Source organism: Ovis canadensis, chromosome 1 (genome assembly GCF_042477335.2).
Source record: "Ovis canadensis isolate MfBH-ARS-UI-01 breed Bighorn chromosome 1, ARS-UI_OviCan_v2, whole genome shotgun sequence".
NCBI classification, from domain to species: domain Eukaryota; kingdom Metazoa; phylum Chordata; class Mammalia; order Artiodactyla; family Bovidae; genus Ovis; species Ovis canadensis.
In genome coordinates this window covers 180,834,661-180,895,608 of record NC_091245.1, presented here as the reverse complement: position 1 = coordinate 180,895,608, position 60,948 = coordinate 180,834,661, and the positions used below count along the sequence as shown (strand labels likewise).

At 39.4% G+C, this 60,948-nt stretch overlaps 1 protein-coding gene across 2 annotated transcripts; it reads left to right on the top strand.

Annotated features, from left to right (window-relative positions):
* Positions 1-1,646: 1,646 nt before the first annotated feature.
* LOC138420193 (cell surface glycoprotein CD200 receptor 1-like) lies at positions 1,647-49,526 on the top strand. Of its 2 annotated transcripts, none has more exons than XM_069553332.1 (5): positions 1,647-1,879; positions 29,399-29,620; positions 29,736-29,987; positions 45,547-45,670; positions 49,374-49,526. In XM_069553332.1, the coding sequence occupies exons 1-5, from the start codon at positions 1,873-1,875 to the stop codon at positions 49,393-49,395; spliced, it is 627 nt and encodes a 208-aa protein (XP_069409433.1). In that variant the 5' UTR covers positions 1,647-1,872; the 3' UTR covers positions 49,396-49,526. The 2 variants fall into 2 exon arrangements, with proteins under 2 accessions (XP_069409433.1, XP_069409436.1); XM_069553335.1 differs by lacking the exon at positions 49,374-49,526 and adding an exon at positions 46,085-46,667.
* The last annotated feature ends 11,422 nt before the right edge of the window (positions 49,527-60,948 follow it).

Below are 60,948 nucleotides of genomic sequence, written 5' to 3'. Positions count from 1 at the left end.
ACCCTTAGGGAGGGAAATCATTCACTCCCCGGTGCCTTCTCCTGCTTCCCATCTCTAGTTTGCCACTACAGCCTCCCACCCTACATCTCTGATAATGACCACCACAACTACTTCTTTCACTTGGATACAAATATCACTAATGATTACATATACCTTCCTGAACTACAAGTTCCTCCAACAATGGACTGCCACCTTGAATCAATGAATATACCAAGATAATATTGTCATAAAAATATAACATACTTGAAATATACTTTACAACTCAACATTACTTTGCCAACAAAGGTCTGTCTAGTCAAAGGTATGGTTTTTCCAGTAGTTACATATGGATGTGAGAGTTGGACTATAAAGAAAGCTGAGTGCCAAAGAACTGATGCTTTTGAACTGTGGTGTTGGAGAAGACTCTTGAGAGTCCCTTGGACTGCAAGGAGATCCAACCAATCCATCCTAAGGAAATCAGTCCTGAATATTCACTGGAAGGACTGATGCTGAAGCTGAAACTCCAATACTTTGGCCACCTGATGCAAAGAACTGACTCATTTGAAAAGACCCTGATGCTGGGAAAGATTGAAGGTGGGAGGAGAAGGGGATGACAGAGGATGAGACGGTTGGATGGCATCATCGGCTCAATGGACATGAGTTTGAGTGAACTCCAGGAGATGGTGATGGACAGGGAGGCCTGGTGTGCTGCATGGAGTCCATGGGGTCTCAAAGAGTTGGACACGACTGAACGACTGAACTGAATTGAAGATATTGTTATAGGTTCTTAGAATTCTAGATTTGGTTTCTTGGCTAACACTACATAATGGAGAACTTGGTTATGGACCAACCTACAAGAACTTCTTATACTTCTACTTATTTTCATAAAATATTTTTAAGCTGTTTAGGAAACTTAGGCACTACTCTTTAGAAGTCTCCTTTACTATTATTTGGGCCACTCAAATACTACCTACAATCAAGCTCAAAACTGAAGTGAAGATCAGTGGGTCAGTTTTAATATAGATTTTAGTTTTTTAAAAATACAGGGGCTTCCCTGTAGCTCAGTGGTAAAGAATTCACCTGTCAATGCCAGAGACACAGGTTAAATCCCTGATCTGGGAAGATCCCGCATGCTATGGAGCAACTAAGCCTGGGCACCCACAACTACTGAGTCTGTGCTTTGGAGCTGGAAGCTGCAACAACTGAAGCCCATGCTCCCTAAAGCCCGTGCTTGCTGCAACTAGAGGAAAGTTCATGCAATGATGAAGACCCAGCACAGCCAAAGATAACAAATAAATAAAATTTAAAAAAAAAACTGTCTAAACAAAATTCTGATGCCCTGACTAGAGGGTGATGGTGACAGAATTCAGAGTAGTGTTCATTTCTGAGGAAGGCTATTGACAAAGACAGAGCATGAAGGAAACTTCTTAAATAAAGGAAATGGCCTTATCTTGGTTTTGGTGTATACACGTATAAAAATTCATCATTCTGTAAATTTAAGATTTGTGCATTTTACCTATGTAATTTATACTTCCAAAAATGCTAACTTTTGAAAGAATTGCTGTGTAATTTATCTCATCGCCTCAGTACCATAAGAAAACCAATGAATAGTAAGCCTTGGTTTTTTTGGCCTTATCACTTAGCAAAATCCACAGACATTTCCTGTCAGTTGTTAACCAGCCAAAAGCATATAGAACTGAGATAAAGGTAAATTAAAATGGCTAGGAAAAATGTTGCATCATACTGTTGAACTGAGAGTAAACAAAAGTGACCGAAAGATAGAGATATGGACGGATTTAAGTGGATTTGTATTATAGTAAACACCGACCACCCCAAAAGCAGAAGTTTGGGAGGACTTCAGCTGAGACATTACTGATCTCCTTCATTATCACGATGTCTGGTAAGTCTGCTTCTATGACATTTTTAGCAAAAATTAAAGCTATCTTTCAATATTGATGAGGATGCTCTTGATCCATTTATAAGATGTTTTATGGTTTGCTCTAGTAGCAATGATAGATTTGTGCATTATCTAACAAATCTGCCGATTTTACTTTATTCCAATGTTGCAGTGACTAGCGAAGTCCAGAATAATACTGGGGACCCTTGAATGGAATAAAACTAAACTTCTGTATTTAGACAAATGTAGTATTTTTTTTTCCTTTTTTTTTGGTTTGTATTTTTATCGAGTCAATTGAATTCTTAGTTTTCGGACGTTAATATTTACTGGTGTGTAGCTTTTCCTGCTTTGATATTTCTAGCCCCAAGGCTAAAAAGGAAACCTTAAATATCTATTTGGGGTTTTGCAGTTTTTAAATAGAGGTAAGAAAATTGTAGGCACAATTTTCAGAAAATGAGGTTCAGGGACTATGAGAACATATAAATGATAAATAATTAATTTTTATTTATCTTTCAACTTCCGACCAGAATTCTTTGTACAAATGGAATCTTACTCATAAGTGCAAACATGCAGAATAAATGAGTGAAGTGATGCTGATTAGAGCATACTTGGGCAGTCAGAAACAAACCTTTGAATCCCATTTTTTTCTTGCAATGATCCCAATGATATTTCACAATATTCTGAGAAACACTGGCTGCCATGCTTCCATATTACATCTAGTCAAGGGAGAAAAGAATCTGTTCTTTGGAGAAAGAAAGAAAGCAATCTACGGCCAGGGAAAGCAGAAAGAAATTGGGAGTGGGGAGGAACATTTTGGATGAACTCAAAAGTCAGTAGCAGATTCTGACTCATGTAAAGAGATAGAGAAATATTTAGGTGTGGCAGGAAATAAATGGCTAAAAACAAGGTAACTGTGCTGCTGTTCTAAGTTGTTTCAGTTGTGTCCAACTTTTAGTGACCCGTTGAACTGTAGCCTGCCAGGCTTCTATGTCCAAGAGATTCTCCAAGCAAAAATAATGGAGTGGGTTGCCATGCCCTCCTCCAGGGGATCTTGCTGATCCAGGGATTGAACCTGAGTCTCTTATGTTCTCTGCATTGCAGGCAGATTCTTTATCTCTGAGTCACCAGAAGGAAAGTTTAATTAAAACCTGTTAATGTAATTGACTCTATTACCTGTCCAAAGGAAGAAAATCATAACATTGCCTTATGTATTTGATAACATTAAACATTCACTAATTATAAAAAAGTGTGCACGTTTTAGGATTTATTTTTTTAAGGGTAGTTTTATGTTAACAGCAATTAAGAGGAAGGTACAGAGATTTCCCAAATATCACCTAACTCTTCACTCGCATAGCCTCTCCCCCAATATCAACATGCCTCACCAGAGCATTATGTTAATTTCAACTGATGAACTTAGATCGACGCATATCTATCACCTGAAGTCCACAGTCTACATAAAGTTCACTCTTGGGGTTGTACTGTCCATGGATTTGATCAATATGGTAATGTCATATACTTATCATTATAGTATCATACAAAGATTCAGTGCCCTAAAAATCTTCTGTGTTTTGCCTATTTCTCTCTCTCTTCCCCTCTGAATCCTGCTAATCGCTGATTTACTTAATGTCTCCACAGTTTCACCTTTAAATAAAACCATGTAGTTGAAATTGTACAGTATGTAGCCTTTTCATATTGGCTTATTTCACTTTAATATGTATTTAAGTTTCCTCAGTATTTTTTCTTGGCTTGATAACTCATTTCTTTTCAGCGCTGGATAATATTCCATTATCTGGATGTACCAATTCATTTAGACATCCACCTACTGAAAAGCACCTTGATTGTCTCAAGATGTTGGCATTTATGAATAAAGTTGCTATAAACATTTGTGTGTAGGTTTTTGTGTGGACATGAGTTGTTCAGCTCCATTGGGTAAATACCAAGGAGTACTATTGCTGGATTGTATGATAAAAGTATGTTTAGTTTTCTGAGAAACCACCAAACTATCTTCCAAAGTTGCTGTACCATTTTGGATTCTTGTCAGCAGTCAATGAGGGTCCATGTTGTTTCACATTCTGGCCAACATTCAGAATTACTAATATTCTCGACTTTGGCCATTCCTTGTATCAATGTTGTCATTCATTTCACTTATATATAAACAAATAATAATTCAACTGTATAACTGAAAACAATGTTGCTATTATTATTTTGAACACTGTTATCTATTAGATCAATTAAAAGTAAATAAAATAAGTTTTTATTTTACCTTTACTTATTTGTTCTCCAATACAGGTCTGAGTCTCTGACCTGTATTATTTCCTCTCTCTGAAGAACTTTTGACATTTTCGTATGGCAGAGCTACTGGCAATAACTTTCTCCAATTTTTATTTATATGGGAAAGTCTTTATTTATTCTTTAATTTTGAAGGATAATTTCATAAGGTACAGAATTCTAGGTGGGAGGGGTCTTTCTCTATCAATGTCTAAAATATTTTCACTCCACTCTCTTTTGTTTGCACAGTTTCTGAGGAGAATACAGATGTAATTCTCATCTATGTTTCTCTGTAAGTAAGATGCTTTGTTTCTCTGGCTCTCTTCAGGATGTTTTTCTTCATTTTTTATTTCATTTGAATATGATATGCCTGAACCTGATTGATATGCCCACTAGTAGTTGTTTGTTTGACATTTATCCTGCTTGGTGTTCTCCAAGTCTCCTTGAACTTTGGTTTGGTTTTGACATGAATTTGGGGGAAATTTCCAGTCATTATTGTTTCAAATATTTCTTCTTATCTCTTTTCTTTTCCTTTTTTTTCTTTTTCTTTCCTTCTGTGTTTCCATTAATGTGTTGCAACTTTTGTATTTGTCCCACAGTCCTTAGACACTCTATTTTTTAAAATCTTTTTTCTCTTTGCTATTCAATTTTTGAAAGTTCTACTGATATGTCCTCTAAATCAGAGATTCTTTCCCCAGCATTAATTATTAATAACTCTTCATAAGCTCATTAAGGGTGTTTCTCATTTCTGTTCCAGTTTTTTGATCCCTAGTGTTTCTTTATGGTCTTTTCTTAGAGTTTCTATCTGTCTGTTTATGTTGCTCATTTGCCCTTGTATGTTGTCTGCTTATCCATTAAAGCCCTTAGCATATTAATCATGTTGTTCAGTCTTGTCTGACTCTTTGCCACCCCATGGACTGCAGCATATTAGGCTTCCCTGTTCTTCACCATCTCCTGGAGTTTGCTCAAACTTATGTCCATTGAGTTGGTGATTCCATCCAACCATCTTCTCCTCTGTCATCCCTTTCTCTTGCCTTCAATCTTTCCCAAAATCAGGATCTTTTCCAATGAATCGGCTCTTCACATCAGGTGGCCAAAGTATTGGAGCTTCTGTATCAGTCCTTCCAATGAATATTCAGAGTTGATTTCTTTTAGGATTGACTGGTTGGATCTCCTTGCAGCCCAAGGGACTCTCAAGAGTCTTCTCCAGCACCACAGTTTGAAGGCATCAGTTCTTTGGTGCTCAGCCTTTTTTATTGTTCAGCTCTCACATCTATACATGACTATTGGAAAAGCCATAGCTTTGACTATAGGGACCTTTGTTGACAAAGTAATGTTTCTGCTGTTTAATGCTGCTGTCTAGCTTTGTCATAGCTTTTCTTCCAAGGAGTAAGTGTCTTTTAATTTCATGTCTGCAAGCACTGTCCACAGTGATTTTAGAGCCCAAGAAAATAAAGTCTGTCACAGTTTCCATTGTTTCCCCATCTATTTGCCATGAAGTGATGGGACCAGATGCCATGATCTTAGTTTTGTGAATGTTGATTTTTTAAAGCCAGCTTTTTCACTCCCTTCTTTCACCTTCATCAGGATGCTCTTTAATTCCTCTTCACTTTCATTAGGGTGGTGTCATCTGCATATCTGAGGTTATTGATATTTCTCCCTGAAATCTTGATTACAAATTGTGCTTTATCCAGCCCAGCATTTCCCACGATGCATGAGTTAAATAAGCAGGGTGACAATATACAGCCTTGACGTACTCCTTTCCCAATTTTGAACCAGTCCGTTGTTTCATGTCTGGTTCTAACTGTTGCTTCTTGACCTGCATACAGGTTTCTCAGGAGGCAGGTAAGGTGGTGTGGTATTTCCATCTCTTTAAGAATTTTCCAGTTTGTTGTGATCCACACAGTCAAAGGCTTTAGCATAGTCAATAAAGTAGAAGTAGATGTTTTTCTGGAATTCCCTTGCTTTTTCTAATAATTGTTTGAATTCCAAGTCTGATAATTCCAATATATCTGTCATGTCTGGTTCTGATAATTGCTCTGTCTCTTCAAACTGTGTTGAAGAGTATGTCATGTAACTTTTTCTTGATACCCAGATGTGATGTACTGGTAAAAAGAACTGCTGTAAATAGACCTTCAGTAATGTGGTGAGAAAATGGAGTAGGAGGAAGCATTTTAGAGGCCTACAATTAGGTGTCTGTCTTTTAGTGAGCCAATGCCTCTGAACTGTGAACTTTACAAATGCTTCTCAGTTTTTGTTCCCACAACTCAGATTGACCAGGATGAATGAAGTAGACTATTTCCTTTCTCAAATAAGTTAGGCTCTGATTAAACCCCAGCAGGGAAGGCTTTGGTTAAATGGTTTCTTTTGAAATCAGACTTTGTTAAGAAGGACAGTGTGCCCTCATGCATTTTAAAATAGTTTCTTTTCCCCTCTCCCAGCCAGCAGCAGGACAGGATTTTCCCCAGTATATATTGTGAGAATCTGGTTGATTTCCTGAAGGTAAAACTCACAAAAAATGTGAAGGTCCCTCTATGACTGTGTCCCTGTTGAGTTTTTAACTCTGATTTGCCCAGGTTGAGCCTCCAGAAGCTCAGTTACAGTTCTGGTTTTCCTATTCTGTCATGGGTTCCCTTGAAGTTTCTGAGTTTCTGCTTTGGTAAGTATCTCCCTGTTGGTATCTCCAATTAAGAGAGTAGTTTGCCATGTATTCTTATTTTACTTATGGATATAAACACCATTGTTGATTTTTCATTTTGTTCAGATTTTGGCTTGTCATTAGGATGCAGTGATGGCCTCCAAGCTCCTTACATTGGAAGAAGTTAAAAACGGAATAGTTTTTAAATATTTGCCCATTGATTTGTTGATAAGGTTTCATTCTTTATTTGTGACTTTTCTTCTATTATATAAACCTCAATTTTATAATTAAAGCCAGTAGAAAATTAGGATCATTTACTATCCTATCATTTACCTTTAAGCTGATTTGATAAAAATATAGATATTTCACAGATATTACACAAAAATATTCTATCAGTCATTATCATAAATGTCAAGATGACTTATTTCTTGAAAAGAAATATTTTTCCAGGTTTCTTGTTTTTGCCCCTTCCTTGAGAGTGATATTTATTAACTAAATGAGGGAAAAAAAAAACCAACACTGAGATGATGAGAATCAATAGGATCCAGAGCATAAATGAAGGAACTGGATTTTGGTAGTGATGGCAAATTTAAAACCATTTAAATAACTATAACTGAATAACTATACTACAGCCATCCACAGTGGAGCTGGATGGTCACTGTGGATCTGCTTTTGGACACATTGCTGCATCATTGAGAATTTGAACTTTTCTGAACTGGATCAAGCTCAAGGGCACCACCAGCTATTTTCAAAACAATAGCTGCTAGTAACTGCTAGTGGCATCCTTGTTGTTTCAAAGTTCCCCACTCTCTTCACAACCATGTAATCTTTTCGAACACCAACCAATCCTTGTTTAACAAATACACCTTGCTTAACAAATGCCCTTACTTCTGAGGCAGCTTCAATCCTAATTCATGACAAACAATTCATGTAACTTGCATTTATAAGCTTTTCCCATTTTGTAGTCCAGTGGAATACAGTCCAAATGTTTTTGGATCTGTCTGTCCTTTGCAGCAGTCCAGGCAAGCCCCAAATAAGCACCTCTTTATTTCAATCAAGTTTTCATTTCTGAATTTTGGTTACCATTGCAAAATCTAATCTTCCATTTTAATAAGGAGAAGAAAGATGAGATGGTATAGATGTAAGTCATTCTTGGATTGAGTGGGAAGATTGGGGTGTTCTTTCTCAAAGGGTGTGAAGCAAAGTCATAAGTTGAAAGTTAGTCAAGGAAGAAGGGAGAGTAAGATGAAGAACAAGGATAGTGAAATTACCACTATCTAGACTGGGAGAGCGCAATACTACACAAATATTGTATGACTGCACTCTTTACTCCCTGGGGATCACTATTTAAAGTAGACTGACAGATATGAAAGAAAGTATTGTTTTTCAAAAGTAGAAATACCAGTGCAAATTTCTCTTTATTTCAGAATGTATAAAATCAAGAGCAAGAGACAAAGATGAGTCACACAATTAACAATAGATTACCTTCAAAAGAAAACAAAAGTGTGAGAGTCCTTGATACTCATATATTTTTCCCCCTGATCTCTCTAAATTTATTGACACTTGCTTTATTGTCCAGAACACAGTCAACCTTGGTAAATGCATCAAGAGCTCTTGAAGAGAATGTGTATTCTGTACATTGGGTGTACTATTCCATAAATATTTTATATCAAGGTAATTGATACTGTTCATATATTTTGTCTTTAAAATATTTTATTCTGATTGTCCTATTAATTTCTGGGAGAAAGATGTCAAAATCTCCAACCATGACTATGCAATAGTCTATTTCTCCCTTAAATTTTGTCAGTTTTGCTTCATGTATTTTGAAGCTCTGTTATTTGATATATATACATTTTTATATATAACAAATATATATTATATAATTTTGTCTTTCTGATGAACTAATCTACATAATTTTACAAAATTTCCTTTATCTCTGGTAATAGTCTTTATCTTGAAGACTTTATTTTTATTAATATAGGTTCTCCAGCTTTTTTGTCCTGTTTGCATAGTTTATATTTTTCCAACCTTTACTTTCAACTTATCTGTATCTTTATTTTAAAGTCGATTTTTCTAGACCTCATATAATTGGAATTTGCTTTTTTAAAAAAATTTTTTATTTTTTTTTTAAATTTTAAAATTGTAATTCTTACATTCGTTCCCAAACATGAATCCCCCCTCCCACCTCCCTCTCCATAACATCTCTCTGGGTCATCCCCGTGCACCAGCCCCAAGCATGCTGTATCCTGCGTCAGACACAGACTGGCGATTCGATTCTTACATGATAGTATACATATTAGAATGCCATTCTCCCAAATCATCCCACCCTCTCCCTCTCCCTCTGAGTCTAAAAGTCCATTATACACATCTGTGTCTTTTTTGCTGTCTTGCATACAGGGTCGTCATTGCCATCTTTCTAAATTCCATATATCTGTGTTAGTATACTGTATTGGTGTTTTTCTTTATGGCTTACTTCACTCTGTATGACCGGCTCGTTTCATCCATCTCATCAGAACTGATTCAAATGAATTCTTTTTAACGGCTGAGTAATACTCCATTGTGTATATGTACCACCGCTTTCTTATGCATTCATCTGCTGATGGACATCTAGGTTGTTTCCATGTCCTGGCTATTATAAACAGTGCTGCGATGAACATTGGGGTACATGTGTCTCTTTCAATTCTGGTTTCCTCGGTGTGTATGCCCAGCAGTGGGATTGCTGGGTCCTAAGGTAGTTCTATTTGCAATTTTTTAAGGAATCTCCACACTGTTCTCCATAGTGGCTGTACTAGTTTGCATTCCCACCAACAGTGTAGGAGGGTTCCCTTTTCTCCACACCCTCTCCAGCATTTATTGCTTGCAGATTTTTGGATCGCAGCCATTCTGACTGGTGTGAAGTGGTACCTCATTGTGGTTTTGATTTGCATTTCTCTAATAATGAGTGATGTTGAGCATCTTTTCATGTGTTTGTTAGCCATCCGTATGTCTTCTTTGGAGAAATGTCTATTTAGTTCTTTGGCCCATTTTTTGATTGGGTCGTTTATTTTTCTGGAATTGAGCTGCATAAGTTGCTTGTATATTTTTGAGATTAGTTGTTTGTCAGTTGCTTCATTTGCTATTATTTTCTCCCATTCAGAAGGCTGTCTTTTCACCTTGCTTATATTTTCCTTTGTTGTGCAGAAGCTTTTAATTTTAATTAGATCCCATTTGTTTATTTTTGCTTTTATTTCCAGAATTCTGGGAGGTGTATCATAGAGGATCCTGCTGTGATTTATGTCTGAGAGTGTTTTGCCTATGTTCTCCTCTAGGAGTTTTATAGTTTCTGATCTTACATTTAGATCTTTAATCCATTTTGAGTTTATTTTTGTGTGCGGTGTTAGGAAGAAAGCCCAGAGATAAATCCACACACATATGGACACCTTATCTTTGACAAAGGAGGCAAGAATATACAATGGAGTAAAGACAATCTCCAGCTTTTTTGTCCTGTTTGCATAGTTTATATTTTTTCAACCTTTACTTTCAACTTATCTGTATCTTTATTTTAAAGTCGATTTTTGTAGACCTCATATAATTGGAATTTGCTTTTTTATCCTTTCTGATAATCTCTGCTTTTGTCTAAATATAGAGTATAGTTGTTAATATGATAAAATTTACACCCATCATTTTACTATTTGTTTTCTCTTTGTGAAGTTGCTCAGTTGTGTCCGACTCTTTGTGACCCCATGGACTGTAGCCTATCAGGCTGCTCTGTACATGGGATTTTCCAGGCAAGACTACTGGAATGGGTTGCCATTTCTTTCTCCAGGGGATCTTCTCAACCTAGGGATCGAACCCCAGTCTCCCACATTGCAGGCAGACGCTTTAACCTCTGCACCACCAGTGGCTTCCCTGGTAAAGCATCTGCCTGCAATGGGGGAGACTGGTCGGTTACAGTCCACAGGTCGCAAAGAGTCGGACACGACTGAGCGACTTCACTTTCACTTTTTCTCTTTGTCCCCTCTGTTTATTGCTCCTTTGTTTCTTCTTTCCTGCCTTCGAGTTAACTAATAGTTTTAAGAACACCATTTTAACTAATCTATTGACTTTTTTTTTTGCCTATACTACTTTGCATTAACTGTTTTCAGTATTTGATTTAAGGATAAATTCCCCTTTCATCTCCCTACAACACCTCCTCTAGAAAACTTTAAGTATACTGCTGTTTCATATGTTTGCCTATTCTGGAAACTGTATATGTATGAAATCACATATGTGGTCTTTTGTGATTGGCTTATCAAAACACTTTCAAGGTCCTTCTATGCTATAGTGTGTATCACTACGTCACTTTTTATTGCCTGACAATATTCCATTAAGAGTATGCCACATTTTATTTGGACATTTAGATTGTCTCCACTTTTGGGCTATTATGAACAACTCTCCTACAAACGTTTGGGTACAAACTTCTGTGGATGTATATTTTCAATTCTTCTGGAGATAGAGCTTAAAGTAGAATTGCTGGGTCATATGGTAACTCTACATTTTTTGAAGAACTTACAAATTATTTTCTAAAGTGACTGAACAATTTAAATTTTTCACCAAAGATTTGTTAAAGACTCAATTTCTTCATATCCTCACTAATACTTGTTATTTTCTACCTCTCTCACTATAGCTACCTGTGTGGGGATGAAACAACATCTTATTGTGGTTTTTACTTGTATTTCTTTAAAGATTAACAATATTAAGGATCTTTTCATGTGTTAATGTGATGAGGTGATGTTTTTATATCTCCTCTGGAGAACTATCTATTCAAATAGTTTTTTTTATTTTGCTCAATTTTAAATTGGATTATTTACTTTTTATATGATTTATTCATAAAAGCCCTTTAGGGGCTTCCCTGATGCCTCAATGGTAAAGACTCTGCCTGCAATGCAGGAAACGAAGGAGACTCAAGTTTGATCCATGGGTTGGGAAGATCCCCTGGAGGAGGAATTTTTCCCAAATTTCCATTGGGAAATCCATAGACAGAAGAGCCTGTCAGGCTGCAGTCCATGGAGTCACAACAGTTGGCCACGACTGAGCATGCACGGATTTTTGTATGTCAGATATAAATCACTTATTAAGTACATGGTTTACAAATGTTTTCACCCATTTAGTGGGTTGTCTTTTCACTTTCTCAATAGTGTTCTTTAAGTACAAGACTTCTTTGTTCTGATATACAATTTATCTACTTTTCCCTTTGCCACTTATGCTTTTCTGCATCATATCTAAGAAAACTTTACCTAATCCAAATATTTACTCCTATTTTTTTCTTCTATGAGTTTTATACATTTAACTCTTACATCTAGGTCTGATTAATATTGAGTTAACTTTTTTATTCTTTTGCATGTAGATATCCAATTGCTCCAGCACCATTTGTTAAAAAGACTGTTTTCCCCCATTGAATGATCTTGACCCTTTGTTGAAAATCAGTTGACCAGAGATAATTGGTTTATGTCTAGATTTTAAATTTTATTTCATTGCTTTATATGTCTATCCTTATGTCAGTATCATAGAGTCCTAATAAATATAGCAGATTTTAAAATAAGTAAATGTGAGTCCTCCAACTTTGTCATTTTAAAAGATTATTTTGACTATTCAGGATCTTTTGCATTTTCACATGAGTTGATTCTAAACTCATATGAAATTTGAGTAGTCAGTTTTTGCAAACAAACTCAGTTGAGATTTTGATAGAAATTGTATCTAATTTGTAGATTAGTTTGAGGGGTGTTGGCATCTTAACGATATTGAGTCTTCTGATTCTTGAATATGAATGTCTTTCATTTATTTAAGTCTTATTTAATTCCTTTCAACAGCGTTTTGTATTTTCATAATGAAAGTTTTACACTTTTCTTCTAAAATTTTTTCCAGTGTATTTTATTCTTTTTGATACTATGGTAAATGGAATTGTTTTTTAAATTTAAACTTTTTATCAAAAGTATATGAAAATATGATTTTTAGGCATTATTCTTATATTCTGCAAACTTTCTGAAATTATTAGTTGAAATGTTTTTTTAATGGATTCCTTAGTATTTTCTATGTACATGATTATGTCATCTTCAAATAGAAATAGTTTTACTTCTTTCTTTGTGTGTGTGTGTTAAGTTGCTTCAGTCATGTCCGACTCTTTGTGACCTCATGGACCGTAGCCCCCTAGGCTCCTCTGTCCTTGGGATTTTCCAGGCAAGAGGACTGGAGTGGACTAGCATGCCCTCCTCCAGAGGATTTTCCTGACCCAGGAGTCAAAACCTTGTCTCATGTCTCCTGCATTGGCAGGCAGGTTCTTTACCACTAGCGCCACGTGGGAAGCCAGCATTTTTCTTTACAATTACTATTATGCTTTTATTTTTTTCTTGTCTAATTGCCTGTATGGAAATTCCAAAATAATATTGAATAGAAGCAGCAAGAGAGGACATTCTTGTCTTGTTCCCTATTTTAAGAATAAAGCATCTAGCCTTTGATAATTAAGACTGGTTTAGAAATGGTTTCTTTATAATGTCTCTTATCAGATTGATGTGTTCACTTCTATCCATAGTTTGTTGAGAGTTTTCATTTTGAAAGTGTGTTGTCAAAGACTTTTGCTGCATCAACTGAAATGATTATATGGTGTGGTTTTGTCTTTTATTGTACTGATGTGTTACAATACATTAGTTGATTTTTATATGTTGATCTGTCCTTATATTCCTGAGTAAATCCCACTTGGTTATGGTATATAATACTTTTAATATGCTACTGGATTCTAATATACATGTCTTAATCTTTTTTATATTGACCCACCAGCTGTTGAAGTTCCATTTTTTTAAATTTATTTTTTTATTTTTTTAATTTAAAAATCTTTAATTCTTGCATGCGTGAAGTTCTATTTTTTTTAATCTGTTCTTTATGTTATTGGTTGGAGGACTTTCATTTGTCTAACTTTAAGTTGGGTGGTTTTTTTCCCATTTTTATTCTGATGAAATTAATCCATCCACTGAATTTTACTTTCTGATTTGGTATTTTTAAAAATTCCATTTGTTTACAAATAGTGTTTTATATCTGTGATATCTTGATGTCTTATTTAATACTGTCAAATGTTTCTTTTGGTACTTCAACGGAATTAAGATGAATGGATGGATGACTGTATAGAGATGTGATACACACACATATTTATACAATGGACTATTTTACTATTGCTATTACTGAGGCATAAAAAATAAAATCTTGCCACTAGCAACAATATAGATGGACCTAGAGGATGTTATGCTAAGTGAAATAAGTCAGAGAAAGAATAATTTATCATTCTAGATACTTTTAATGAAAGTACCATATGTTTTCATTACTTAACATTTGTCTGAAGTGTTTAGTTTTTGTGTTAATGATTGATTCTCTCTCATCAAAACTTAGGCAGAGACAAAGCTTCATTTATTATTTCATTTCTATCCTGAGGAGTGTGAATTATAAGATAAATCTGACAGTCTCTATGACTGAAAGATTAGATTTAGAACACTGTCTCTGTCTTTTAATTCAGATTCTCTTTTCTCATCAGTTTGTTTCATAGATATCAAATCTTCTGAATTAATTTTCATGACACTTAAAAAAATCATCATACATATAATATATGTTTTTTTCCTAATGATACAAGAAGAAGTTGGTTAATTATAGGATGGATTTAATATTACACTTTATATATATTTCATGAATGTTACTTCTTATGTAAGTCTAATATTTCTGGAAAAAGACCACCTGCAAAGTAAATTTCAAGTACAATTTCATGTAATATGCTGTGAATAAATTTTAAGACATGAAGTATTTATAAGGCTTTTCTCTTATGATTGTGTTTGTGTGTTTATGTATGTGTTTCCAGTTAAAACTTCACTATCAGAACTAGTAGATACAAAAGCTGTGCTCACTTGCCCTCCTGTGCAGTGGCCAGGTGTGTTGGTAACATGGGAAATAGTCCTCAGAGACAAGTCACCCTGCTTCAGAGCCTACAGACGTGATACAAATCAGACCACAGGAGGAAACTGTACTGACAAGAGAATAACCTGGGCCTCTGGACCTGAAGGGAATCCTACCCTTCAGGTTGATCCAGTGGCCATCACTCATGATGGGAATTACACATGCCAAATAGTAACAAGTGATGGGAATTTCCATCATGAGTATCACCTCCAAGTGTTAGGTAAGGAACATCATATATTGAGGTGTTTCAGATAAACAGATTTTAGACTGAAACAAATCTCTGTCTAAATTCCATGTCATATGTGCTAAGACTGAAGCATTTCCCCTACAATTCTGCAGGGGCCCCTGAGGTGTTCCTGATTCTAATTGAAAAGGAAACTGCAGTGTGCAGAGAAGCTTTCTGCACAGACCTCCCAAACCCCAGAGGGAGATTGTGTCACTGAGCAAGAACCTTACTGGGGCAAAGGCACAGCTACCGTTCAGAGTACATGCCCTGGCAGGGCTGCTTCCTGTGTCCTGCTTTGTCTCCCACTTGACTGGCAGCAAGAGTCTGTCCATGGAATTGGATCAAGGCAAGTACCTATTTCTTTATAGTAGTGAACTTGATGCTCAATATTTTCTTTCACAGAAGACTGTGAATAACCAAGCAGAAAATAAGAAAGCTTATGCTCTAATTTGAAGTTACTCTTTAACATGTAACTGGACAATGTATTAGTATGCTAGAGAAATTGTCTTCCTTTATCAGATTGAGTACTGACTTTGTACTAGGCACCATATTAAGTACATATATTAGTTTACTTAACACTGTTTTTGTTGTTCAGTCACTAAAGCATGTCCCACTCTTTGTGACCCCATGGATTGCAGCATGCTCCTCTGTCCTTCACTATCTCCCAGAGTTTGCTCAAACTCATGTGCAGTGAGTCGGCGGTGCTATCTAACCATCTCATCCTCTGCCACTCTTTTCTCCTTTTGCCTTCAGTCTTTCCCAGCATCAGGGTCTTTTCCAATGAGTCAGCTCTTTGCATCAGATGGCCAAAATATTGAACTTCAGCCTCAGTCCTTCCAATGAATATTCAGGGTTGATTTTGTTTAGAATTGACTGGTTTGACCTCTTTGCTGTCCAAGGGAATCTCAAGAGTCTTCTCCAGCACCATGATTTGAAAGCATCAGTTCTTCAGCACTCAGCTTTCTTTAGGGATCCAGCTTTCACATCCATACATGACTAATGGAAAAAAAAGAAAAAACATAGCATTGATTATATGGACCTCTGTTAGCAAAGTGATGTCTCTGCTCTTTAATATGCTGTCTAGGTTTGTGATAGCTTTCCTTCCAAGAAGCAAACATCTTTTAATTTCATGGCTGCAGTCAACTTATGCAGTGATTTTGGAGCCTAAGAAAATAAAATATGTCACAGCTTCCATGTTTTCCTTCTACTTGCTATAAAGTGATGGGACTTGATGCCGTGATCTTTTTTTTTTTAAATTTTTGTTGAGTTTCAAGCCAGCTTTTTCACTTTCCTTTTTCACCCTCATCAGGAGGCAGAAGAGATTAAATAGAAGTAACAGGAATACACAGAACTATGCAAAAAAGGTCTTATGATCCAGATGACCAAGATTGTCAGGTCATTCACCTAGAGCCAAACATCCTGGAGTGTGGAGTCAAGCAGGCCTTAGGAAGCATCACTACTAACAAAGCTATAGAAGGTGATGGAATTCCAGCTGAGCTCTTTCAAATCCTAAAAGATGATGCTGTTAAAGTGCTGCACTCAGTATGTCAGCAAATTTGGAAAACTCAGTAGTGGTCACAGACTGGAAAATTTCAGTTTTCATTCCAATCCCAAAGAAGATCAATGCCAAAGAATGTTCAGACTACCACAGTATTGGACTCATTGCACATGCTAGCAAGGTTATGCTCAAAATCTTTCAGGCTAGGCTTCAGCAGTACATGAGCCAAAAACTTCCACATGTACAAGCTGGTTTCAAAGAGATCAAATTGCCAACATTCATGGGATCATGCAGAAAGCAAGGGAGTTCCAGAAAAAACCATCTACTTATGCTTCACCGACTATGCTAAAGCCTTTGACTGTGTGGATGACAACAAACTGTGGAAAATTCTTTAGAAAGACATGGGAATACCAGACCCCTTTACCTGCCTGCTGAGAAACATGTATGCAGGTCATGAAGCAGTAGTAGAACCAGACATGAAACAACTGACAGGTTCAAAACTGAGAAAGGAGTATGTCAAGGCTATATATTGTCACCCTGATTATTCAACTTATATGCAGAGTGAAAGTGAAACTATTAGCTACTCAGTTGTGTTGACCTTTGTGACTCAATGGACTGTAGCCCACTAGACTCCTCTGTCCATGGAATTCTCCAGGCAAGAAGACGGGATTGGGTAGCCATTCTCTTCTTCAGGGGACCTTCCCAACCCAGGGATCAAGCCTGGGTCTCTTGCATTGCAGGCGTATTCTTTACTGTCTGAGCCACCAGGGAAGCCCCTGGATGCAGAGTACATCAAGTGAAATGCTGGGCTGGATGAATCCAAACTTGGAATCATGGTTGCCACGAGAAATATCAACAACCTCAGACAGGCAGATGAAACCACTCTAATTAATACATTAACTCCTTTCTAATACATTCTCTAAATATTTTTTATTCTGGCAGCCATAAAAATATCATTTGCTATTATTTGCTATTTTATTGTTGATAAAGTATCAATACTTTTATATAATTTAATAATATTTATTCAGTAGATAGTCAAGGACAAAAGTCCATGCCTTCACATTGTTCTAGGAAATATTATCTGTTGATTAGCAGTAATGTCTTTGGCAACATATGGCTTCTCATTTACCAACTGTGTGACTTTGTACAGTACTTCTCTGTCTCATGATTTTTTTAATTGATGCATAACACTATATTAGCTTCAGGTGTACAATGTATTTGATACTTATATATATTGTGAATTGATCACCAAAATAGATCTAGTTAATGTCTCATCATTTCTTCATCTGTTAAGCAGAATGAAAATACCCACCTCACAGAATTACTGTGTTAATTAAATAAAATAGTATATGTACTTAATATGGTGCCTAGAACAAAGTCAATACTCAGTAAATATTGGCTATTGTATTTATTATATTGACAAGTATTAGTTCTTATATTAATCATACCAGTATATATTAGCTATTATAGTTGTTATTTATCATATTATCAAAATAATCATCTATTAATTATTCATCATAACATCTTTCATATTTGTCTTTTTGCAATAGCTTTAGTGAAATCTTATTTATATACCATACAATTTGCCCATTTAAAGTGCATTATTCAATCATATTTGAATATAGCTGTGCAACCATCACCAATCAATTTTAGAACATATTCAACACTCCTAAATGAAACCCTCTACCCTTTCATTATCAATGCCTAATTCTAACATCCCTCTAGTTTTAGTTAATCATTAATCTATTTTCTGTCATGATTTTCCTATTTGGACAATTTCATATAAATGGGGCCATATAATATGTGGCCTTTATGTCTAGCTTCTTTTACTTAACATAATTTTTTCAAGAATTACCCATGTTGTAGCATGTAGCAGTACATTCACTTCTAATCTTTGTTTTCCAGTGTCCATCTTCCACCAACTCTAGGCTCTAATTTTATACTTCCTGTCTCTAGACCCATGCATTTATCTCCAGTCCCACCTGACCTTCTCTTATGTAGACCAAACATCCAACTTATACTCTATTTTCTTCTTTCATGTCTTCAGAAGCTTTGCTTCATTTATTATCCTTTTGTTTAGTTTTTTCTGCTTCACAAATCCTTTCCCTAAGATTGATCATATAAACATGTCTATTTTCCTCCTATTTTTAAAACTAGATGCTATGACTTCCTCAAACTTTAGCTCTTGCCTTTTACTCATAACCAAGATTTGAAAAAGAGGATTCTAACTAGGGATTAATTTCCAAAATGTACAAATAGCTCATACAGCTCAATATGAAAAAAAATACAATAAAAAAGTGTGCAGAAAACCTAAATTCTTCTTTGGACCTACTTCTCCAGAGAAGGGGGCTTCCCAGCTGACACTAGTGGTAAAGAACCTTCCTGCCAGTGCAGTAGACATAAGAGGTATTGGTTCAATCCCTGAGTCGCGAAGATCTCCTGGAAAAGAAAATGGCAACCCACTCCAGTATTCTTGCCTGGAGAATTCCATGGACAGAGAAGGTCTATGCGACCTCCATAGGGTCACAAAGAGTCAGACATGACTGAAGCACCTTAGCATGCAAGCACTCCAAAGAAGATGTACAGATGGCCAATAAGCACATGAAAAGGCACTCATCAGTGCTAATCATCAGGAAATGCAAATAAAAACTACAGTGAGGAATCACCTCACAACAGTTATAATGGCTATCATCAAAAACATATACAAACAATCAATGCTGGAGAGGGTATGAAGAAAAGGTATGAAAGAAAGGGTATGAAAAACCCTCCTACTCTGTTGGTGGGAATGTAAATTGATATAGCCACTGTCCCAAACAGTATGGAGTTTCCTTGACAAACAAAAAACACACCTGCCATATGGTCTAGCAATCCCACTCTTGGGCATATATGCAGAGAAAAACATAGTTCAAAATGATACATGCACTCCAGCGTTCATTGCAGCACTGTTTATAACAGCCAAGATATTGAAGAAACCTAAATGTCCATCAACAGATGAATGGATAAAGAAGATGTGGTATGGGGTCTTCCTTGGCAGTCTAGTGGTTAAGACACAATGCTTCCACATCAGGGGGCATGGATTCAATCCCTGGTTGGGGAACCAAAATCCTGCATACTGTGCAGCATGGCAAAAAAAAAAAAAAAAAAAAAGAAAAATTGTTACATATATACAATGGAATATTACCCAGCAATGAAAAAGAATGAAATAATGCTATTTGCTACAATGTGGATGGATCTGGAGATTGTCATACTCAGTGAAGCAAATCACACAGAGAAAGAAATGTCAAATGATATAGCTTATATGCAGAATATAAAAAATGATACAAATGAACTTATTTAGTAAAAAGAAACAGGCTCACAGACTAGAGGATGAATTTATGGTTACCACAGGTGGGAAAGGTCGGGGATGGGGTGGATTGTGAGTTTTGGATTGATATGTACCACTGCCAAATTTAAAATAAAATGCCTTTCCAAGAAAAAAAAGAAAGTGGTATGCAAGGTTATGAATCCATGTTGTAATTCAGCCACTCACAGTGTAAAGTTTGATTTTTCAGAATCTTAGTCCTGCTGCTATAGAAGATAAGACTTTTTTATTTTCAGAGCAGATATAGGAACTTTCTGGTCAGAACCTGAGCTAGTAATTTGAAGCCCTAGACTAGAAATCTCTTCACGAAAATTAGAGATACTAAGGGAACATTTTATGAAAAGATGGGATCAATAAAGGACAGAAATAGAAGGGACCTAACAGAAGCAGAAGATATTAAGAAGAGGTGACAAGAATATACAAAAGAACTGTACAAAAAAGATCTTCATGACCCAGATAATCATGATGGTGTGATCACTCACCTAGAGCCAGACATCCTGGAATGTGAAGTCAGGTGGGCCTTAGGAAGCATCACTACGAACAAAGCTAGTGAAGGTGATGGAATTCCAGTTGAGCTGTTTCAAATCCTAAAAGATGATGCCATGGAAGTGCTGCCTCAATATTCAAGCAAATTTGGAACACTCGGCAGTGGCCACAGGACTGGAAAAGGTCAGTTTTCATTCCAATCCCCAAGAAAGGCAATGCCAAAGAATGCTCAAACTACCACACCATTGCACTCATCTCACATCCTAGTAAAGTAATGCTGAAAATTCTCCAAGCCAGGCTTCAGCAATACGTGAACCATGAACTTCCAGATGTTCAAGCTGGTTTTAGAAAAGGCAGAGGAACCAGAGATCAAATTGCCAACATCCACTGGATCATCAAAAAAGCAGGAGAGTTCCAGAAAAACATCTATTTCTGCTTTGTTGACTATGCCAAAGCCTTTGACTGTGTGGATCACAATAAACAGTGGAAAATTTTTAAAGAGATGAGAATACCTGAACACCTGACCTGCCTCTTGAGAAATCTGTATGCAGGTTAGGAAGCAACAGTTAGAACTGGACCTGGAACAACAGACTGGTTCCAAATAGGAAAAGGAGTATGTCAGGGCTGCATTTTGTCATCCTGCTTATTTAACTTAAATGCAGAGTACATCATGACAAATGCTGGGCTGGAGGAAGCACAAGCTGGAATCAAGATTGCCAGGAGAAATATCAATAACCTCAGATATGCAGATGACACCACCTTTATGGCAGAAAGTGAAGAAGAACTAAAAAGCCTCTTGATGAAAGTGAAAGAGGAGAGTGAAAAAGTTGGCTTAAAGCTCAACATTCAGAAAACAAAGATCATGGCATCCGGTCCCATCACTTCATGGCAACTAGATGGGGAAACAGTGGAAACAGTGGCTGCCTTTATTTTTCTGGGCTCCAAAATCACTGCAGATAGTGATTGCAGCCATGAAATTAAAAGACGCTTTACTCCTTGGAAAGAAAGTTATGATTAACCTAGACAGCATATTGAAAAGCAGAGACATTACTTTGCCAATAAAGGTCTGTCTAGTCAGGGATATGGTTTTTCCAGTGGTCATGTATGAATGGGAGACTTGGAGCATAAAGAAATCTGAGCGCCAAAGAATTGATGCTTTTGAATTGTGCACTGACATTGGAGAAGACTCTTGAGAGTCCCAGTCAGTCCATCCTAAAGGAGACCAGTCCTGGGTGTTCATTGGAAGGACTGATGTTGAAGCTCAAACGCCAATACTTTGGCCACCTGATGCGAAGCGCTGACTCATTTGAAAAGACCCTGATGCTGGGCAAGATTGAGGGCAGGAGGAGGAAGGGACGACAGAGGATGAGATGGTTGGATGGCATTACCGACTCTATGAACATGAGTTAGGGTGAGCTCGGGGAGCTGTTGAGGGACAGGAAGGCCTGGCGTGCTGTGGTTCATGGGGTCGCAAAGAGACCGACATGACTGAGTGACTGGACTGAACTGAACTGAACTCATACTTTTCCCCTTTACTTTCCAGGGCAGTGAGGGGAAACCAGCCAATCTTGCTAGGCTAAAATGTTCTAAAGTGTAAATACATGGTCTCTCAGAACCTTTTAAAAGAATTTAATGAGAAGTATCCAATGGTTATACTTCACATATCTCTATTACTAAAGGTTGTGGATTATTAGTACCCTCTTCATCTCTAGAAATAGAGTCATTACAGTCTTTAAATGTAACCAGATTAGAGAGCCAATTTCAGATATCTGATATGAACAATGTAAAGCCTAATGTCTCTAAACTTAAAAGAAAATCTGGTTTCATCTGAAAAATTAAGAAAGAAGTCTCAGGACCTTTGATCATTTGTTGTAATACTTCAGTGCATGCAAAGTTTCAACCAAGACTGTAAGAAGGATGCTTTCTTCTATCAGGGAAGACATGATACTTGATATGGAATTGACATTCTATACAAACTTGTTGCCAATGGAGGTAATGAAATGGAATAACTCACATTAGCAATTAAGTTTTAAAATGAATCCACTATTATAAAAATAATCACAGGAATATTTGTGAAACAAGGACAATTTTTTTTCTCTTCTAAAAACAACCATTTTAGTACACTTAAGGGGTGCGTTCCAAGTTGCGGGTTTTATCTCTGGCATGAGAAGTTGCAGAGATAATTTACTGATTTTCCTTCTCAGCGTATTCTTTGGAAGGTGGTATTTTGTTTACTTGTAGGAGAATTTTGTGTCTGGTTTTAAAGGCAGGATTCTCCATGGGCCTCCATTCTCTAAAATACCTTTATTAACCATAAAATCTCTTCCATTCTCCAGCCAGTAAGAGATCACTGAAATTCAATATACTTGAAGACTTACTTCAGTCAATTTTGAAGACACCACTAATGCATGACAAAGCTATTACAACAGAATCCTCCAGTATCAAGGCACCAATTTAGTTATATCTGATAACAAGCGTGCCAAATTGTCAACACTCTCAAACAAAATGGCTAAAATGAGTATCTACTGAAATGGCAGCAACTTAACTGATAGCTCAGTTGATAATGAATCCACTTGCAATGCAGGAGACCCCAGTTCAATTCCTGGGTTGGGAAGATCCCCTGGAGAAGGGAAAGGCTACCCACTCCAGTGTTCTGACTTGGAGAATTCTATGGGCTGGATATTCCATGGGGTTGCAAAGACTCAGACACGACTGAACGACTTTCACTTTCACTTAACAGTTCTTGAATGAAAATCATGTGTTTTATCACTAAAATTAACACTGTCTGTGGGGTATTTGAAATAGAATCTAGAGGATAGAAGAAAAGCCTTTGACTATCCTTTGAAAGGCATTAATCAAGGCTGGGTTCTCTGAATTTTCCACGGATAACAACCTATATCTTTAAAATAGGGAGCACAATGTGTGACGAATATGTGAGGAATTGACACTGAAGAAGAATTCTGTTTTGCAAGGACCACAGGATACCATATTTGTGAAACACTTTCTTCCAGAAGCATTGGGTCTCAAGGTGCACAGACCAAAATACCTACAAGAGAAAGCCTTCATAAGCTCCAGTAACCTTACACTATCATGGCTGTTGTCTTCTGACCACCAGACAGCTCCCCTTTAGCTGGGAATGGGCAGGCTCACTGTAGTTTTATTATTCACTGGGATCCCGTCAGATGCCCTCAATACTTGTCACACTTAGGCTAAGAAAAGAGGGGAGGAAGGAAAAGAAGGAGGGATGGAGAAAAAGAGGAAGAAAGGGAAGGAAGGAAAGAAGGAAAGAAATTACATGTCAAAAACAAAACAGGAAGTTAATTTGAGGAAGAACTTGGGGTTGTCACTGGAGATTTAGTTTACTTTTAAAAGGCAAAGAAAGCAGAAGAAAATAGAACATGCAGTAGATGTTCATTGCTTATTTTTAATTGTGATAAATGCAAGAAATGGCATTAGGGCAAGTGAAATACTATACTTTAAATCGAGGCAGCAAATTGTGGCCTGTGGATAAAATCTAGTCATATTTTTACAAATAAATTTTTTTTTGGACAAAGCCATGCACATTTGTTCCCTTGTTATATGTGGCTTCTTTCTTGCTGCAAGAGCAGAGTTGAATACTTGCAACAGTGACCATATGGAATACAAAGGCTCAAAAGTTCACTCATTAGCCAGCCCTTTGGTAAAGCTACAAAGTAATCCCTCTGAGGTCAGCTCTCATCTCTTATCTGTTTCTGGAATAGATATTTGAGCCTAATATGAACTAAATTCAATAGTTAGAATCTCATCCTTTGTCTTACTTCCAGCCCAAAACAGTAATATTTAGCTGTCTAGAAAAGTCAAATTATTTCAGAGACTTGTTTACTGCTTATTTTTAAGAACTTTATTGAATCTATTTATTTATTTTTCTTATGTCAACATATTTTTAAAAATTATTTTTATTCAAGTATAGTTGATACATAATATTATTTAAGTTACATGTACGCAAAATAGTTATTCAGAATTTTTAAATGTTATGCTCAAAATATTGGCTATATTCCCTATTTTACAATGTATCTTTGTAGCTTATTCTATAGATAATACTTTGCACCTCTTACTCCCCTACTCCTGTATTGCCCCTCCCCATGTTCCCTCTACCCACTAGTAACCAGCAGTTTCTTCTCTGTATCTGTGACAGGCTCTTTGTTTATTTTTTTAATGTGGTGAAAATGGATATAAAATTAGAATGGGGAGTAAAATGTGTATTTTTGTAAGCTTAGGATTCACGAATGCTTATTTTCTATAATTTTATTTATTTATTAGCTGTGCTGGGTCTTCGCTGCTTGCTGCCTTTTCTCTAGTTGCTGAGAGCAGGGGCTGCTTTCTAGGAGGGTGAGCTTCTCGTTGTGGTGGCCTCTTTTGTGGCTGAGCACAGGCTCCAGGCACATAGGCGTCAGCAGTTGCGGCATGTAGGCTCAGGAGCTGTGGTTCCTGGGCTCTAGGGCACAGGAGCAATAGTTGTGGAGCACGGGCTTAGTTGCTCCGCAGCCTGTGGGGCCAGCAATTGAACCCATGCCCCCTGCATTGGCAGGTGGATTCTTTGCCAGTGAGCCACCAGGGAAGCCCCCAAATGCTTATTGAATTGTGGTCATATATAAGAAGTACTTTTTAAATTATTGTTGTTCAGAAAAATACTATAAAAATATTTAAAATACTAAATACTAAAAATACTATAAAACAGAGGGTTTTCAAAAACCAAATTTGAAGTAGATTAAGACTATTTTGACTCTCAGACACTGCAAAATTCAAGAGAAGGAATGCATATAGGTCTCAAAAACTATGAAACTGAGAACTTGAACAAAGTAAAGACTGTTACCTCTCTCTCTGTACCTCCCTCTGTACCTCTGTCTCTGGATGTATGTCCAACACACATATACACATCCTGTTCTGTTTCCCTGAGGAACCCTGACAAATAGACCTATTTTAGGAAGAATGAAGCAAAAGCAAGGTGGGGGTGTAGAGGGGAGATTAATTTACTTTAAGAAATTCGTTCACATGATTGCGGAGACTTGGCAAGTTCAAAATATGCAGAGTAGGCCATAACGCTGGAAACCCTGGGTAAGAGTTGCACTTGGCGTCTGAAGGCAGACTGCTGGCAGAGCTCCCTTGCCTACAAGCTCAGTCTTTTTCTATTAAGCCTTCAACTGATTGGATGAGGCCCACCCACATTTTGGAGGGTAATTTACTTTATTCAAAGTCTACTGACTTAAAGGGATTCTTCGGTGGCTCAGATGGTAAAGAGTCTGCCTGCAATGCGGTAGACCCAGGTTTGATCCTTGGGTCAGGAAGATCCCCTGCAGAAGGAAATGGCAACCCACTCCAGTATTCCTGCCTGGAAAATCCCATGGATGGAGGAGTCTGGCAGGCTATAGTCCATGGGGTTGCAAAGATTCATACGCCACTGAATGACTTCACTTTCTTTCACTGACTTAAAAGTTAATTTCATCTAAAAATATTTTCACAGAAATATCTAGAATAGTGTTTGACCAAATTTTGGGATAACATGGCTAGCCAAGCTGACATGTAAAATTAACCATCACAGTAGGAAAAGGAAGGAAGGAAGGGGATGAACTACTCTTCTTAATTCTGGTTTCAAAATTCTTTTAGAAAATACTGTTGTGTGCAGTGCCCACCACTGGGCCAAATAATTTTAAGCAGGGGGTGGTATGTGGTAAGAGGATTATAATCAGTCCAGCTCACATGAAGTGCCCATGATGAACCAATACATTATGGCTTGGGAGGAGGTGGGGTTACTTTGTACAAAATAGTTGTCAGGTACAAAACAAGGTGTCTCATAAATGGGAAAATCATTCATTAGTACCTTATAAAGGTACTTTTCATATGTCAGCATGTTTTTCCAAGGAAAAACCTTGAATTTCTGTCTTTTAAGGATTTTCTTATGATTTTAACTACGGTTAATTGATTTTCTATCATATTGTACACAAGCTCTTATGGAGAAATAATGGTTTTTACTCCATTTATGTATCTAAAATTGATTTCATCTACTTTTCTCTGCATATTTTCTAGCTTCAACAATTACTCATCTATGGACATAAAGCAGAGCACTGTTAACACTTTATCCAGAAGGCAGTATGCTTTTTTATTTTTTGAGGCCAGTACTGAAGCATGAAATGTTGAGCTTACTTAGAAACAGAGTCAATGGTCTGGACTGAGTGCCAGCCTCATGCCCAGTTGAAGAATATGGTGATCTGAACGCTGTGGGATAAGGAACCTGAATGACCCCACCTGTCCTCCCCTAAAGCAGTTCAATTCCACTGGAAGACTATGGAGTGTTCTCTATCAGGCACTGTGCTGGGCTTTGTGGGGAACATAAGATTAACAAGACTATCAAAGAGCCCCAAGGGAGCCCAGTTTTGTGGGGGAACCCAGCCATCAGGAGCTCAGCTATCAGACAGACAGAGGAGGTAAGCACTCATAGCAAGTGTATCAAGGGAGAAAGGGAGTGGTTAAGCACCAATGCTTTGGAAAGGGTTCACAGAGCATATAGCAGTAAACTGGGTCTTAAAGAAAGCGTATTTAAATAGAAAAAAAGCAGTATACTGACCACCTTGGAGAGTGAAAACAATGTGAGAAATGACATAGAAATAGAATTGTACTTGGTGTTTTTTCTGGAGTGTGGAGGCAATGTAGTCAAATGTAAAGTGAGTCAATGTGAAAAAGAGGGCTTTCAAAGCCAATATGAAGACATTTAAATTTGTCCTTTAGGCCATGAGAGATGTTTGGAGGGTTTTAGAGTTGAGGGAATGACATCTGTGTTGCAGAATGATATACTGGCGGCAGTGTAAGGTATGAACGGAAGAGAGAAGAGTTTTGAGACAGCGACAGAAGTTAGGAGGCTTTTGCAGCAATCTAGGTGCACGGTGACAGGGACTTAACCTAGGGTATGGTAGTGAGAAGACAAAGGGAATGCCCCGAAGCCAACTGGAATTTGTCTGTGTGCATATTTATAGACAAGGGATGCAGAAAAGATGAGATATGACCGCTGATTTGGAAACAAAGATGAGACTCTATCCTCTATCTTCTCTGGGAAGTAGGAGGTAAAAATCACTGTAGCTGATCACAGGAATGTACAAAGAATATATTTGTAGGAGCCAAATCCATTGACTGTGGGGCTGGCTCTGGCCATTGTGTAAATTATCACAACAGGTGTGAAAATGAAAGAAGAGAATGAAGAAAGAGTGAAATACTAGCAATACCATAAGAACTATCATTATACGTGAAGGGTGATCGAAGTTCAGAGAATGGAAGAGGAAAGGACGTAAAATATCTGCCATGCTTGGAATCTTCACTGTTGGAGTTACTTCTTTGGATATTGTGCCCCTGTGCAAGTGTGCTTATTTGACTAGCAAGTACGTTCCCTTAAAAAAACAGTCAGAACTTGAGGATAAATACTAGCAAAAACATTAAACTTAAACTGTTTACAAGGTAAAGTTCAAACTCCCGAGAACACAAAGGACATTAACACCTTGCTATCTCATCAGTCTCTTTATCTCTCTGGTGTTATCTTCATCATCTTTCCCTTGTGTACAGATCTGTTTACTCATACCCACTCTAGTTGTTTTCCACAAAGTTTTAATACTTTATATATTTCATGTGATTTCTTAAGTAATTAGAAAGTTCTTGCTTGTATCTACATCTTTGACAAGAGGTTCCCTCTGGAAAGGAATATTGCTTGGAGTAATGGGAAGAATATGACTTGACAGCCTTCACTCTGCTTTTAAAACCCTCCATCTTCCTTCATTAGTTATGTGATCTTTATTTGGCTATAAAATGCAAGGACTTGAGTACATCTCTGAAGAGGCAGGTGACACCAGAAGATGAGAAGGGAGATATTAAATGCAGAGTTTAGTACAGACAAGCTTCATCCATATAAACTTCTTGTCCACTATAGCTGATTCTATTTATGAAGAAATAGCTGACATGCACTTCTGTTAGAGGTGAGTTGTAACAGACACACCTAATGAGAGTATCTCACCAAATGCCTACCACGCACAGAAACATTATGTGAATTTATGGGAGAGAGTGACCTTTTAAATTGGAAAATATCTGTAGCTTTGCAGGGCTGAATTTTTACTTTAAAAGATGGACAAAGGGAAACTTTTTTTAAATTTAATTCTCATAGTTACATTTAATGTCCAGAAATAAAATCTGCAAGCAAAGTTCACAGTTGAACGGCCTGGTAGTATAACTGAATAGGAAAAAAGGACGGAAGGAAAGAAGGAAGAACAAGAGGGACGGAGTGAGGGAAGGAGGAAGGAAGGAAGATCTGTTGATGTTACTGACGTTGGGATTCTCCAAATGAAAAATAAACTTGAAAAGTCTCCAGCTTCTTTAAAAACTTCCCAGGTTGCTTAACCTGAATGCCGCTCTACTTAAGGCTTGTCTGAAGTGCTGCTCTTAGGAATAGGCATTTAGTTCTGAGGTTGCTGATTTATTCTCTCATCAAAACTTAGGAAGAGACAAAACATCACTTATTATTCCCTTTTCTATCCTGGGGAGTATGAATTACAAGATAAATCTGCGAGTCTCTATCACCAAAAGATTAGATTTAGAACACTGTCTTATAGATTCTATTTTCTTATCTGTTTGTTTTATAGACATCAAATCTTCTGAACTAATAACACTTGAAAAATTTTGTTGCATATATAATTCATGTTGCTTTCTTAATGATCCATAATACAGGATGAAGTTGGTTAATCTTTGGATAAGTTTAATATTTTATATATTCTCCAGGCAAGGATACTGTAGTGAGTTACAATTTCCTTCTCCAGGGTTATATATATTTCATGAAATTTCTTGTGTAAGTCTAATATTTCTGGAATATGACCACCAGCAAAGTTCAAGTACAACTTCATGTAATATACTGTGAATTAATTTTAATGCATGAAGTTCTATAAAGAGCTTTTCTCTTATTATTTTCATGTTTGTGCCTGTGTGGGTGTTCAGTTAAAACTTCACTATCAGAACTAGTAGATACAAAAGCTGTGCTCACTTCCCTCCTGTGCTGTGGCTAAGTGTGTTGGTAACATGGGAAATAGTCCTCAGAGACAAGCCGCACTGCTTCAGAGCCTACAGACGTGATACAAATCAGACCACAGGAGGAAACTGTACTGACAAGAGAATAACCTGGGCCTCTGGACCTGACGGGAATCCTGCCCTTCAGATCGATCCAGTGGCCATCACTCATGATGGGAATTACACGTGCCAAATAGCAACAAGTAATGGGAATTTCCAGCATGAGTATCACCTCCAAGTGTTAGGTAAGGAACATCATATATTTTGGTATTTCCAATCACTAGATTTGGGACTGAAACAAATCTCTGAATTCTATGTCCCAGGTTTTAAGACTGAAGCATTTCCCCTACATTTCTGCAGTGCCCCCTGAAGTGACCCTTGTTCAAACTGAGAAGGGAACTGCAGTGTGCAAGGCTGCTGTAGGGAAGCCGGCTGCACAGATCTCCTGGACCCCAGAGGGGGATTGTGCCACTGAGCAAGAGCCTTACTGGGGCAATGGCACAGTGACCGTCCAGAGTACTTGCCGCTGGGGTGGCCGCCATGTGCTGAACGTGTCCTGCTCTGTCTCCCACTTGACTGGCAACAAGAGTCTGTCCATAGAGCTGGATAAAGGTAAGTGCCTGTTTCTATAGTGAACTTGATGCTCAGTCTTTTTCTCTATAGAAAAAGCGAATAACCAAGCAGAAGGTAAGAAAACTTATGCTTCTAATTCAGAGATAGTCTCTAAAACTTAACTGAGTAATGCATTAGTATACTAGAGAAATTGTATTCCTTTATTAGATAGAAGGAATTAATTCAATAACTCCTTACTAATATATTCTCCTAATATCTTTTATTCTGGCACTGTGAAAGTACTTTGAGATTAATTATTTGTTGTTGCTGTTCAGCCACTCAGTTATGTCTGACTCTTTGCAACCCCATGGACTGCAGAACTCCAGGCTTCCCTGTCCTTCACCATCTCCCTGAGTTTATGCAAACTTATGTCCATTGAGTCAGTGATGCCATCCAACCATCTCATCCTCTGTCATCCTCTTCTCCTCCTGCCCTCAATCTTTCCCAGCATCAGGGTCTTTTCCAATGAGTCGGCTCTTTGCATCAGCTGATCAAAATATTGGAGCTTCAGATTCAGCATCAGTCCTTCCAATGAAGATTCAGTGTTGATTTGCTTTAGGATTGACTGGTTTGATCTCCTTGCTGTTCAAGGGACTCTCAAGAGTCTTCTCCAGCACCACAGTTTCACTCAGCTTTCTTTATGGTCCAACTCTCACATCCATACATGACTACTGGAAACACCATAGCTTTGATTATATGGAACTTTGTGGGCAAAGTGATGTCTCAGCTTTTTTATACGCTGTCTAGGTTCATCATAACTTTTCTTCCAAGGAGCAAGCGTCTTTTAATTTCATGGCGGCAGTCACCATCTGCGGTGATTTTGGAACCCAAGAAAATAAACTTTGTCACTGTTTCCATTTTTTCCCTATCTATTTGCCATGAAGTGATGGGACCAGGTGCCATGATCTTCATTTTTTGAATGTTGAGTTTTAAGCCAAACTTTTCACTATCCTCTTTCACCTTCAACAAGAGGCTCTTTAGTTCCTCTTTGCTTTCTGCCATTAGGGTGTTGTCGTCTGCATATCTGAGGTTATTGCTATTTCTCCCAGCAATCTTGATTTTAACTTGAGCTTCATCCAGCCCAGCATTTCACCTAATGTACCCTGCATAGAAGTTAAATAAGCAGGGTGACAAAATACAGCCTTGACATACTCCTTTTGCAATTTTGAACCAGTTTGTTGTTTCATATCTGATTCTAACTGTTGCTTTTTGACCTGCTACAAGTTTCTCAGGAGTCAGGTAAGGTAGTCTGGTATTCCCATCTCTTTAAGAATTTTTCAGTTTGTTGTGATCCACACAGTCAAATGCTTTAGTGTAGTCAATGAAGCAGAAGTAGATGTTTTTTTTGAAATTCTCTTGCTTTTTCTATGATCCAACTGGCATTGGCAATTTAATCTCTGGTTCAGCCACCTTTTCTAAATGCAGCTAGTAGATCTGGAAGTTCTCAGTTCACCTATTGTTGAAGCCTATCTGGAAGGATTTTGAGCATTACCTTGCTAGCATGTGAAATGAGTGCAACTCTATGGTAGTTTGAATATTCTTTGGCATTGCCTTTTTTTGGGATTGGAATGAAAACTGACCTTTTCCAGTCCTGTGGCCACTGCTGAGGTCTCCAAATTTGCTGTAATATTGAGTGCAGCACTTTAACAGCATCATCTTTTAGGGTTTGAAATAGCTCAACTGGAATTCCATCACCTCCACTAGCTTTCTTCATAGTGATGTTTCCTAAGGCCCACTTGACTTCACATTCCAGAATGTCTGGCTCTAGGTGAGTGAGCACACCATCGTGGTTATCTGGGTCATGAAGATCTTTTTGTATAGCTCTTCAGTGTGTTCTTGCCACCTCTTCTTTATCTCCTGCTTCTGTTAGGTCCATACCTTTTATTGGTTCAAAATATCAATACTTATATATCATTTAACAATACTTATTCAGTAGATAGTCAAGAACAATAATAACTCTTTCCTGACATTTCATTTTTTATATTACTCACCCCTTTATTGCTACTCTGAGTAACAGAGTTTTCCTTCTCCCTTGCTGTCTGAAACCAATTCATTGATCAAACATTTTTTCAATGTTATTATGTATTTAAAGCTGGTGATACAGAGATGAAAAGACAAAATCCATTTCTTATTGTTCCAGGGAACATAATCTATTCATTAGGAGCAATGTCTTTGGTAACACATGGCTCTCATTTACCAAATGTGTAACTTTGAACAGTATTTAAATTCTCTGTCTCAACATTTTGTTTTTAACTGATATATAACATTATATTAGCTTCAGGTGTACAACATAATATTTAATGCTGTTTTTGTGACATGATCATCAAAATAGATCTAGTTAATGTCTCATGGTTTCTTCATCTGTTAAATAAGATAAAAGTACCCACCTCACAGAGTTATTATAATAGTATATGTGTTTAACATGGTGCCTAGGACAAAGTCAGTACTCAATAAATATTAGCTGCTGTACTTATTATATGAAAAATTATTAGCTATTATATTAATTATATCAATACATTAGATATTATACTCTTTATGACATTATTTAAAATAATATCTATTAATTATTCATCATAACATCTCTCATATTGATCTGTGTTTCTGCAACAGCTTTATACAGCATACAATTCGCCCATTTAAGGTGCATTATTCAATGGTCTTTGAACATAGTTGCACAACCATCACTACAATCAATTTTAGAACATATTCATCACTTCAAAACAAAACCCTTTACCTTTTAGTTATCACTCCTTAATTCCAACATTCCTCTAGTTTTAGGCAATCACTTAATCTACTTTCTGTCACAACAGATTTTCCTATTTTGGACATTTCATATCAATGGAACTATACAGTATGTGGCCTTTGTGACTGGTTTCTTATACTTGGCATATTTTTTCAAGAATTACCCATGCTGGGATTTCCCTGGTGGTAAAGTGGTTAAGAATCCACCTGCTAATGCAGGGGACACCAGTTGGACCCATGGTCCAGGAACTAAGATCCCATAGGCCTCAGGGAAACTAAGCCTGTATACTACAACTACTGAGCCCCATGCATTGTAGCTACTGAAGCCTTCACACCCTAGAGACTCTGCTCACAAGAAAAGAAACCAATTCAATGAGAAGCCTGTGCACCACAACTAGAGAGTAGCCCCCACCTGCAGCAACTAGAGAAAGCCTCCATGCAGCAGCAACAACAAAAAGAATCACCCATGTTGTAGCATGTATCAGTACATTCACTTCTTTTTTATATATATTTACATTATTTATTTTAAATTAGGCTTTTGAAATGCAACAATATATGCTTTTCTCATCGTAGAACAAATTAAATACAGATAAGAAAACAGCCTGCATTTACCCTTCTGGATTTTAACATACAAATAGTCCATTATTCAGTGTAGAAAAATTAGGAAATATAGACAAGAAACAAACAAACAAACAAACATAATCCCAGCCCAAAATAACCATGGTTAACATTTTGGTGCATATCCTTTCACAAGTATATTTATACACACACACACACACACACACACACACACACACATATATATATATATATATATGTCCACATATAGATAAATATGGGCTTCCCTGGTAGCTCAGACAGTAAAGAATCTGCCTGCATTGCGGGAGACCCAGGTTCAATCCCTGGGTTGGGAAGATCCCCTGGAGGAGGGCATGGCAACCCACTCCAGTATTCTTGCCTGGAGAATTCCATGGACAGAGGAGCCTGGCAGGCTACAGTCATGGGGTCGCAAAACAACAACAACAAATACATCTATATGTTTATATATTTCCCTCCAACCCCAGCAATTAACTTTGTGTGGGGACAGAGATTATAGGTTCTAATGGACAATACTGCTCCATGAGTTGATCTGTTGGACTAATTCCTGCTAGCTCAGGTATTATTAATACAGCTTTTAATTAATTGTTCCATTAATGTTTTACAACTTCTACTCATTCTAGTAGTGCAATAAAATATATAGAAAATATTTATATGAGTACATGCACTTCTAATCTTTATTTTCCAGTATCCATCTCCTTGTGATGGACAGAGAAGCCTGGAGCACTGCAGTTCATGGTGTTGCAAAGAGTTTGACACAACTTAGCGACTGAATGGCACCAGCCACAATCCATCTCCCACCAACTCTAGGCTCTTATTTTATACTTATTGATTCCAGACTGAATCATTTATTCCCAGGCCCACCTGACCTTCTCTTCTGTAGACCAAACACTCACCCTGTACTCTATTTTCCTCTTCCATGTCCTCAGAAGCTTGGCTTCATTAATCATCCTTGCTCTCCTTTGTTCAGTCTTTTCTGTTTCACAAATCCTTTCCCTAAGCCTGATTATATAAACATGCCTGTTTTCCTTTCATACTTTAAACAAGATGCTATGAATTCTTCAACCTCTTAGCTCTTGCCTTTTACTCATATCCAATATTTGAAAAAGAGGATTCTAACAAGGTATTGATTTCTGAAATATACAAATGGCTCATACAGCTCAATATCAAAATAACAAACAACCCAATTGAAAAGTTAGCAGAAGACCTAAATAGACATTTCTTCAAAGGAGACATACAGATGACCAGTAGGCACATGAAAAGACACTCAACATTGCTAATTATTAGAGAAATGCAAATTAAAACTACAATGAGTTATTACCTCACACCAGTCAGAATGGCCATTATAAAAAAATCTGCAAATAATAAACACTGGAGAGGGTATGGAGAAAAGGGAACCCTCCTACACTGCTGGTGGTAATGTAACTTGGTACAGCCACTAAGAACAGTGTAGAGATTCTGGTGGTAATGTAACTTCATACAGCCACTGAGAACAGTGTGGAGATTCATTAAAATTCACAATCCCACTCCTAGGCATATATCTGGAAACAATGGAAACTCTATCTTTGAAAAGATACATGTACTCCAATATTTATAGCACTATTTACAATAGCCAACATGGAAGCAATTTAACTACATATATACAATGGATTATTATTCAACCACAAAAAAGAATGAAATAATGCTATCTGCAGCAACATGGATGGACTTAAGAGATTATCATACTAAGTGAAGTAAGTTGGGCAGAGAAAGACAAATATATGGTATCACTTATGTGTAGAATCTTTAAAAAATGATATAAATGAAATTATTTACGAAATAGGAATAGACTTATAGACATAGAAAACAAATTTATGGTTCAGTCAGTTCAGTCGCTCAGTCATATCCGACTCTTTATGACCCCATGAACTGTAGCACGCCAGGCCTCCCTGTCCATCACCAACTCCCCGAGTTCACCCAAACTCATTTCCATTGAGTCTGTGATGCCATCCAGCCATCTCATCCTCTGTCGTCTTCCTCTCCTACTGCCCTCAATCTTTCACAGCATCAGGGTCTTTTCAAATGAGTCAGCTCTCCGCATCAGGTGGCCAAAATATTGGAGTTTCAGCTTTAACATCAGTCCCTCCAGTGAACACCCAGGACTGATCTCCTTTAGGATGGACTAGTTGGATCTCCTTGTAGTCCAAGGGACTCTCAAGAGTCTTCTCCAACACCACAGTTCAAAAGCATCAATTCTTCGGCACTCAGCTTTCTTTATAGTCCAACTCTCACCTCCATACATGACTACTGGAAAAACCATAGCCTTGACTAGACAGACCTTTGTTGTCAAAGTAATGTCTCTGCTTTTTAATATGTTGTCTAGATTGGTCATAACTTTCCTTCCAAGGAGTAAGCATCTTATAATTTTATGGCTGCAGTCACCATCTGCAGTGATTTTGGAGCCCCGAAAAACAAAGTCAGCCACTGTTTCCACTGTTTCCCCATCTATTTCCCATGAAGTGATGGGACCGGATTTCATTATCTTAGTTTTCTGAATGTTGAGCATTAAGCCAACTTTTTCACTCTCCTCTTTCACTTTCATCAAAAAGCTCTTTAGTTCTTCTTCACTTTCTGCTATAAGGGTGGTGTCATCTGCATATCTGTGGTTACTGATATTTCTCCCGGCAATCTTGATTCCAGTTTGTGCTTCCTCCAGCCCAGCATTTCTCATGATGTACTCTGCATATAAGTTAAATAAGCAGGGTGACAATATACAGCTTTGACGCACTCTTTTTCCTATTTGGAACCAGTCTGTTGTTCCATGTCCAGTTCTAACTGTTGCTTCCTGACCTGTTTACCGGTTTCTCAAGAGGCAAGTCAGGTGGTCTGGCAATTAAGTTAATTTATGGTTACCAAATGGGAAAGCATGGGGGAGGGATAAGTTAGGAGTTTGAGATTAAGAGATACAGACTACTATATATAAAACAGCGAAAAAAGAAGGAACCACTGTATATAATAGGGAACTATATTCAGTATCTTGTAATAATGTATAGTGGAAAAGAGTCTCAAGAAGTATATACATAAATCTGAATCACTTTGCTGTATACCTGAAACTAAAATGACATTGTAAATCAACTACATTTCAATTTAAAAAATCTAAAAAAGGAGAATTTTATATTCACTGTCTTTTCTATGCCACCTCACATCTGCTCCTTAAATCACATACATCTCTTTGCACATGAAATGTTCTAACAGAAGGTACTAAAGTTCTCTCAGACGCCAAATAAAACAGAAAATTTTTATTCCTTTTTATTAATTAGCTTCTTTATGATATTTGATGTGGTCTGGCCTCCCTTTTCATCTGTTTTCCTTCCATATTCACTTTGTTCTCTTATTAACTTATAGCCAACTTATTAGTCTTCTTTAATAGATACATTTTCAACTACTCATTCCAAGAAGGAAGGTATTTCAATGCATTCCATCACTGACTCTCTTCTCTCTTCATTTTTACATCTTTTCCTTGAGGGATCTCATCGGGACCCATGACTTCAGCCACATCTAATTCTTGACTCTTAAATCTGTATTTTGAGCCCAGATTTCTTTCCTTGGCTCATTGTTGTCATTTTCGTCACTAAGTTGTGTCTGATTCTTTTGCAGCTCCATGGACTGTAGACTGCCAGGCTCCTCTATCCATGGGATTTCCCAGGCAAGAATGCTTGAGTGGGTTGTCATTTCCTTCTCCAGGAGATCTTCCTGACTGAGGGATCGAGCCCAGGACTCCTGTACTGCCTGTGGATTCTTTACCGTTGAGCCACCAGGGAAGCCCCTCTCCTTAGCTACCCATGATCAAAATCAATTTCTAATTGACCAGCTTCACCCAAATGCATCAGAGGCACCTCAACGTGTATATATTCTGAACCATAATTCCTCTACTTTAGTTCAGATGGTAAAGAATCTGCCGGCAATGCGGGAGACCCAGGTTCAATCTCTGGTTTGAGAAGACCCCTGGAGACAGGAATGGCACCACCCACTGCAGTATTCTTGCCTGGAGAATTCCATGGACAGAGGAGCCTGGTACAGTCCATGGTGTCACAAAGTCAGATAGGACTGAGGGACTAACACCCCTTCTGAAGCTCCACACCTCTATTTTATGTCTTGATAAACGAATCAAGCCAGAAAATTAAAGACATCATCCTACAATAGCACTCTTTCTTATTTCTTATAATGAAAATCAGTTCCTATCTTTCACTGATTCTGCTTTAAATTTTTTCTTAAATCCAGACCTTTTTCTTTCTTCTGACTGCACTAATTGAGCACATGATCATCTCTTTCCAGGGTTATTTCATTGCCCTTGTAACAGGTCTTCTGGCCCTAACTTACCTTCCTCCATTCTCCTACACTGTGGCCAGTGACTTCCAAGATGAAAAACAGGCTGCTCCCCTACTTAAATGTGCCCAGGGCCTTCTCTTTGCCACTTGGAAAGTTAAACCCCTTCGGCCTGGTGCTCTGCTTTCTTCATATCTTGCTAGTCTCCAGCATGTACCCTAAGCATGTGGGCCTCTTTGGGCTCCTCAAAAGTGCTATCCTCTTTTAGTCCTCTCCTCTTTACAAGCAATTTCTACCTATTTACAGTGTACTTCTTTCCCCAACTCTCTTTCTATTCCATTCAATCAATTCCTGTTGAAGTTTTAAGACAATTTGATATAATTCTTCTGCAATAACTTCTTTTGCCCTGCAGTTTGGTTAACTGTTCCTTCTCTGTGCTCACATAATGCCTCATGCATTCAGAAAATATTTATTAAAAAGATACATGTACAAAAGCAAAGATACCATTGCTAAATTCAGTCCTGAAAGAATGATACACTAGCAGAATTCAAATTGTAGTGTTATGCCCAGAGTCCGAGTCCCCAAAACTGAGAGAATAAGACGTCCACAGCAATGCAAAAGCATAAAGGGGTTTATTACTAGCTTGATCCAGGGCCCAGGTTTCATGCAGCACAGTGGAATCCGACAAGGGCCCCGAGTTCTGAATCAAATATACTTTTATACAGACGGTTCTTTGTTTCTGTAACAGCATAGCTGATTGGTTAAACCGTACGCGCGCGCGGGACTTTTAAACCTCGCATCCCTATCTGGATTGGCTCGGGTCTGGCGCGGGCAGGGGGCTACAGGGATTTTTCTGATTGGTCTAGCTACACTGCCTGCGGGTCTGCCCCTTAGAGCCTGTCCTGGCTTCAGTTTAGTCCTAACATTACCCCCGTCTTCAGCTACATAGAGGAATCTTCCTTTTTATTTTGGGGCAGGGCCTGATACTGTTGCCTCAGTACCATCAGTTGGATGGTACTGACGAGGTCTTTTATAAAGGCAACAAGCTTAGTTATTATGCATGGACCAAAAGTAAGTATTAATAGTAGACTATTAGAGGGCTCACCAGGGTAGAAATTAGCATTGTTAACCACAGGGACTGTTGGAACCAGAACTCAAATTAATTTTGAGACATTTTTTTTCTTTTTTTGATTTAGCCCTTTTTTTTATCTTGGCCAGGGACTCCCTGATTATCCCTGAGTGATTTACATAAAAACAATGTTTTTCCCTTAACACAGCACCTAGGCCCCCTGAGAGACTTCATACTCAAGATACTTTTTGGGAATTGGGGCGGAGGTCTCTTTCTTCTGTAATTTCTTCCTGCTGTGCATGGGCATAGGCCTGCCTAGCAGAGCAGAAGTCTCTCTCTACCTGATCTAAGTTGGGGTTTTTCACATCTGAAAGCAGCTTTTATCCTTGTAGTTGCAGCAATTTAGTTGGTCCCTCTCAGAGATGAAATAGACAAGGGCCAAACAAGAGACCTAACAGGATGGTCATCTCTGGTCCCTGGAAACAGAAGGCAACATTTGCGGTGAGGGTTACAGGGTTTGTGACCCCTTCTGATTGGTTGGTGGCGACGCAACAGAGCTGTGCTCCAGGAATCTTGTATTCAGTCTGAAGTCTTTTACCTGGGTGGGGGCTCAAAGACATTGTTATGCATATTTCTTTGAGTAGGAACCAGGACTCTGTCTGGAGGCTGTACCAACCTTTGATGGTTTCTGTTTTTGTATCCCCTCCCTTCCCTGATTAGCAATTGTTTGAATCTATGCTTTGGAATTCAGGGAAGGCCAAGGAGGCTGAACAAAGTCTATATCCTACAGATAAGAAATGGAGAACACAGAGCAGATCTGTACTCCAGAGCCCCACAGAGTCCCGCTCAGTTTTAATTTTAGGGAACTAGGCAACAATGACTACGATAACTTTCTGTCAAAATGGGGCATAAGACTGCCCCAGCTTGGAGCATAGACACTGAATTGGAAGTATTTCTGAGTTCCAAGTTTTAGATCTGAGTCTTGTATGATTAAAATCCTAATCTCATTTCTTTTTAGAAGAATAGGTCTGAAACCCAGTCTGGACGTGGCACTTCAGGGAGACTTGTAGCCATGTAGCCAGTTGCCTAGTTTTATAAAAAGTAAGGTTAGTAGCTTCCAGCAGACATTGTTTTGAAAATGGTGGCATCCAAGCCTGACACGACTCAGAAAACTCAAGTGTTTAGCAATACAAGGTCTAATCTGAAAGTACACTCATAGCAACACTTAGTTATTTCCCAGGATATCTGAACCATAGCTATTCCATTTTGACTTTTAATTGTAAACTATTGTTTAATAGCCAAAGCAGATTTTACCGTTAATGACAGTGTTTTTCTAGATATGAGAAGATGTAAGAATTGAGGCTCATAAAATCTTTTCCTGAAAAGATCTAACTATCTGATGGCCTGTTTTGCCAGTTTTTCCCAGAGCACAGAGTGCCTCATTTCTGATTTTTACCCTGAACTCCTTTCAGGGGCGTTGAAAGTCAGCAGTTGCAGCGGCCATGGTTTAATCTTTGTAGATGCAGATGGCGAGTGTCAGTCTTCAGTTGGCAGAGCCCCTTTTTGCTCATAAACTTGACCATGATTATGAGGGGGGCACTTCATGACCATTTTATCCCAGGGTGCTGAGAGTGTCCATTTTCAGGTAAACAGGCCACTCAATGTGCTGTTACTGGACTAGGCCATGAAACAGTATCTAAAATTCTCTGGACCACCTGTCTTACTAGCTTTTTGGTCCAGGAAAATATTCCCTCTTGTTGCTTCTTGCCATATCTAGAGTTACACTGTTACCATCACTGATCTCATATGGGACTATATATTATTTTATTAGAGGCCTCACACACATACAGTGTAAGAAACAGCAAGTTTGTAAAACAGGTGAAATACAAATAACATAGCCAGCAGTATTAGTAAAGCCACAAGTAAGACTTATGTTAAGAACTTTCATTAGATGTAGCCCAGTATATCTTCAGGTTATCTGACTTAGTCTGCCCTGTAGAATCTTTATCTTCCAAGGAAATTATATATTGGCACCATCTATAAGGAACATAGCCCAATTTTCTAGTGTTGCTAGACTGATTATCTTTAGTATGATTTAATTTTTTTAAGTAAATTTTCTCAGGGCCAACCAGTTAGAGTCTGGTAATAGAGAAATTTACCAAGATAACCCAGAACTAGACACAGGTTATTGGCCACAAACCCAACAATTGGATTGATTTTGAAACTAGCACAGGATCAGGCCTATGACAGAAAAGCATTTGACTTATATGTAAAGGTCTAAGAAGCCAAGAAAACATAAATGATCATACGAATCAGGTCCAGCATCTTGGGGAAGCTGTCTACCTCTGATGTCGTCGTCTTCTCATCCTGGTGTAGTGTAGTTTCTCCTGATACAAAAGTCATTCCATCCAGGTTGGAGACAGTCCCTTAAATTATGTCTTTTTTCAGTCCTGGTTGCAGGTCATGAGGCATCTGATCTTCATCCAAAGATAGATTACTGAGATAAGCTTCAGAAACAAACTTAGGGTGTTCTTCAAGAATTCAATTCAATTTTATATTAACATCTCATAACAGCAAAGAACTATCTAAGAGATGAGTCTTACTAGATGCAGACCTCCACTAACAAACTGGTATTTAACATTTTGAAATATCTTTTTTCTCCTTAAAGTTACTCTTATTTTTATTAAATATAACCAAATTAAGGCTAGTTTGTTTGCAAAATAGGTCTGTTCTCACTGATTTTGGTCTGATGGTTTCTATAACCATAATTGATTATAGGCTTTTTATTTTGTTGAAACATTTATACAGTCTCAGACTGAACTTTTAAAATAAAACAGGGCTGGGAATCTCACACCAAAGGCTTATCACAGATATTGCCTAACAAATCTAGGTGAATTTTTCTCTTTTTAAGGTTTTAAAAATTTCTTGAGATTTTTGTATCCGTGAGATAACCTTCCTAACTCATTTGTTAAACTTACTGGGAACCTAAGAACTTCCAATTTTTGGAGGAGTCAGATAGAAAATATAATTGTTTTGTTTATAACGTTTAATTTTACCAAAGTATTGTCATAATTAGAGAGGAAGATTTCCCCTACTCCCTGAAAACATAAGATTCAACCCCATAATTTTTCAGATAGAAACCATAAAAGTTATAAGCATATTCACTGGTTCATTCAGTCCTTTTGTTAACTTTTGTGAAGTCATCAGGTTTTTCGCTAAAATACCAGGACATATCAGAATGTTAAAAACTCCATATAATTTTTAGGATATCTGTATTAGTAATTTTACCCTACATTATAATATGAGCAGATGTATTACTCATTTGATAATCTTTTTTATGTAATTTAACCAACCGAATAAACACAGTTTAATATCTCTCTTTGGGATGCTTCAGGGGCCCTCTGAAGCACCCCAAAGTTAGCTAGAAGCCAAAAGTGCTTCATAGAATAATTTAGGAAGTTTTGTCAACAAATATCAGAAAGGTTTTGAGCACTCAGTCAGATGGGACTATAGGTCACTGTGAAACAATAGCTATTCACTCAGCCAAAGTAACAATATGGGATTTCAGAGGCGAATACAGAACAGATCATTTAAGAAGCAAATGAACTTAAATCTATTGTCAAATGCAGTTCAACATCTGAAGAAAGTGTGTCCTTTTAACAGAGAGAAAAGCCAAATTCAAGTTTTTGCGCCAGCTTATTTTTAGTCATTAACAGTCCCAAATTTTTTTAGCTTCTTTGTAAGAGGAAACTAATGTTCAGTAATAAATGTTACAAAATTTTACTCTATTTAGAAATGAGCTAGCTAGTCAGTGAACTTCCATCACTTAGTTTAGCACAACCCAATTTAAGTTACCCCAATCTGGATAGACTATTTCAGACAGACATTCCTAAAGCATAATTATTCTTAATAAAGTCTATCTAAAAGCTCATATCTCATTTACATTTTTTTTGAAGTTTTTTTACTTGAGGTAATTGATTTTTTGTTGTTGTTGACAAACTTATAACAGATATAATATTTAACATATTAAACCTAGGTACAATGAAAATATTTTTTTAACATTAAGTACTCTAAGACATGTCTATATTATTAAACAGGTCAACAAACAAACATTAATATCAGGTATTTAACACTGAATATTTCCCAGTTCACATAAACCTGGAATTTATTGTTTAATTTAGAATTACTTGATTTGTAAGCGCTTATCTTTTTTAAGCCAAATAAATAGATCTCATATATAAATTAACTTTAAAAATATTACCCAGAGACAGAGACATACCAAGACATATTTAGACAGACACAGTGCGAGATCTAGCTTCAAGTCTTTTTTTTTTTTCCTTCTCAGTGTCAGGAGTTAGAGATAGTCTAGATAAGTGTTTTTAAGAGCCCTGGTCTCAAGGCACAGGGAAAGAAAATCAAGTTCTAACAAATGGCGGCAGGTCTAAACCACATGGTGGCCAGACAAAGCAAAATGGCCATCAAAAATCACTACACAGATCACAGAGTTAAAACACACACATATAAACCCGGCAGTCCTCATCAAAGTGAAGGTGAAGTCGCTCAGTCGTATCAGACTGTTTGCGATCTGTGGACTGTAGCCCACCAAGCCTTTCCGTAACATCAAAGATTTTAAGGGAGGAAAGGAAGCCAGGTTGAAAGAAGAAGGGGGAGGAGGCGGGAGAGGGGGCAAAAGGGGTGGCCTTACAGACGTCTCCTGCCACCTACAGATACCCAGGCCTTACGGGACTTTTCCCTGGGCTTCCAGAGAAGGGAGGACTGGAACTCGGCCCTACCAGAAATCAGAACCAGAATTTGAGTTTTCTGCCAAGAGAAGGTGATCAGTCTCCAATCCTCAGGTCAGGCTGAGGGCCCTTCAACCAGATTTCTGCGTCTAGGACCAGGGGACTAGAAAAACAGGGAAGGATAGGAAGGGTTAAGGAGAGGAGACAGGGAAGGGGAGAGAGATCAATAAAGTTTCTTGTTTCTTACCGGTCGGGGCACTCTGGCCAGTTGTCCGTGTCAGGAGGAGACCAGGGACAAAAGGGTCCCAGTTGCGGCCGCTGGGTCTGGTCCATTGGCAGGCAAGCTGGCCCCTGAGTACCCCGAGTGGTCAGGATGTCAGTCTCGGCGAAGAAGAGTCCCCGCCAGACTCGCCATTTGTTGCAGGAAGAGGGACCCCTTCCAGGGCCCGAAACTGGGCTCTTGCCTAACACTCAGAAATGAATTGTCCGAGGAGACATATGTGCTGACAAAGCAAGAGATTTTGTTGGGAAAGGGCACCCGGGTGGAGAGCAGCAGGGTAAGGAAACCCAGAACTGCTCTGCCACGTGGCTCACAAAGTACAGGCGGTGTCTCCTTTAAACCTTTCCCGAACTCTTCGGGTTGGTGGAGGCTTATTAGTTCTGTATTCTTTATCAGGATCTCCTGTTTTATAACAACTCATGCACATGGTTACTCTGGTGCCTGGCCAGGGTGGGGCGGTTTCAATCAGTGTGCTTCCCCTAACAATTCCCCCTGCAAGATGGGGTATATAGCGGTGCCGTTGGTTCAGGTTCCTTGAGATTCTTTGGGTTCTTTCTTACATGTGTTGCCAACACCTGAGGGGTAGAAAATCCCTGTTGAGGCAAAAAAGGTTTTACCCAAGGAGGGTGGGGGTGCTTGGTCAGGGTGTCCAATCCGCAGTCAGAAGATGATATCTCGGACTTGGTGTACAGTTCCCAAGTCAAAGGTGCCTTCTGAGGGCCAGCCTACATGGAAGGTCGGCCATTTTGCGCTGCAAAAGGTTATTAATTTGTTCTTCTTCACCAGCACCGAGAGATTCTGTGCTCTAGACTTAAAATCAGAAAAATGGTCAGTCCTAAGGGACAACAGAGTGGAAGTCTCTTGCCCCATGATTACAGGATAGAACACAGGAGACAAGACGAACACACAGAGAGCAGTGACAATGCCGGCACACATAAAGATGCGAACAGAGGAGACAAACCTCGGCCGAGAACACAGTACTAGGTCTTCCTGGGCCCCCTGAACCCTCCTATCCCTCTAGGTTATCTTACCAACAAGGCGTTCACAGAGCCAGCCGCCTTCCCAGCACAATGCCGGGCCTCGGCCTTACGCCGGCTAAGACGACTAATTCGCCCCTGGTTAAGCCTGACAAGAGCTCTCTTCTCACCAGAACCAGCTGCCTTCCAGCGCGTAAGCTGGGCCTCGGTCTTACACTGGCTAACCAAACTTAACACCGGTGTTCAGATAGCTTTCCTCCAAGTGAGGAAACCCCTTCTACCGGGAGAGTGTTATTCTTCCCAGTTAAAGGGATCCCGGACGAGCCCCCAAATGTTATGCCCAGAGTCTGAGTCCCCAAAACTGAGAGAATAAGACGTCCACAGCAATGCAAAAGCATAAAGGGGTTTATTACTAGATTGAGCCAGGGCCCAGGTTTCATCCAGCACAGTGGAATCCGACAAGGGCCCCGAGTTCTGAATCACATATACTTTTATACAGACGGTTCTTTGTTTCTGTAACAGCATAGCTGATTGGTTAAACTGTACACGTGCGCGGGACTTTTAAACCTCGCACCCCTATCTGGATTTGCTTGGGTCTGGTGCGGGCAGAGGGCTACGGGGATTTTTCTGATTGGTCTAGCTACACTGCCTGTGGGCCTGCCCCTTAGAGCCTGTCCTGGCTTCAGTTTGGTCCTAACAGTAGTTTAGAAGGTGTTTTGATTCTGATGATCTGTGAACTTTCAAGAATTATTTTAAAACGTTCTTTTAAACTATAGACTCTGATTTGTTCATTAGAAGGATTTTTGAAATGGCTCTTCACCTCTGCCTGTGTTATCTATGTTTAAAGGTGTCAGAACCCTGGGATTTCCAGGATCAGACTTACTGATCATTCTCTGTGTGAAATCCTCTCTTTTGTTGGTTATCCTGGTCTTCGTGGGATTCATCCACTTCCAGAGAACAAACGATTGCAGGTAGGAAATGAAAAGTGAAAACTGTAGATCCATTAGAAAGAAAACATTATCATAAGACTTTGAGTTTACAAAGTCCTGGGAAAAGCCTGACCCATTTCTTTTTTGGCAGGGGGGAGGGGGATGGGGTGGGGGTGGGGGACATTGTTTGTACCCTGACTCATTCTTTGATGTAAAAGCCTTGTTAACAGTTGAGAGCCCAGGCAGAAGTGCCTGCAGCACTGGGGCAAGACAATGAAAAACTACTACTTCATTGTAGTTTTTTCCTGAGAGAGATTTGCCTAGTCCATGCTTTGAGAATTCTGTGGGGGAAATGAAGTTTAACTGGGGCTTCTTCAGTGTTTGCTTCCCAGTTTCTATACTTCTGAAGGCTTGTATTCATTTCTGCTTAATTATATACTTAATGTTTTTTCCTAGATCAAGAAAATGAAAAAAAATCTGTATGTCAATTTAGACTTGATGAGTTATCACAGAAAAGCAGCCAGCTGAGATCAACCTTCATTTCAACATCTAGCTCAACTGCTCTTGTTACTACTGGAAATCTTTGTGTTTAGAATCTGTGTGATAGGTGTCAGGCTGGTTTCAAATTCTTAGTCTACATATATATACAAATGCAAAAGCTTGTCACTTGCCATTATAATTGCCTAGGATGATTCATCTATTTTCCCCTTTGCCCTAGTGAGTTCTTATTTGCAAATGAGAAACCACCCTGCTTCTCAGCCTAGAGAGAAAGATGGCTCAGTAAAAGGCAAATAACAATGCTGTGCAGTTTTTCTATACCTGTTGGATTACTGGGTGGTGCTTTCATCCTGTCTATTAATAGTTGTTTCCTCTACCCACTTGAGATGCTAATCAACACTGCAATAGCAGGACCCACCATAAACACTGCCTTCAAGTCAGCCCATAGCTAACCTTACATTGTTGCTTGCTCGCTAGTAATTACTGAGACATTTGTATTGAATGTTTGACCTGATCATTAAATAAATGTCCAGGAGCTGTTTTTAGTAGTACCTGTATTTTTGAAGAAACTATTAGTTGATTCCACATAGGAAACTGATAGTCACTGGAGAGAGTGCTAAATGTTGCCTCACCTTTTAGAGCTGCAGTGTCTGGATTTTTTGTCTGCACTACACAATGTGTTAATTGTGGTAAGAGAAAGAGTACTTGGTGGAATTCTAACAACTTCTAGGGCCACTGTAAACTGGAACCTTATCTTCAGTGATATTTATGGTAAACTTGTATAAAAAAAGTGTCCTTTTATATAAAGGAAAAATTTATTGTGTAAAGTGGCAGGTGATTTGGGCTATTACTTTTATTTTAAGCAAAACTCTAAGGGTGAAGATGAATGCTTACTACCTGGAGAATACTAATATAAGTAGAATAGTCTAGTGGTTGGAACAAACAACTCCCAAATCTCAGTGTATTCATGCACAAAAGTTTAATTTTTGCTCACTTCACATACCAAGGCAGGCTAGTGGGGCTAGGGCAGGTGGTAGGAGGAATTTTATCCTATGCTTCTGCCTTTCTCAGAGTATTTTCTGTTCAGCAAGTGAATAGGAGAAATATGGAGAGATACAGAGACAGAGGACAGAGAGAGACAGAGATAGATGCAGGATTTTAGTGGAAATCGCTTTTGCTCACATTCCGTTGACTAGTGCTTGTCACGTAGCCACACTAACTGCTATGGAAGCTCAAGAATGTAGTGTAGCTGCCTTGGGATAAATAAAATCAGGTTTTGGGTACATATACCCAATCTCTGCCTACAGTAAATAATAAGACAAATGCAAATTTAATACCCTGTTAGTAACCAAACATGAGTCAAGAATTAAATTAGTCAACAATGTCATGTATAACTTATATTGGTTCTTTTCTCTCTCTTTTTAAATCATAATTCCCTCACTTTTAAGATAGGGCATAAAATGGAAGAAAGTCTAATACTACAATTCAATTACAGCCTCAAAACTACTGTTGCACATATTGCTAGCTGCCTGGTGCAATGCTCATTTCCCCTTTCATCTCATAGTACATGATTGTATTCATGATTCCAAATTTTCTCCCCTCCCTCTATCCATGTCATTTGTCAATAACCTTAGACTTCTTTCCATAAAATGTCTTTATGGAAAATTCTTTCCATAAAGAATTTTATTTGCATTAGCCAATAAAATGAGGCAGAAGTGGCAGTGTACCATTTCTGAGCCTAGATCTAAGAAGTCCTGAAAATTTCTATTGCTACTCCATTAGTACATGACTGAGCTAGTATTCTACAGGATGAGAAAGATGTAGAAAGCTGAGACACCCCAGGATCATCCCCCACTTTCTGTCAAGGCCATCCTACACAATTCAATAGCTGTCAGTCATCTCCCCCAGAAGTGTGAAGAAGTTCAGTCAAGGTCAGAAGAGCTGCCCACCTGACCTTCAGTTGATCTCAGACATTTGAGCAATTGCCACAGAGGTTTTTGTGGTTGTTTGATACCCAGCATTGTCACATTAGGTTTCTGACACATGCCTAGTAATAAAACTCCACTTTTATTTAGTGTGGAGACATACTTAGCTAAAAGACATTTCTCAGTTTCTCTTGTAACTCAGTATGACCACCCATAAAAGTTTTCACAAGTGTAAACACACATCTTGTGTGATATTTTTGGAATCGTTCTTTAATTAAAGAGAAAAAAGAAGCCTTTTTTTGCTTTTTATTCTTAGCTCCTAGATTGCAGCTCTGGTGTGATGACTGGAAGTCCACCAGCCAAAGTGGGTCTTAGGTAACTTTGAGGATGGAACCTAACTTATTGAGGGTGAAAATGAAAGATAGAAGGATCCTGGCGCCTCATGACCATGAGGTAGCCATAGACTACCTACCTCTAAATTTTTGCGTGAGAGAGAATAAACTATTTTGTTCATGGCACTGTTGTTTTCAGTTTTACTCCATGTGCAGTTGAACTTAATCTGATCGATATAAATATCTAGCTTACCGACTGTAAGATTTGCTCTCGGTCTTGCAACATGGATTATGCTCTATTCATGTGCATCTTCGGGAAAAGGCAATGGCACCCCACTCCAGTACTCTTACCTGGAAAATCCCATGGACAGAGGAGCCTGGTAGGCTGCAGTCCATGGGGTCGCTAAGAGTTGGACATGACTGAGCAACTTCAGTTTCACTTTTCACTTTCATGCATTGGAGAAGGAAATGGCAACCCACTCCAGAGTTCTTGCCTGGACAATCCCAGGGATGGGGGAGCCTGACAGGCTGCTGTCTATGGGGTGGCACAGAGTCGGACACGACTGAAGTGAATTAGCAGCATGTGCATCTTCATGGACTATTTTTGTTTTCCTGGATTATGAAGCAAGTTATATTCTATTCACGTGCATTATCGTGGTCTATTTTCATTCTTCCCTTAGAGGTAATCAATCAGATGTAACTTCAGAAGATAATAATCATAAGCAAGAAAGCCATCTCTATGATAGTTGCAAAAGAATTGCTAGTTGTATAAACTCAAGGAACGCTGTGGGCTTATGATAGGAAAGGGTGTGGGAAGCCGGGGGTGGGCAAAGATGACCTAATAGTCAGCCAATCCCTAGACATGTGAGGGCATGTCTGCATTTTAAGATTGGGAAGATAAAGACACTGTTGTGGGCTTTTAGAGAGGATGTGAGCAGAAAAACAGAGGAACTGAAATCTATGGGATTTTATTATGTTCTTTTTCCACAGAAGAGACTCCATCGCTGCCTGAAGAGATTTACCCAAGTTCATGTTTGTCTATTCCACTCTCACTGCCCTGATTTTCTGGGAAGAGTAAAAAGCTAAACTATTTCCTCTCAACATCCGACCCACATATAAAGATTAAAAAAAAAACCAAAAAAACAGGATTATTTTCTTTTCTGAACATACATGTAATATACATGCACAACAGATTAATTGTGGTCCTAAATTGAGGGAAATTGGAGGCAACTTTTATCAAAACACAATTGAGAGCCACTAGATGGTGCTTCAACTTAATTTTTTTTTTAACATTTCTAAGCAAGCTAAAATCTTACCTCAGACAGTAATCTTGAATTTTTTTCTTTAATTTTTCTACAAAACTGTCCCTCTCTAAGACCAATTCTTGCATCTTCTTGGGTAGTTCTGAAACAGTTACAGAAGAAAAGGAAAATGGTTTAAATTAAAACTAAGGAGAAAAATTTTTTTCATACTTGAATTGTATTACTCCTTCACTTAATTGTAGTTGAAACATTTTGTTTATCAAATGTTAGTGTTAATGGCAGCCGATGGTCAGAGCTACCAAATAAGATTAGCTGGCTTTTTCCACTTCTTGGGTCCAACCCCTTATCTCCTCCCCCATCATCTTTAAGAGGCATACATGATTTCTAAAGCTGGAAGGAAGCTACAGAAAAAGTAGGCCAACTTCCTCATTTTACAAAAGAGGAAACTAAGACTCTCAGAGTAAAGAGACCATTGGGTGTTACTCAGAAGCCAGCTGGAATGTGGACTTGCTTTGCTTGCTGATGAGAACACTCACAAAGTGGACTTTACAGTTTGTTTTGTTTGGATTTAGAGTTAGGGTTCAAGAGAGAATTTATGGTGGTGGTGGTTTAGTCACAAAGTCATGTCTGACCCCATGGTCTGTAGCCCACCAGGCTCCTCTATCCATGGGATTTTCCAGGCAAGAATACTAGAGTGGGTTGCCATTTCCCTCTCCAGAGAATTTATGGGAGTCCTTAAACGGATCACAGGATGAAAAAGGAAAACAACACACGAAATATTCATGAGTTTAACTGCTATCTTCAAAGAGTGAATATTACTGTTGTTAAGGATTGAGTTTCACCACGTGCCAAGGACCTCACATGCCAGGTACAGCACATCTAAACTGAGAAACAAGTGTGATGTAGAGATTTTTAAAACTGCTCTTTTAAGTCTTACTTTAGTCTTTTTTACAATCTGTATGCAAAAAAAAGAGACATGAGAGGAAAATTTCCCTGTTTAGGGAAATACACCAATAGTTCAGACAGGGAAAGTAGGGCTCAGGCTGTAGCTTGCATTGGAATTATGAAAACAAAGGGAACTAAAATGATCAGCATAATTTGAAAGTGTTTTTTTTCTGGGATCCAGAAATAGGAATTTATGAATCTCATGAGGAATCAGGTAAGAGAAGAAATAGAATAGGCCTTAGCTACAAAAGGGGCTTCCCTAGTGGCTCGATGGTAAAGAATCTGCTTGCCATGCAGAAGACCCGGGTTCAATACCTGGGTTGGAAAGATCCCCAGGAGGAGAGAATAACAACCCACTCCAGTATCCTTGAATGGAGAATTCTATGGACAGAGGAGCCTGGCAGTCTACAATCCCTGGGGTCACAAAGAGTCAGTCACGACTGAGCCACAAATACTTTACTTACAAAAAAGAGAATTGGCTGGTCATAAATTCTTTCTGAAGGGATAGCTAAAGAATTTTAGAATTAAAGATGCTTCTCTGTTAATATTTAGCTAAAATCTATTATAGACTTCATGATTATTGGTGCTTTAGAAATGAAGGAAGAGGGAACTCTGCCCACATTCTGGGGGAAACAGAACAAAGAGGGCAGCAGCTGGCAGGCCTTGTGATAAGACCAAGGATGACTACAAATTAGGTGGGAGAGAGATGACAAGAAGCCACAGAGGAAGGCAATGCCTGATTAGGCATTTTCAAAATGCAGGGGAGGGTATTGTACTTCCTCAAACACTGGCTACAGCTTGAGTTATTTTATTTGGACATTAAAGGAAAAGATTTTTCCAGAAGATTGGAACTCTTAGGCACTACTGGGAACTGCAAAGATGATTAGAAGTTCACAGTCTACCAATAGTTATTACTTGAACTCTGAACACTTAAGATATATTATGTCCTAATAATAAGGAGAAGAACTCTATAATCTTTGAAGGTTCCGGCTAGATGTAGAGTGTGACATTTTCCTGCCTTCTTCCCAGTGGCTTATAGCTTGTAATTTTCTGAATGAGAAGAAAGAAACAGGGAATCAATTAGAAATATTCAGAAATCCGTAGATTTGTAGAGAGTGTTTTCTTCTTAGGAAACTGCAGACTTTCTCCATTACTAAATAGCCATAAAAGGCCAGAAAGGCAACTCAGCAATTGCGCTCAGTGAGAATCCACAGATGTCCCACGGTGTGTGCCCAGTGAGAGTCCCACAGATGTCCCACCATGTGTGCCCAGTGAGAGTCCCACAGATGTCCCACAGCATGTGCCCAGTGAGACTCTCACAGATGTCCCACCGTGTGTGCCCAGTGAGAGTCCCACAGATGTCCCACGGCATGTGCCCAGTGGAGTTCCACCGTGTGTGCCTAGCGAGAGTCCCACAGATGTCCCACCATGTGTGCCCAGTGGGAGTCCCACAGTGTGTGCCCAGGGAGACTCCCACAGATGTCCCACACTGTGAGCCCAAGGAGAGTCCACAGATGTCCCACAGCATGTGCCCAGTGAGAGTCCCACAGATGTCCCACAGCATGTGCCCAGTGAGAGCCCCACAGATGTCCCACGGCGTGCGCCCAGGGAGAGTCCCACAGTGTGTGTCCAGTGGGAGTCCCACAGATGTCCCACAGCGTGCGCCCAGGGAGAGTCCCACAGATGTCCCACAGCGTGCGCCCAGGGAGAGTCCCACAGATGTCCCATGGCATGTGCCCAGGGAGAGTCCCACAGTGTGTGCCCAGTGGGAGTCCCACAGATGTCCCACAGCGTGCGCCCAGGGAGAGTCCACAGATGTCCCACCGTGTGTGCCCAGGGTGAGTCCCACAGTGTGTGCCCTGTGGGAGTCCCACAGATGTCCCACAGCATGCGCCCAGGGAGAGTCCCACAGATGTCCCACAGCGTGCCCCCAGGGAGACTCCCACAGATGTCCCACACTGTGAGCCCTAGGAGAGTCCACAGATGTCCCACAGCATGCACCCAGGGAGAGTCCCACAGATGTCCCACCGTGTGTGCCCAGGGTGAGTCCCACAGTGTGTGCCCTGTGGGAGTCCCACAGATGTCCCACAGCATGCGCCCAGGGAGAGTCCCACAGATGTCCCACAGCGTCCCCCCAGGGAGACTCCCACAGATGTCCCACACTGTGAGCCCTAGGAGAGTCCACAGATGTCCCACAGCATGCACCCAGGGAGAGTCCCACAGATGTCCCACCGTGTGTGCCCAGGGAGAGTCCCACAGTGTGTGCCCAGTGGGAGTCCCACAGATGTACCACAGTGTGCGCCCATGGAGAGTCCCACAGATGTCCCACACTGTGTGCCCAGGGAGAGTCCACAGATGTCCCACGGCGTGTGCCCAGGGAGAGTCCACAGATGTCCCACCGTGTGTGCCCAGGGAGAGTCCCACAGATGTCCCACACTGTGAGCCCAAGGAGAGTCCACAGATGTCCCACAGCATGTGCCCAGTAAGAGTCCCACAGATGTCCCACCGTGTGTGCCCAGGGAGAGTCCACAGATGTCCCACAGCATGTGCCCAGGGAGAGTCCCACAGTGTGTGTCCAGTGGGAGTCCCACAGATGTCCCACAGCGTGCGCCCAGGGAGAGTCCCACAGATGTCCCATGGCATGTGCCCAGGGAGAGTCCCACAGTGTGTGCCCAGTGGGAGTCCCACAGATGTCCCACAGCATGCGCCCAGGGAGAGTCCACAGATGTCCCACCGTGTGTGCCCAGGGAGAGTCCACAGATGGCCCACCGTGTGTGCCCAGGGAGAGTCCCACAGATGTCCCACGGAGTGTGCCCAGGGAGAGTCCCACAGTGTGTGCCCAGTGGGAGTCCCACAGATGTCCCACAGCATGCGCCCAGGGAGAGTCCACAGATGTCCCACAGCATTCGCCGAGGGAGAGTCCCATAGATGTCCCACGGCGTGTGCCCAGGAAGAGTCCCACAGATGTCCCAGTGTGCCCGGCAAGAGTCCACAGATGTCCCACAGTGTGTGCCCCGGGAGAGTCCACAGATGTCCCACAGTGCTCAGATGGGAAGCAGCACCCTCTGCTGTTCTCTCTTTGATATGTGTTCACCTGTCTTCCTGAACAGATCACTGAGCATTTTCTTGTCAGTGCTAGCCTATATGTTTACACTGAGAGCACTATTTCTATCCATTGCCATCTTCCCACATATCCCCAGACAGCATTTATATCTGAAATGGCATCAAAGGGGCAGAGGGCTCCCAATTGACATTGTGGAGGGCAGAATGGAATCTATGCCAGTATAGGACAGTGTATCTCTCTGAACTCCTAGAGGTTGGCATGGTGCCTGGCATTTCTGTGGATTGGATGGCTGGATGAACAGGTGATAGAAAAAGTAGTCAGTTCTAGAAGCAGGGTGTAAAGGGCTAGGATCTCAAGGCGTTATTTAAATTGATTACATCCAAGGCTGCCTATGTGCACTCACTTGCCATATTCTGAGTAAATTTGTTCCTCCATTCATCAAATATTCATTAATTACTTGATATGTGTCAGCCATAACACTAAATTCTAAAAATAAATAAGTAAAATGTGAATCAAATATTAAGTAAAATAAGATCCTTGAAGATTTCACAGTAAAGAAGACAGACATAGGAGTGGATCATTAAAACCCAGAACTGATGTACTAATACAGGTATATACACAGCGCTACAGCAATCAAAGGAAGGAATACTCAGTTCTGACTGAAGGTGTGGCTTGTAGTTAAGGAAAATCACTGGACACATTAGGAGGCTCTCAGCTGCTGCATGAAACAGAAACTAGGGCTCTGACAGGTAATAAGGCCACTAACTATCTTATATGACCTAAATCAAATCCCTTATGACTCTACAGTGGAAGTGAGAAATAGGTTTAAGGGGCTAGATCTGATAGACAGAGTGCCTGATGAACTATAGATGGAAGTTCATGACATTGTACAGGAGACAGGGAGCAAGACCATCCCCAAGAAAAAGAAATGCAAAAAAGCAAAATGGCTGTCTGAGGAGGCCTTACAAATAGCTGTGAAAAGAACAGAGGCGAAAGGCAAAGGAGAAAAGGAAAGATATACCCATTTGAATGCAGAGTTCCAAAGAAAAGCATGGAGAGATAAGAAAGCCTTCCTCAGTGATCAATGCAAAGAAATAGAGGAAAACAACAGAATGGGAAAGGCTAGAGATCTCTTCAAGAAAATTAAAGATACCAAGGGAACATTTCATGCAAAAATGGCTCAATAAAGGACCAAAATGGTATGGACCTAACAGAAGCCCAAGATATTAAGAGGAAGTGGCAGGAATACACAGAAGAACTTACAAAAAAGGTCTTCATGACCCAGATAATCACAATGGTGTGATCACTCACCTAGAGCCGGACATCCTGGAATGTGAAGTCAAGTGGGACTTAGGAAGCATCACTATGAACAAAGCTAGCAGAGGTGATGGAATTCCAGTTGAGCTATTTCAAATCCTGAAAGATGATGCTGTGAAAGTGCTGCACTCAATATTCAAGCAAATTTGGAAAACTCAGCAGTGACCACAGGACTGGAAAAGGTCAGTTTTCATTTCAATCCCAAAGAAAGGCAATGCCAAGGAATGCTCAAACTACCACACAATTGCACTCATCTTACACGCTAGTAAAGTAATGCTCGAAATTGTCCAAGCCAGGCTTCAGCAATACATGAACCGTGAACTTCCAGATGTTCAAGCTGGTATTAGAAAAGTCAGAGGAACCAGAGATCAAATTGCCAACATCTGCTGGATCATTGAAAAAGCAAGAGAATTAAAAAAAAAAGGTCTATTTCTGCTTTATTGACTATGCCAAAGCCTTTGACTTTGTGGATCACAATAAACTGTGGAAAATTCTTCAAGAGATAGGAATACCAGACCACCTGACCTGCCTCTTGAGAATCCTGTATGCAGGTCAGGAAGCAACAGTTAGAACTGGACATGGACAACAGACTGGTTCCAAATAGGAAAAGGAGTATGTCAAGGCTGTATATTGTCACCCTGCTTATTTAACTTACATGCAGAGTACATCATGAGAGACGCTGGGCTGGAGGAAGCACAAGCTGGAATCAAGATTGCCAGGAGAAATATCAATAACCTCAGATATGCAGATGATACCACCCTTATGGCAGAAAGTGAAGAAGAACTAAAGAGCCTCTTGATGACAGTGAAAGAGGAGAGTGAAAAAGTTGGCTTAAAGCTCAACGTTCAGAAGACTAAGATCATGGCATCTGGTCCCATCACTTCATGGGAAATACATGGGGCAACGGTGGAAAGAGTGTCAGACTTTATTTTGGGGGGCTCCAAAATCACTGCAGATGGTGACTGCAGCCATGAAATTAAAAGACTTCTTGCTCCCTGGAAGGAAAGTTATGACCAATCTAGATAGCATATTAAAAAGCAGAGACATTACTTTGCCAACAAAGGTCTGTCTAATCAAGGTATGGTTTTTCCAGTAGTCATGTATGGATGTGAGAGTTGGACTGTGAAGAAGGCTGAGCATCGAAGAATTGATACTTTTGAACTGTGGTGTTGGAGAAGACTCTTGACAGTCCCTTGGCCTGCAAGGAGATCCAACCAGTCCATCCTAAAGGAGATCAGTCCTGGGTGTTCATTGTTGTTGAAGTTGAAACTCCAATACTTTGGCCATCTGATGCAGAGAGCTGACTCATTCGAAAAGACCCTGATGCTGGGAAAGACTTAGGGCAGGAGAAGAAGGGGTCGACAGAGGATGAGATGGTTGGATGGCATCACCGACACAATGGACATGGGTTTGGGTGGACTCCGGGAGTTGATAGGGAGGCCTGGTGTGCTGTGGTTCATGGGGTCGCAAACAGTCAGACACGACTGAGTGACTGAACTGAACTGAACTATCTTATATAAGAAGGCATCCAGAAGTAGGGCCAACCTCAAGTCTGGTTATTTCAATGGCTCTTCAAAGCCTTGAAGAACTTGGATTTTATCTTTTTCTCTGCTCTGTTATCATCAGTGTTTGCTTCATCCTCAGGCTGGAAGTGAGACAATGGCAACCATCTAAAGGCCACAACCAGACATAGCATGTCCAGAGGAAGAGGGCCAAGCATTTCTTCCTCAAACCCCATCTTATTCACAAGGACCTAGAGCCCTCGGAAGCTTCGTCTCTTGTCTGATTGGTCAAAGCTACAGGTCCAATCTCTGGCAAAGGGGCCAGAGATCATGTTACATTGGTGAGGTCTTCCATGGAATTGGGCTAAAGTCAGTGCCTTTCTCTAGGCACTCATCCTAGTAAACAAAATTGGGACTTTGTTAAAAAAGCAGAACTTAAGAGTGCATGTGAAGCCTTGATGAGGGAGAGGATAGCAATCAAATTGAGTTCTAAAAGATGCATAGGAATGCTACAAGTGGACAGCAGGGAAGAGAGGACACCATCGATAAAAAGACAGGGAGCTGTGACAGGGTGTGTCTCTTTCAGGGCAATGGAAACTGTCTGTATCATCTCCTCACACAAGTCCCACATTTCTTTCTTGAAGTCATCTGGGGACAGAAGATTGCTATTCTATTGAGAATGCCAGGAGAGTTTTGCAGATCCAGCATTTCTTGATGAATTTATAACGTTTTCTGAACAGAATGTCCAAATCTTCTGACTGATTCACCCAACACTGATTCTAAGATCAAACAAGGAGCCAAGAACTTTGGTTATACACAGTGAAACACCAAAGAGAGGCACGGGGCCTCAGGTTGGAGCAGCAGTGGGTCAGCTGGTTGATGTCACTCATCTAACAGGGTGGGACTTGGTGTCTGAGCTGGGTAAAGCTGGCAGAGTTGAGGTACTTCTCCTTATTCTGGTGCCCCCTCGTGAAATATGAAAATAATTCTTGCTCTTAATACAGTTGAAGAGAAGGTTTTGAGGCCAGTCCTTCTATACTTACAAATGTCCTTGTAAGGAAAGGTGCTATAGAAACAAAAGGTCTTGTTATTCATTCTGTTGGCTTTTGAAAGGCCCTTATGCACACATTGGTATGTAGAAAAAACTGAATGAAGTATCTTTCCCTGAAACATTTCTTCTAAGACACAGAGGCCCCACACAGGTACACCTCGGACATAGATTTCCACTTCCCATCATGTCTGTTCTATTCTAAACCTCCCACACATGGAGAAGAGAGCTCCTCACAGGTATGGTAATCACCAGAGAGGAAAGAAATGATCACCTCTCCACAAGCAGAAGAAGGCTAGGGGACTAATCAAAAGAAATTGCAAATTTAACGAGAAAGAGCAAAATACATAGACTCAAAATCAGAGAAAAAAAATTGAACAAGATTCACTAAAAAAAAAATGTTAAGATTCTTGAGGGAGAAGAAAAAAATCATCTTCTAAATTGCTATTATGATGTGCTTGTTGTTCAGAATGCAATCCTCCTGGGAAAACAGTTGTGTACGATTATGAGATTAATCATTTACCTTCTTCCTTAAGATGATGAAAATGCACATCTTTTCAGCTTCTCCCCTATGTTATCTTTATGAAAACAGAGACCTATCGAGCAGGGTGGTTTGTGGCTAACAGAAGAGTTTTACTTTGTTTCTTAAGGGCATCTTGTCTACTGTGCAGCTTCCTGGGGTTCAGTGGGAGCCACAGAACCTGGACAGGAAGCAGGTCTCCTCCTCTGTGGGTGCTGTGTGCACATGTCACACTACTAGAAAGATGAACTTTGTATGCTGCTGCTGACCCTTGGAAAGGACAAGAGTGTCTCTGTAGACTTGATGTGCTATGGGAGATAGGAGATGGACCAAGCTGTGTATTTGTGTCTGAATACAGCTTGCTTATGGTTCATGCACTCCCATTTGAAGGCTTTGACCCAAGGACACCATCTGCTACATAACACCTTTAAAAAAACAAACAAACAAACAAACAAACAAAAAAACCTCACCCACAGACTTTCTCATTTTCCATGCGATGGAAAATCACAACACAACACATTTACAAGATATTGAAAACCAAGGAACGGCCCAAGATGTTAGCTCCAAGAAACTACAGTAACTGTCTTGGGACTAGAAAGAATGATTAAACAACCAGCATTCCAGCAAGAAGCATCTGTCTTTTGTCATTCTCCCCAAAGCAACATAAAAAGTGCAGAGGAAGGCAGCCATTTCAGCAGGGGCAAAGGAGGTCAGCTGTTTGCAACATTTTCCACCATTCCCTTAGAACTAAAACCCAAATCCCATTACTTTCCAACTGCCTATCAAAGCGGAGTGTTTGCTGATGCAGCTCAAGGAGACCTAATCACTCCCCGCAGCAGTTCCCTGTGGCAGCCTCTGCATCCTGGAGGATGACTAAATGGCCGAGTCCAGAGAGGAGCTGGATGTGAAAACTCACCCCTATGCCAAATTCGTCTTGGGTGTTTAAATTTTTTTTTTACTTTTTCTTTTTTAAGATTTCTATCCAAAACATGCTTTCGTTGGCAGCTTCTCCAGAGGACTGTGAGGTCATAATGCACAAATGGTCCAACTCTTACCTCCGCAGGATGGTAAAACAGACATAAGACTTGCAAATTGTAGCTGTTGTCAGGCAAGGGCTCTGGCCAGCAGAAACCAGAAGACACACTGGCAGGGCTCACACACATGCCAAAGGGTCATGGTTGATGTCACTTATCTAACAGGGTGGGACTTGGTGTCTGAGCTGGGTAAAGCTGGCAGAGTTGAGGTACTTCTCCTTATTCTGGTGCCCTCCATCTGCAAGCTGTCATCAAGCCAGAGGGCAAGGCTATCTATGTTCATCCAATCACTCCAAATCTTCACTTCTCAGGGTCACTAGTCTTCTTTCAGTTAATGGCTACTTTTCAAGGGAACTAGGAAGTGTAGAACTTATTACTCTATTTCTTATTTATGGGTAAAAGATTCAGATAGTACCACCTTACCTTTTCAATCTGGTCTTCCGCTATGTTTACGTCTTTTATTCCTACCCATATACCCACTATCCAGCTTCCCAGAAATTCCTCCCCAGCCCTTTCTGCTGTCTTTTCTGCCTGGCTTTTGCTGTTTTTCCTTCATTGCCATCTCTGCCTTTCAAAAGGCTACCCACTCTCCAATGCCACTGTCTCTGTGAAAGCTTTCCTGGTGCCTTGTTCTGAGCTAGGCATTGCTCCACTGAAGTGCTTCTTTTCATAGGACTTGGCAGATTTGTGCACATGTATTTCCAATACCAAACTGTGAGACCCATGATGGCCTGTCTCTTATTTTTATATCTTCTAAATTGCCTAGCACAGTGTCTTACACATACTGCTGCTGCTAAGTCGCTTCAGTCGTGTCTGACTCTGTGTGACCCCATAGACGGCAGCCCACAGGCTCCTCTGTCCCTGGGATTCTCCAGGCAAGAATACTGAAGTGGGTTGCCATTTCCTTCTCCATACATATACTGAATACTCAAGAAATGTATCCTGAATTTAAATTTACAAACTCAAAATCAAAAAGGCTGATGGAGGTATGATTATTATAAGGATATACAGATACATTTAACTATATAAATAAAAGCAGCGTTATATGACAAAGATAAGAACAAATAATGGGAGAAAATATTTGCTACATAGATAAGGTAAAATACTATTACCCTGAACACATCAGCTCCAAAAAATCAAAGGGAAAAGACCAAAGATCCTGTAGATGCATGGACACTGGATACAAAAAGCCATTCTACAAGACAGGAAATTTAAATGTCTAGTAAACATATGAAATGATATTCAACCTAAGTAACAATCAGGGAAGTGCCAATTACTAAAAAAATCAAGGTATCATTTTTTTCCCCACATATCAGATTGTCAAAATTAGCAATTTTGATAGAATTAACTAAGAGAGTTACAGTGAATAAGCAGTTTGTGATGGGAGTATAAATTGTATGGTTATTTCAGAGAGCAGTTTGCGAGTATGACCAAGTAATTCTAGTTTTCAGTATCTATTCAAAGACCATACATGTGCACAAGGAGGTAAATAGTGCAACATGCTTTGTGGCAATAAAAATGGGAAACAAACCTCACTATCTTCTTTGCATGCATGCTTAGTTACTCAGTTGTCCAACTCTTTGTGAACCCATGGGTTTTAGCCCTCCAGGTTCCTCTGTCCATGGGATTCTCCAGGTAAGAATACTGGAGTGGGTTGCCATTCCCTTCTCCAGGGGAAATTCCCAAGCCAGGGATCTAACCTGGGTCTCCTGCATTACAGGCAGATATTTTACCATCTGAGCCACCAGGGACACCTTGGGGGATGCAATATCATGAAGCAGCTGAAAAAAAAAAAAAAAGAATGAAGTTGCCTCTGCAGAGAAGTCCTCTCTGTCTAAAAAGCCACCCCTTTCTCTATCCTTTCATCCCATTT

Excerpts from the sequence above, each read along its gene's own strand:
- LOC138420193 (XM_069553332.1), top strand. Across the intron at positions 29,621-29,735 it reads GTATCACCTCCAAGTGTTAG|TGCCCCCTGAAGTGACCCTT; the intron begins GTAAGGAACATC and ends ACATTTCTGCAG. Across the intron at positions 45,671-49,373 it reads CAGAGAACAAACGATTGCAG|AAGAGACTCCATCGCTGCCT; the intron begins GTAGGAAATGAA and ends CTTTTTCCACAG.